This window comes from Scyliorhinus canicula, chromosome 30 (genome assembly GCF_902713615.1).
Source record: "Scyliorhinus canicula chromosome 30, sScyCan1.1, whole genome shotgun sequence".
Lineage (NCBI taxonomy): Eukaryota > Metazoa > Chordata > Chondrichthyes > Carcharhiniformes > Scyliorhinidae > Scyliorhinus > Scyliorhinus canicula.
The window spans coordinates 6,938,305-7,010,116 of record NC_052175.1 but is presented as its reverse complement, the minus strand read 5'-3'; the positions used below and the strand labels follow the sequence as shown (position 1 = coordinate 7,010,116).

At 48.3% G+C, this 71,812-nt stretch overlaps 1 protein-coding gene across 1 annotated transcript; it reads right to left on the bottom strand.

Annotated features, from left to right (window-relative positions):
• Positions 1–22,974: 22,974 nt before the first annotated feature.
• Positions 22,975–68,053, bottom strand: LOC119958585 (probable G-protein coupled receptor 139). Its single transcript, XM_038787065.1, has 3 exons — positions 67,955–68,053; positions 60,138–60,387; positions 22,975–23,915 (listed from the first exon to the last, which is right to left on the bottom strand). Exons 1-3 carry the CDS (start codon positions 68,051–68,053, stop codon positions 22,975–22,977), a joined length of 1,290 nt encoding a protein of 429 aa, XP_038642993.1.
• Between the last annotated feature and the right edge of the window lie 3,759 nt (positions 68,054–71,812).

Genomic DNA, 71,812 nt, shown 5'->3' with positions numbered 1-71,812 from the left:
AAGTGCGAGATGATTCATTTTGGAAGGAATAAGAGGAAGACAGAGTACTGGGTTTATGGTAAGGTTCTTGGTAGAGTGGATGATCAGAGAGATCTCGGTGTCCATGTACATAGATCCCTGAAAGTTGCCACCCAGGCTGAGAGGATTGTTAAGAGGATGTACGGTGTGTTAGCTTTTATTAGTAGTGGGCGATTGAATTTCAGAGCCATGAGGTCATGTTTCAGCTGTTCAAAACTCTGTTGCGGCCGCATTTGGAGTATTGCATGCAATTCTGGTCGCCGCATTATAGGAAGGATGTGGAAGCATTGGAAAGGGTGCAGAGGAGATTTACCAGAATGTTGCCTGGTATGGAGCGAAGATCTTATGAGGGAAGACTGAGGGACTTGAGGCTGTTTTCGTTAGAGAGAAAAAGGTTAAGAGGTGACTTAATTGAGGCACACAAGGTGATCAGAGGATTAGATATGGTGGACAGTGAGAGCCTTTTTCCTCGGATGGTGATATCTGGCACGAGGGGAGATAGCTTTAAATTGAGGGGAGATAGATATAGGACAGATGTCAGAGGTAGGTTCTTTATTCAGAGAGTAGTAAGGGAGCGGAATGCCCTGCCTGCTACAGTAGTGGACTCGCCAACACTAAGGGCATTCAAATGGTGATTGGATAAACATATGGATGATAAGGGAATAGTGTAGATGAGCTTTAGAGTGGTTCCCTAGGTCAAATGAACAAATAAAATTACTGCACAGGAACAGGCCCTTGGGCCCTCCCTGCCTGCGCCGATCCAGATCCTTTATCTAAACCGGTGGCCTATTTTCCAAGGATCTACTTTTCTCTGTTCCCCGGCCGTTCATATATCTGTCTAGATGCCTCTTAAATTATGCTATCGGGCCCGCCTCTACCACCTCGGCTGGCAAAGCATTCCAGGCACCCATCACCCTCTGCGTAAAAAACTTTCCACGCACATCTCCCTTAAACTTTCCCCCTCTCACCTTGAAATCATGACCCCTGTAATTGACAACTGCACACTTGGAAAAAGCTTGTTGCTATCCACCCTGTCCATACCTCTCATAATTTTGTAGACCTCAATCAGGTCGGCGTAACATCGAGAACCGAAGGGCCTGTGCTGCGCTGAAATATTCTATGATCTATGTCCCAGGTGCAGTGACTGAAATCTGAATTTAGACAGGAGGGTGACATGAAGAACATATAGCGAGAAGAGAATCCCACTCAACCCTTGTTTTCTAAACGTCCTGTGGGATTAGTAACTTGCTGCCCATTAACTCCTATTTCCCTTTTCACAGATTTTCAGGCAATGTGTCCAAGTTTGCAGTCGAGATCCGGGTTTTTCTAGTCATTTTGGTTCTGATGTTCAGAATCAGCTGCTCTTTCTCTCTAAAAGCAGTGATAGGGAATCACCACATTGAACCATTAATGAAGCAAATATTTGCAATCATCGATATGGTAACTATAAACAAGGCAATATAAGTACGTTGTACACCAGCAGAACTTTGGTGGATTGTGGATTGAGGTAAGACACCTGTCAAGTCACGATGCACTCTCTCACTATGGCATTTCTGCCAATTCTTCTTTCTTATGACAAGGTGCCACAAAAAGTTTGCTGCATCAGATAAAGATGCATGTCGTCATGGGTAAAGTAGTAATATGGAGAGAGGATGCAAAGTAAAAATGGGAAAATGTGTCATTTGAAACATGGAAGATTAAGGTTAAGATTAAAGGTACCTTGAACAATCAACAGCAAAACAAAGTTACTTTACGAGAATGTCATATAAACTTAATAACTGTGGTAAGTGAATATAAACCCTAGATCGGTAAAAACCAGCAGAGCCAGCTCGCATAGCTGCCGTCGTCATGGGAAGGATAGAACAGAGAAACCGAGCAGAAGAGCGAATCCATCAGGAGAAAAACGAATGTTACAGAAGAGAGATTGTCAAGGTAGACCTGAAGGACTTTTCAACCAACCAGGGGAATCCAGAAGCAAGATCTTTTTACTTTTTTGTAAAGACAGTGATTTTATCTGTTAAATGAAAAAATAATCAGTCTATTTTACTTACTTTGCAATGCGGGACCCAGGATCGATGCTATTAAGTGGTAAGCAGATTAAATATTCTATGGGTTATACCGGGGGATAACTTGAAAATATAGATTGACCCGAATAGAACCCACTTATGTTTGCTTAGGAATCAGGGAGTGAGAATCGCTGTTCTCCATTTAGAATGTCTTATTGACCCTTTTTGGTACAGGGGGAATTCTAAAAATAGTGGGGAGTTTTTTTACTTCAAGGATTGGTTCATTAATAGAAAGCAAAGAGTGGGGATTAATGGGTATTTCTCTGGTTGGTAATCAGTAGCGTGTGGTGTCCCTCAGGGATCTGTGTTGGGCCCACAATTGTTTACAATTTTTATGGATGATTTGGAGTTGGGCACTAAGTGCAATGTGTCCAAGTTTCCAGACGACAGTAAGATGATTGGTCAAGCAAAAAGTGCAGTTGATACCGGAAGTCTGCAGAGGGAGTTGGATAGGTTTAATGAATGGGCTGGTGTCTGGCAGATAGAATACAATGTTGACAAATGTTAGGTTATCCATTTTGGTAGGAATAACAACAAAAGGGATTATTATCTGAATGATAAAATATTAAAACATGCTGCTGTGCAGAGAGACCGGGGTGGGCTTGTGCATGTGTCGCAAAAAGCTGGTTTACAGATGCAACAGGCAATTAAGACGGCGAATGAAATTTTGTCCTTCATTGCTAGAGGGATGGAGTTTAAGACTAGGGATATTATGCTGCATCGGTATAATGTGTTAGTGAGGCCACACCTGGAGTATTGTGTTCAGTTTTGGCCTCCTTACCGAACAAAGGACGTACTGGCACTGGAGGGTGTGCAGAGGAGATTCACGAGGTTAATCCCAGAGCTGAAGGGGTTGGATTACGAGGAGAGGTTGAGTAGACGGGAACTGTGCTTATCAGAATTTAGAAGGATGAGGGGGGATCTTATAGAAACATATAAAATTATGAAGTGAATAGATAGGGTAGATGCAGAGAGGTTGTGTCCACTGGCAGACGAAAGCAGAACCAGGGGGCATAGTCTCAAAATAAGGGGAAGTTGATTTAGGACTGAATTTAGAAGGAACTTCTTCACCCAAGTGGTTGTGAATCAATGGAATTCCCTGCCCGGTGAAGCAGTTGAGGCTTCTTAATTAAATGTTTTCAAGATAAAGACAGATAGTTTTTTGAAGAATCAAGGGATTAAGGGTTATTGTGTTCGGGCCGGAAAGTGGAGTTGAGTCCGCAAAAGATGAGCCATGGTCTCATTGAATGGCGGAGCAGGCTCGAGGGGCCAGATGGCCTACTCCTGCTCCTAGTTCTTATGTTCTTATGTTACCATTGCAGCACTAAACTTTTAGGAATTAGTTAATTTTGATGTTGAAAATGATGAAGATTTTGGCTAAATCAGGGCCGTTAAACTGCTTCCAGTGCAAGAAGATGGGTATTATGGTGACACCGATTGATTTCCATTGACAAAGTAGTGGTCGGAATGAACAGCATTTCGGGCACAGTAAGTTACTGTGATCTGGAATAACACCCGCTATACATATTAGGCAATGATTCAGACGTATCTTTGAAAATGGAATTCAGCAATCATTTGAGCAGGAGAATTAACACAAAAGCCTGATCAGCGAGGAGAGAGTTTAACTAATGAAGCAGCTTCTTCGGAGAGACGGTACAGAGTCAACACTTTGTGAGATAGAGAGGAAGAGACGTTTAGAGAGTTCCAGGCGCAAAGAGGAGAGCGATAGAGAGAACAGCACTGATGATGGATGCTCGCCTCTTTACCTGACAGTTCCTCAGAAAAATGCTCAAGCAATGGTATCATGGCTACATTGGAGGATGGGAAAGATTGAGAAACTCTACAGGCGCAGGCTCTGGACTGCACACAGGGCGGAGGCAAAGGGTAGTTCCAACAGAATATAGAACAGAACCGCACAGCACAGTACAGGCCCTTCGGTCCACGATGTAGTGCCTACCACTATCCTAATGCAAGATTAACCTAACCTACACCCCTTCAATTTACTGCTGTCCATGTGCCTGTCCAGTAATCTACTCTCTCCATATCTCCCATCACCTTCTACACCTCAACATTTCTTCAGAAGACATGCCATCCAGTCCAGGCAGGATCCTGGTAAATCTTCTCTGTACCTCTCCAAAGGATCAACATCCTTCCTATAATGAGGCGACCAGGACATAACATTCCAAGTGTGGTGTAACCAGGGTTTTATAAAGCTGCAGCAAAACTTTGCGGCTCTTAAACTCAATGTCCATGTTACTGAACGCCAGCACACCATACGCCTTCTTAACAACCCTATCAACCTGGGTGGCAACTTTGAGGGATCTATGTACGTGGACACCAGGATCCCTCAGTTCCTCCACAGTTCCAGGAATCCTGCCTTTCATCCTGTATTCAGCATTCAAATTCGACCTTCCAAAATGAATCACTTCACATTTTTCCAGGTTGAATGTCATTTGCCACTTCTCAGCCCAGCTCTGCATTCTGTCAATGTCCTGTTGTAACCTACAACATTATCCATAACTCCACCAACCTTCGTGACATCGGAAGACTTACTAACCCACCCTTCCACTTCGTCATCCAAGTCATTTATGAAGACCACCAAGAGCAGAGATCCTGCGACCTCCAGGTGGAATACTTTCCATCCAGGACCACTCGCTGTCTTCTTTCGGCCAGTAAATGCTGTATTCGGACGGAAGTTCCGGTTTCCCATGTCCCTTAACTTTCTGAATGAGCCCACCATGAGGAATCTTACCAAATGCCTTATTGAAATTTTATACACCAAATCCACTGCCCGACTCTCAGCAACGCTTTGAGGAGGTTGAGATATGACGGAAGGAATTGATATGTGAATTTGGAAATAGCAGCACTCGGGGGAACCGTGATTGGCTTGCACGTTGAGAGGCATTGTGCATTGTCAGGTCTGCCCAACTGTTTATCATCATTGTCAAGGGGCAGAGGTCAGACTTGTTCTATTGTGGCACCGAACATTTCACCGAGCTTGGTTCACACCTTAATTGTGCCAGGGATGGCCAAATCCATGAGGCCTCTCTCAGATTACATTGAAATTGAGTGCCTGGTGGCGGCATGCTTAGCTTCCATTGGACGATGGAAGAAGCCACCCAACATCTCAATGCTACTTTGGAGTCTCAGCGCGACTTTAAGGAGGAAAAATCTTGCAGGGGAGGAATTTTCAGCAATTTGGAAAATGGATAGGAGGATGGGATTGATTGGATGGGCGAAGCAATATCCCAGCTCCATGGACCGGTTCCATTCCAATATCGAGTGACTGCCTGTGTGGAATTTAAACGTTCTATCCGTATCTTTGCCGGCTTCCTCCTGAACTGCCCCTTCAGAATGGGCTACAGGAAAAGGGCGGGGAACAGGACCGAGGTAGGGTGGACTTTCGAAAGGCCGATGCAGACCCCGTATGAATTCTCTGATTCTGAGACGCAACATGCTGACATTGTGATCCCGTGAGCAAATACAGACCAGTGAGCACAGGGCAGCTTCGCCAACAGTCAAATTATGACAGTAACAGCACCGTTTTGAATAGAGTTTAGCTGAAAAGTTACTGTGAGTTTGCTCAGAGGTGCAATGGGATAACAGAGTCTGGATTTGACAAAAGCACAGATTAGGCTTTGTGCAGAAAATTGAACCAAGCTGTGAAAAATACTAACCAGCTTCCAATAGGCAGAGTTAGTTATGGAGAGGTCCTGCATTAGATATTGAGTTTAGGGTGAAATGGATTGCAAACGTTACATGGAACGTAGATTAGAGTCATTTGTAGCCATAGTGGGGAATCAGTCAGTGGATCAGGAAGACAATCTCTGAATGAGGCTGTAAACAATGGGTTTAGTCTGCACGCTCTAGTCGGCAACTCAATTAACAGTTTCGAGGATAAATATCTAGAAACAGAACACCAACAGGAAAACCATTATCAGTAACGGAATAATCAATTTCTGGAACATTAGTACTGATAACAACATTCTGTGCAGTTAGCAACTGAACACAAAGCCTCCTGAGCAAAGCAACACCAGAAAGGAGAACACTGCATTGCAAGCACAGTGTTACAGTGAAGTATAGTTTATAAAATTGTTAGCAGGGTAGAGAGACTTACCAGGAACACCAACAATGGCGAGGATTGGATAATAAATATATTGAATGACCTCAAGTGTCAACTTGACTCGGCTATCAAATGACATTCTGTCATAACCTGTGGAAAGATAAACAAGGTCGCCGGTGAAACTCCTCTGGGCTGCTGTGACATTCCAACCTGCTGTTCTCATATTGTGATCCATTGTCTAAATATTCCAATCGAATGTACTTAGATTCCCAATTCCGTCTGATTGCCGCAATTCTTTCTCCCTCTGACACAATGGGATAACAAATTGAAATGATTCCCTTATAAATAGAAGAAAGAAATCCTCCAGTGACAGAATTAGAGTCAATGACGCTGCCATTAATTTCACTGACTGAACAAACACAATTAATTTATCACTTTTCATTCAACACTTACTGTACACCAGCAATCTGGAACATTCACGCCGTGCAGATGGGATGTGTGACATCTTCTTTGTCGAGGAAAGGAGGAATTAGCTGAGACACTGTGAAAGTTCATTCATTGCTTCATGGAAATGGGAGTGTTCCACTGAATTGAAGACAATTGATTAACCCTGTTTCTGAAAAAAATGAGGATAACGATACATTCTGTAAAGAACAAAAAGAACAATGCACAGTACAGCACAGGAACGGACCCTTCGGCCTTCCAAGCTTGCGCCCATCACATGTGATTTCTCGACTAACCGCCTGTATCATTATATACCCCGTCTGTTCATGTGTCCAAAAAGATAAGTCTTAAAGGGCACTAACGCATCTGCGTCAACCACCTCATTTGGCAGTGCATTCCAGGCCACCACCATCCTCTAAAAAACTTCGCCCGCAGATCTCCACTGAACTTTTCCCGCCTTTTATTTGTCATTTCCGCCCTGGGAAAAAAGCCTCCAAGTGTTCACCCTATGATGTCATCCCTCAACATTTTATAAAGTTGATCCGGTCGCATCTCGGCCTCTGTCTCTCGATGCAGAACAGTCCCACTTTATTAATATATCCTCATTGCTAATACACTTCAAACCAGGCAACATCCTGGTAATTCTTTGTTGTACTCTGGCCAAAGCCTCCCCGAAGGATGCGGGGGGATCTTATAGAAACATATAAAAGTATGAAGGGAATAGATTGGATTGATGCGGGCACGTTGTTTCCACTGGCAGGTGAAAGCAAAACTAGGGGCCAAGCCTCAATATAAGGGGAAGTAGATTTAGGACTTAGTTTAGGAGGAACTTCTTCGCCCAAAGGGTTGTGAATCTATGGAATTCCTTGCCCATTGAAGCAGTTGAGGATTCTTCGTTAAATGTTGTTAAGGTAAAGATAGATAGTTTTTTGAAGAATAAAGGGATTAAGGGTTATGATGTTCGGGCCGGAAAGTGGAGCTGAGTCCACAAAAGATCAGCCATTATCTCATTGAATGGCGGAGCAGGCTCGAGGGGCCACATGACCTACTCCTGCTCCTAGTTCTTATGTTCTTATGTCCTTCTGGTAGTATGATGACCAGAAATGGACAGAGTATTCCAAATCTGGCCCAACCAACGTTCAAAATAACTGTAACATGATTTGTGAAACTCCGACCTATGAAGGCTAGCATGCCATATGATTTTTTCACCGTCATTTCCACCTGTGCAGCCTCTTATAATGATCTGTGGACCACCACACCCAGATCTCTCCGTGTGTGTTTGCTCCATACCACCTGGTGTAATTTCCCTGGCGAAGAAGCTACTGGATTCAATAATGTAGAAGAAAAATATCTTCTGCTTGTAAAAATTGAGAATGATTTTGCTCAGATACTGAAACATTTATTGATTGAAAACGAGCCTCTCTAACCTTTGGGCTGCCGTAATCATTTCAAAAGCCCACATGGATGTTGGCCCAAACGGCTAAGGGCAGTTATCACACCCTGAAGATATTCGGAAACCAGAAAAGTGTTTGTAACAAACCCAGAATCTCACTGAACTGTCTTCCTCTTTATTGACTTATTTGCCCTTTTTTATTTTGCTATTGTATTTTGATCTGTGGATGATGAATGGACATCTCACTTTAATTCAAACAGCAGAATGCGGAAGCTGTGTTTGTTTAACCTGTTGATTGCAGACTGCCCGGCGTCAGTGGGGACTCGGTTTGATTGATTGGCTGGTCAATGAATTGGTTCAAAGGTCTTTGCTCTCCCTGTTAACGGTGCGATTGGATCTCATCCCCCTGGAATATTTTCAGATCTCCAGATGTTGAGTTTTCGTTCAGGTGTGATTTTGGCATTCCCAGGAAAGGACCTGTTATCTTCGAGTCACAGGATCCCCACTGACCAGAAGGAGGCCATCAGGCTGATCGAGTCTGTACCCGTCCTTGCAAATAGCACCATAGCTATATCCACAACCCCACCCTAAACTTGGATAGAAGATGGGCAAAAAATGGTTTTTGCAGGTTTCTGGTTATAGATGTTTTAATAAGATTAGGGAGTGTGGTAAAAGAGGTGGGGGTGGCATTGTTAATTAGAGACAGTATAACAGCTGAAGAAAGGCAGTTCGAGGAGGATCTGTCTACTGAGGTAGTATGGGTTAAAGTCAGAAATAGTAATGGAGCAGTCACCTTGTTTGGACTTTTCTAATAGCACAGTAAGAAGTCTTACAACACCAGGTTAAAGTCCAACAGGTTTGATTCAAACACGAGCTGTCGGAGCGCAGCTCCTTCCTCAGGTGAATGCAGAATTTCTAGTAGCAGCAGAGATGTGGAGGAACAGATTGAGAAACAGATTTTGGAAAGGTGCGGATGTCACAGGGTAGTTGTCATGGGCGAATTCAACTTCCCAAATATTGAGTGGAAACTCTTTAGATCAAACAGTTTGGATGGGGTGGTATTTGTGCAGTGTAATAGGCAGCTTTTCCTTTTTAAAAAATATTTTTGTTCTACTCCTTTTTCACATTTTTTCCCAAATTTACACCACCAACAATAAACAATAACCAGGAACAAATATGTCAAACCCATATCAATAAAAACAATCCCATCCTCCCACCAAACCTCAAACATTATCCCGCATGTTTACATAAACAAATGAGAAAAAGGAATAAGGGTCACCCACAGTCATCCTGAATACATACAGCCACCCTCCCCCAACCCTCGCACCCATCCCCCCAACTCAGGTTCGATGTTATCCAGTTCTTGAACGTGCATAATGAATAATGCACATGAATTGTAGAACCCCCCCGTCCTTCCCCTCAGTTCAAACTTAACCTTCTCAAGAGTCAAGAATTCGAGAAGGTTCCCCCGCCACGCCAGGGCACAGGGTGGAGAGGTTGATCTCCATTCATTCAGGATCCGCCTTCGGGTAATCAACGAGGCGAAGGTTACAACATCTGCCTCCCTTTACAACCCTGGCTGGTCCGACACCCCGAATATGGTTCCCGGGGACCTCGAGCTGATGTTGTTTGTGCGGAAACTCGCCCTCGGCTCCTTCTATAATAGCTTTACCCTGTTCACAAACCTTGGTCCAATCCCAAACCGCTCCAGAACTGCCATCAGGTACCCCCATTCTACCCGGTCAAACGCCTACTCTGCGTCCAATGCCACACCAACCTCTGTTTCCTTCCCCACCGCCGGAGCCATAACCATGTTCAATACACTCCTAATGTTCGGAAATAGCTGCCTCCCTCCCACGAATTCCATCTGATCCTCACCTATCAACTTCGTTAGGCACTCCTCCAGCCGAACCGCCTGTACCTTCGCCAATACATTTGCGCCCACATTCATAAGTGATATGGGCCCATACGACACACTCTCCGTCGGAGCCATATCTTTTTTTAGCAACAGTGAAATCGATGCCTGCCCCAAAGTGTGTGGCAACACCCCCTTCCCTATCGCTTCCTCAAACATCCCCACCATCAGGTGTGCCAGCTTACCCTTGAATGTTTTATAATATTCCACCGGAAACCCATCCGGCCCTGCCACCTTCCCCGACTGCATCCTCCCAATCGCATTCTTTATCTCCTGCGCCACTATTGCACTTTTTAATGTAGCCCTGTCCCCTCCCCTAGCCTCGGGTCCTCCAACTCATCTAGAAATTCCTGCATCTCACGGTCTCGCCCAGGGTGGCTCTGACCTGTACAACCTCTCATAAAACTCCTCAAAAACCTTGTTCATCAGATCCGGAGCCACCACCAACTCTTTTGCCTAATCCCTCACCTGAAGAATTTCCCTTGCTGCTGCTTCCCTCCGGACCTGACCTGCTGACATATCTCCATGTTCATAAACTGCACCCCTTGCTTGTCTCAGTTGGCGCACCGCCTTCCTGGTAGATAGTCGATCAATGCTCGTCTGTAGTTCCTTCCTCTTTTCCAGCATCGCTGGGTCCCCATCTTCTGCATAACTCCTATCTACCTCCAACATCTCATCTATTACCATCTGCCATTCCAACATCTGCTCTTTGACATCCCTGGCCTTAAACGAAATTGCCTCACCCCTCACTACCGCCTTTAGAGCGTCCCAGAAAACTGCCTCACCCGTATAGTTGAAACGGCCATATTCCTTAATTACTTTTTCAATTTTCTCACAGAACACTTGGTTCCCCAAAAGCCCCACATCCAATTTCAACTCCGGCCTCTGCGCTACCCCCTTCTCCAGTACCATATCCACCCAATGCGGAGCATGATCTGACACTGCAATTGCCGAGTATTCCGACCCCTTTTCCCCAGCCAGCAAAGCATTCCTCACTACAAATAAGTAAATCCGCGAGTATACCTTATGGACTGTTGAGAAACTCGAGTACTCCCGTTCCCTCGGGTGCAGAAACCTCCAAATGTCCATCCCTCCCATTTCCACCATTAGCTCAGCCCAAGCCTTCACCCCCCTGATGGGGCCAGCGAGCGCGGTCGTGACCTGTCCAACCTTGGCTCCTGCACCAATTTCCAGTCCCTCTTCCACTATCAGCCCATGTGTGACCAAGTCGGGAATGGCCTTAAACACCTTCCTCGCGAATCCCACATCGTACCAATTGGGATCATATACACTTAACAGCGCCACTAACCTCCCCTCGAGCGCCCCTGGATCTACACCCCTGATGTGCCACTACCTTCTCCATCTGGAAGCGTACCTTTTGCTGACCAGAACCGCTACCCCTCGAGCCCTTCCATCAAATCCAGAAACACTTGACCAACACAGCCCTTTTTGAGTCTCCCCGTGTCCCTCACCCTTAAGTGAGCCTCCTGCAGCTTTGCCACATTGGTTTTCAAACTGTTGAGATGCGCAATCACCCTTGACCTTTGACCGGACCTCCTAGCCCTCACACGTTCCACGTGACTATCCTAACTGGGGGTCTCTCACTCCCCCACCCTTCTTATCCACCATCATCATGCCACCGGACCCTGTCCCATAAGCCTGACCTGGCCCTGCCCATTATTAACATCAAACCTCTTCCCCCTCCCAAGAAACCATCTCCCAGCATCAATCCCTTCAATCCCCCTCTCGCTCGCCTCGTAGGCCCATTGAAGCCTGCTATCCAGGCTCCAACGTCTGCAGCCCTCCTCTACCCTCACCTCCGTTCACTAGCCAACTTTAGTTAGCTAGTGCGGGTGTCTCCCCCACCAAGATATATCGTCCCCTCCCACACAGTCCCAGAGAAAAAAAACACAAATAAAAAAACAAGACCAACAATCCAACCCATACAATTCACTAAAAGAAGATTGAACCGTAGCAACGCAAAACGCCAATCAAACAAACCAGTAACTTAAACTCTGTAACAATGCAAAAAGAAGTAAATTACAATACACATCAGTAAAAAAAAGTTGTAACATTTATACATTTTCCAGCTGCCCAAACAAGCTCCAAAGTCTCTCATTCAGCTCCGCTCCTCACGTCTGTCCCAAGACTTCTGCCCTCACGAATGGTTCAGTCGAGTCCGCTGTCTCAAAATAAAAGTCTTTGGCATCATACGTCACCCTCAGCTTCGCCGGGTATACCATACCAAATCGCACCCCCTTCTTGTACAGTGTAGCCTTCACTCGCCTGAACGCCACGTCTTTTTGCCAACTCCACCATCAGGTCCTTATAGATTCGAACTGCAGCAACATCCCCTAGTACCTCCTGCTGCTGCTTCGCCCAGTTTCTTCTTCATGCAGTACTTATGGAAGCAGATAATTGCTGCTCGGCGGCTCGTTGACTTTGGGCTTCGGCCTTAATCACCGATGAGCTCGGTCTAACTCGTAACGGGAGTGGTTACCACCCTCCCGCATCAGCTTGGCAAAATATTCTGTTGGCCTTGGGCCCTCTGACCCTTCGGTCAAGCCCACAATTCTCAAAATGTTGGCGCTTTGAGACGGTTCTCCAAGTCCTGGAGCTTGGTCCGAGTCCTCTGTTGACCTCCATCACCCTCTGCAGCTCATACCACATTGAGGTGAACTGGTTGCTGTGCTGTGACACGGCTTCTTCCACTACCATCACCTTTCGCCCTGCTCTCTCAACTCGGCCGATGTCTTTGCCACAGCTACTCTCATTGGAGCGGTTGCCTCCTCCACCAATGACTTCAATGTGACCGCCGTCTCCTTCCTCAAGGCCTCCATGTGCCTCGCAAACTGTTTTTCCAGCTCCACCGCCATCACCTCGGTCATCTTCTCCACCGTAAGTAGGGCGGCCCCACCAGCGATTCGGCTTCCGCCATTTTGTCAGCACCTTTGCTTGTCCTCTCATTCAGCGGCCAACCCGCGTTTCCTCCTTTCTTCGACGCTGCTCTTCGCATCCTTTAGTGGCTTGTTCTTCTTCCTTTCTTTTCTTCCCCCTTTAACCGTCCTTCATCAATCTGTATTTTAAAAAAAAAAAAATATTCTTCCTTCACACAAAAACTTTCACCAACCTTCTTCAAAACTTCTTTCTCTTCTCTTTTACATTCCCTCAGTGGTCTCCTGGGACCGGACTTCAGCCTTCTTATTTCATCCTAGGTGGGAGCCATTGGAAGTGGGACATCCCACGACATCGCACCCTGGCCTCGGGTCTGCCGCCTCGAACTCCTTTTCCAGGAAGCTTTTCTAATACAGTATGTATATTGTCCGACCGGAGGGCAGGCCATATTGGATTTGGTACTTGAAAATTAACCACGGCAGGTAATAGATTAGTTAGCGGGGAAGCATTTTGGAGATAGTGACCACAATTCTGTGACTTTCACTTTAGTAACGAAGAGGGATAGTGCCTGCAACAGAGCAAGGTTTACAATTGGGGGAAGGGTAAATACGATGCTGTCAGACAAGAACTGAAGTGCATAAATTGGGATCATAGGCTGTCAGGGTAGGACACAAGTGAAATGTGGAACTTCTTCAAGGAACAGGTACGACGTGTCCTTGATATGTATGTTCCTGTCAGGAAGAGATGGTCGAGTGAGGGAACCATGGTTGACAAGAGAGGTTGAATGTCTTGTTAAGAGGAAGAAGGAGACTTATGTAAGGCTGAGGAAACAAGGTTCAGACAGGGCGCTGGAGGGATACAAGACAGCCAGGAGGGAACTGAAGAAAGGGATTAGGAGAAGTAAGAGAGGGCATGAAAAAACCTTGGCGGGTAGGATCAAGGAAAACCCCAAGGCCTTTTACACATATGTGACAAATATGAGAATTAATAGAGAGAGGGTAGATCCAATCAAGGACGGTAGCGGGGGATTGTGTATTGAGTCTTAAGAGATAGGAGAGGTCTTGAATGAGTACTTTTCTTCAGTATTTACAAATGAGAGGGGCCATATTGTTGGATAGGACAGTGTGGAACAGAGTGGTAAGCTCGAAGAGATACTTGTTAGAACGGAAGATTTGTTGGGCATTTTGAAAAAATTGATGATAGACAAGTCCACCGGGCCTGACGGGATATATCAAAGGATTCAATGGGAAGCAAGAGATGAAATTGCAGAGCCGTTGGCAATGGTCTTTTCGTCCTCACTGTCAACAGGGGTGGTACCGGGGGATTGGAGAGTGGCGAATGTCATGCCCCTGTTCAAAAAAGGTAATAGCGATAACCCTGGGAATTACAGGCCAGTTAGTCTTACTTCGGTGGTAGGCAAAGTAATGGAAAGGGTACTGATGGATAGGATTTCTGAGCATCTGGAAGGACACTGCTTTGTTAGGGAAAGTCAGCACGGATTTGTGAGGGGTAGGTCTTGCCTCACAAGACTTATTGAATTCTTTGAGGAGGTGACCAAGCACGTGAATGAAGGTAAAGCAGTGGATGTAGTGTACATGGATTTTAGTAAGGCATTAGATTAGGTTACCCATGGTTGGCTTATGCAGACAGTAAGGAGGCATGCGATAGTGGGGAATTTCGCGGGTTGGATAACGAACTGGCTGACCGATAGACGTCAGAGAGTGGTGGTGGATGGCAAATATTCAGCCTGAAGCCCATTTACCAGTGGCCAGGGGTCAGTTCTGGGTCCTCTGCTGTTTGTGATTTTCATTAATGACTTGGATGAGGGAGTTGACGGGCGGGTCAGTAAATTTTCAGACGATACGAAGATTGGTGGGGTTGTGGATAGTGTGGAGAGCTGTTGACTGCTGAAAAGAGACATAAATAGGATGCAGAGCTGGGCTGTGAAGTGGAAGATGGAGTTTAACACTGAAAAGTGAGAGGTTGTCCATTTTGGAAGGACAAATATGAATGCGGAATGCTGGGTTAACGGTAGGTTTCTTGGCAATGTGGAGGAGCAGAGAGATCTTGGGGTCTATGTTCATAGATCTATGAAAGCTGCCACTCAAGTGGATAGAGCTGTGAAGAAGGCCTATGGTGTGCTAGCATTCATTAGCAGTGGGATTGAATTTAAGAGCCGTGAGGTGATGATGCAGCTCATGTCGCATCTTTTCGTCCAACGTCACTTCGTCCAACGACACTTCGTCCACATCTTTTGGTAAAACGTCTTTTTGTCCGCACGTCTTTTGGTCCTACGTCTTTTTGTCCGATGATTTTTTTTGTCAAAGACTTTTTGTAACTTGTCCAATTGTAACAATTGTCCAATTGTTGTCCAATTGCAAATAGAAATCAAGGTATAATATCTTCACTAATGCACAAAGCAAGGTATAATATGTAATAAAGGATTTTTATTACCGGTCTCTTTCCTTTAACGAGCCTCGTTAAAGGATAGTTATTATCGTTCTCTTTCCTTTAACGAGCCTCGTTAAAGGATAGTTATTATCGTTCTCTTTCCTTTAACGAGCCTCGTTAAAGGATATTTATTATCGTTCTCTTTCTTAATTCGCTCTTCCCGAAATGGCAAAGTTCATTGTGTCGACGAAGAACAAAAGAAAGTTAGCTGATGAAAGTAATTACACCTACGATTTTCATTCAAGCAGTACAAACCTAGGAAAATAATACTGGAGATGTGAGAAAAGAAGGCTGTGTTCAGTGCGGATTCACACGGTAATGGAAAACAATGAGCCGAAAATTATTTATTTTTCTAATGAGCACCTTCATCCAGCTGATGTTGATTCGTTAAATGCTAGAAAAGCAGTTGCAGAAATAAAACATGAAGCAGTGGAAAACATAGCAGCAAGTTCGCGTAGCATACTAGCGGTCAAGTTTATGCAACTATCAGAAAATACCTGTTCTCAACTTCCTAGGTTGCCCGTCGTCTCAAGGACTATTCAAAGGTGCCGACAAAAAAATTCTGGATTTCCCGCTAATCCAGCGGCTAGACACGGTTTTGAAATACCCGATAAATATTGTAAACTTGACAATGGCGAACAGTTTCTGAGATACGATTCGGGCACCGAGGATCAACAGCGCTTACTAGTATTCGCATCAGAAAGTGCTCTTCAGGATTTAGCATCATATCGTCATTGGGCATGTGATGGAACATTCAAGATTGTGCCACAACAGTGGTTTCAACTGTTCTGCATTCATGTACAAGTTAAAGGTAGCAGTTTTCCACGGGTCTTTGCATTACTGCCGAATAAAAGAAAGCAGACATACGAATTATTTTTTGACCAATTGAAAATTATACAACCTAATGCAGATCCGATTGATATCATGGCAGATTTCGAAGTTGCAGTTCACAAGGCAATTAATTCATCATTCCTTAATTCATCTGTCGTGGCATGTTTGTTTCATTTGAGCCAATCAGTGTTTCGAAAAATTACAGATTTAGGCCTCAAATACAATACAGACTCTGAATTCTGTCTTAAAATTTGATGTTTTTCAGCATTAGCTTTCCTCCCCGTTGAAGATGTCGAAGAGGCTTATGAAGATTTAATAGACGATGAAGAAATACCTGCTGAATTCATCGTTTACTTCGACTTGACTTACATAGGCATTGTGAGAGGACGTGGTGCTACACGAAGGAGAGAGCCACCTACACTCCCGACAGCTGTATGGAATGTTAATCAGCGTGTTCTTCAAGATCTACCGAGAACAAATAATGCTGCTGAGGGGTTTCATTCTGCGATAAAGCGTTCGGCGGGTGGAGCTCATTTGAATATTTGGAGGTTAATCAAAACTCTGAAGGGAGAGGAAGGGTTCATAACAGGCAAAAAGACTCAAATTCTTCGGGGAGATCAGTCGAATTCATGTACGTGATATAAAAAAAATAACTGAACGCCTCAAAAGATTGGTCACTGAATATGATTCAACAACAAAAATTGATTTTTTGAGGAATGTTGCATATAATTTGCATCAAAATTAAGTGATATCTTATCTAAGTGATATGATATCTTTCGGGAATTTTAAGTAATTAGTAAACTTTTAGATTTTTTTAATACATTTTTCAACTGTATTTTACTTGCATTTTACCAATAAAATTCTCATAATAAATTATTCGTTCTGTGAATCTATCATTGAAGATATTATACCTGGTTTTCTATGGAGTTTATTTGTAATTGGACAAAAAGACGTTGGACCAAAAGACATGCGGACAAAAAGACGTAGGACCAAAAGACGTGGACGAAGTGACGTTGGACGAAGTGACGTCGGACGAAAAGACAGCACCGATGCAGCTGTACAAAACGTTGGTAAGGCCACATTTGGAGTACTGTATGCAGTTCTGGTCGCCTCATTTTGGAAAGGATGTGGAAGCTTTGGAAAAGGTGCAAAGAAGATTTACCAGGATGTTGCTTGGAATGGAGAGTAGGTCTTACGAGGAAAGGTTGAGGGTGCTCGGCCTTTTCTCATTTTAACGGAGTAGGATGAGGGGCGACTTGATATTGGTTTATAAGATGTTAAGGGGAATAGAATAGAATAGAACAGTACAGCACAGAACAGGCCCTTTGGCCCTCGATGTTGTGCCGAGCAATGATCTCCCTACTCAAACCCACGTATCCACCCTATACCCGTAACCCAACAACACCCCCCTCCCTCCCCCCCCCCCGACAAAACGTCGGCACAACATCGTGGGCCGAAGGGCCAGTTCTGTGCTGTATTTTCTATGTTTTATGTTCTTTCCTGGTTTGCGGTCAATTCCAGCCACAGAGGCTCAGGAGTCCGAACATGATTGAATTAACCAGTAATTGATATTTTCTTTCAGAGACCTTTGACCCCTGACTGCTCCAAATGATTTAGGAGCACCCTATTTGTAAATGAAACACCAACTATTTTTTTTATAACAATAGAGATACGGTATGCAATAATGATGCGAGAATAACTGCCAGATGATCTACTACTCCTCAGATTTTACCGTCCCACCCTCATACAAGACATACACATGCTGAGGGAAGGGCATCTTCCCTCATAATCCCCTACAAGAGGGAATTAATGTGAGGGGAAGGTGAGTGTCCTGCTTTGGATGTTGAGGTTGTTTTCCAGCTGACTGTCCTGTCAGGACGTGGAGTGTTGAAACAACCAGTTGGTTGGCTAACGAGGGCAAAGAACAAAAACAATGAAAAGAACAGCACAGGAAGAGGCCCTTCGGCCCTCCAAACCTGCGCCAACCATGCTGCCCGTCCAAACTAAAATCTTCCACACTTCCGGTGTCCGTATCCCTCTATTGCCATCTTGCTCATCGTGTCATAAAGAACAAAGAAAGTTACAGCATAGGAAGAGGCCCTTCGGCCTTCCCAGCCTGCGCCGATCCAGATCCTTTAATTAAACCTGTCTCCTATTTTCCAAGGTCTACTTCCCTCTGTTCCCGCCCGTTCATATACCTGTCTAGATGGCTCTTAAATTATGCTATCGTGCCCGTCTCTACCACCTCCGCTGGTAAAGCATTCCAGGCACCCACCACCCTCTGCGTAAAAAACTTTCGACAAACATCTCCCTTAAACTTTCCCCCTCTCACCTTGAAATCGTGACCCTTTGTAACTGACACCCCCACTCTTGGCAAAAGCTTGTTGCTATCCACCCTGTCCATACCTCTCATAATTTTGTAGACCTCAATCAGGTCCCCCTCCAACCTCCGTCTTTCCAACGAAAACAATCCTAATCTACTCAACCTTTCTTCATAGCGAGCACCCTCCATACCAGGCAACATCCTGGTGAACCTCCTCTGCACCCTCTACAAAAAATCCACAGACTTCTGGTAATGTGGCGACCAGAACTGCACGCAGTGTTCCAAATGTGGCCGAGCCAAAGGGCAGCACGGTAGCATTGTGGATAGCACAATCACTTCACAGCTCCAGGGTCCCAGTTTCGATTCCCGGCTGGGTCACTGTCTGTGTGGAGTCTGCACGTCCTCCCCCTGTGTGCGTGGGTTTCCTCCGGGTGCTCCGGTTTCCTCCCACTGTCCAAAGATGTGCAGGTTAGGTGCATTGGCCATGATAAATTGCCCTTAGTGTACAAAATTGCCCTTAGTGTACAAAAATGCCCTTAGTGTTGAGTGGTGTTACTGGGTTATTGGGGTAGGGGGAGGTGTTGACCTTGGGTAGTGTGCTCTTTCCAAGAGATGGTGCAGACTCGATGGGCCGAATGGACTTCTGCTGCACTGTAAGTTATTTGAATTCTATACAACTGTAACATGGCCTGCCAGCTCTTGTACTCAATACCCTGTCCGATGAAGGCAAGCATGCTGCATGCTGTATGCACGCTTAAGGGCAGCACGGTAGCATTGTGGATAGCACAATGGCTTCACAGCTCCAGGGTCCCAGGTTCTATTCCGGCTTGGGTCACTGTCTGTGCGGAGTCTGCACATCCTCCGCATGTGTGCGTGGGTTTCCTCCGGGTGCTCCGGTTTCCTCCCACAGTCCAAAAATGTGCAGGTCAGGTGGATTGGCCATGATAAATTGCCCTTAGTGTTGGGTGGGGTTACTGGGTTATTGGGATAGGGTGGAGGTGTTGAACTTGGGTAGGGTGCTCTTTCCAAGAGCCGCTGCGGACTCGATGTGCCGAATGGCCTCCTTCTGCTCTGTAAATTCTATGATCAAACAATCCCATCCTCCCACCAAACCCCCAAACATTAGCCTGCTTGTTAACATAAACAAATAACAAAGAGGAATTAGCAGTCACCAATTGTCACCATTAACACATACAGTCCTCCCCCCAACCTACTCAACCACCTCCTCTATTGTTCAATGGCACAGAGTGGAGAGATTGCTATTACGTTACCAAAAGTGGATATCACTATGGCTTCACAGCTCCAGGGTGCCAGATTCGATTCCCTGCTGGGTCACTGTCTGTGCGGAGTCTGGAAGGTCTCCCCGTGTGTAGCATGGGTTTCCTCCGGGTGCTCCGGTTTCCTCCCACAGTCCAAAGATGTGCAGGTCAGGTGGATTGGCCATGATAAATTGCCCTTAGTGACCAGAAATGTTAGGAAGGGTTATTGGGTAACGGGGATAGGGTGGAAGTGAGGACTTAAGTGGGTTGGCGCACAGTCGATGGGCCGAATGGCCCCTTTATTCACTGTATGTTCTATGTTATGTTAAATCCCACTAGAATCCGCCTTCCGACGATCCTCGAGGCGAAGGGTAAAACATCTTCCAACCCCAGCTGGTCTGACACCCCGAATATGGCTTCCCAAGTGCCCAGCTCCAGGTACACGTGCACCAATTTAGAGATTACCCTGAACACCTCCTTCCAGTAATCCTCCAGCTTTGGACAGGCCCAACAGATCTGCACGTGGTTTGCGCCCCCCGCACCCACTCCACAACATCCACACACACCTTCTACCTCCTCAAAGAATCGGCTCATCCTCGCCTTCGTGAGGTGTGTTCTGTCTACCACCTTCAGCTGTATCAGCCCCAACCTCACGCACGCGGTGGAGATGTTCACCCTCCAGAGCACCTCCCACCAGAACCTCTCCTCCATAACCTCTCCAATCTCTTCCACTTTGCCTTGATCCCTTCCAGTGGTGCCTACTCCGCTTCGAAATTAGCCCCGTAAACCGCCGATACTTCCCCCTTCTCCAGTCCGCCTGTCGTCAGGACCTCCTCCAGCAATGTGGAAGCCGGCTCTATCAGGAAGGTCTGTATCTCCTTCCTGGCAAAGTCTCGAACCTGCATGTATCGAAATATTTCCCCCTGCTGCAACCCATACTTCGCTCAATCCCGCAAAACAACCCCGAAGACACAAATCTTTTAATGTTCAAATTCCTTTTTCCTCCCATTTCCGAAAATTTGCATCCCATCTCCCTGGCTCAAATCTATTATTCCCCCAAATCGACATTTCCCTTGACTCTGCCCACAACCCGGTGTTGGCGAAACTGCCTCTAAATTCTCAATGAAGCTGTTACTACCGGACTCCCTGAGTATCTCCCCGGGGCCATCGGAGCAGCCGTTGCTCGCGCCTTCAATCCCGACCCCCGTCACAAACTCTCCTCCATTCTGACCCATTGGGAGTCAAGCCCTCTGACCCAGCTCCGCACCTTCTCCACATTCGCCACCCAGTAATAATACATTAGGTTCGGGTGAGCCAAAACCCCCTGCCTGCCTTCCTCTCTGCAGCAGCACCTTTTTAATTCTCGCCACCTTCCCACATGAACGAGGTTATCATCCCTTCAATCTCTCTAAAAAATGCCTTTGGCAGGAAAATGGGCAGGCAGCGGAAAACAAACAGAAATCCCGGCAACATGTTTATTTTAACCGCCTGTACCCGACCCGCCAGTGACAGAGGGGGACCATCCCACCTTGCCAGATTAGCTTTCACTCTCCCCACCAAACTAGAAATGTTGTAACTACGGAGCTCCCCCCTCCCCCGACATCCCGAGTAACCTGTACCTCCAGGTATCCAAAGTGATTCCCTGCCCTACGGAATTGCACCCCCCCCAGCCCTGCCCCCATCCCCGGCAGAGACACAACAAAATACCCTCTCTTGTCACGATTTAATTTGTACCCTAAGAAGGACCAGGACACCCAAAGCAGCTCCAGTATTCCCCCTATTGACACACTCGTTTCTGACAAGTATGATAACACGTCATCGGCATATTAAAAACTTTATGTTCGATTCCCCTCTCCCCGTACTATTCCTTTCCATATCCCCTAACTTCTCAATGCGATGTCCAATGGCTCCATCGCGAGTGCAAACAGTAGGGGGGGGGGGGCGTAGGACATCCCTGCCTAGTCCCACGGTGGGGAGGAATGTATTCCGAGCTGATGTAATTTGTGCAGACACTCGCTCTCGGATCCTGATACAGTAGCTTTCCCCAGTCCACAAATCTGGTGTCCAATTCCAAACCACTCCAGAAATGATCATTCTACGCGGTGAAACACCTTCTCAGCGTCCAATGCCACACCCACCTCTGTTTCCTTCCCCTCCGCCGGAGCCATAACCACGTTCAATACCCTCCTAATGTTCGAAAAGTGCTGCCTCCCTCTCACAAACCCCGTCTGATCTTCACCTATCACCTTCGGGAGACACTCCTACAGCGTACCCGCCAGTACCTTCGCCAACATCTTTGCACCCACGTTTAAAAGTGAAATGGGCCGACTCGACACCCACTAGGTTGGATCCTTTTCTCTTTTTTAAGCAACAGGTCAACATGTCTGCCCCAAAGTTTGTGGTCACACCCCCTTCCCTATCGCCTCCTCATCCCCGCTATCAGTGGTACCAGCTTATCCTTGAATTGTTTCTAATATTCCACATAAAAACCCATCCGACCCTGCCACCATTCCCGATATCATCCTCCCAATCAAATCTTTTATCTCCAGTTCCACTATCGCAACTTCTAAAGTAGCCCTATCCCCCTCCCCTAACATCGGCTACTCCTGCCCATCTAGAAATTCCCTTATCTCCCGGCCTCCTCCAGGTGGCTTTGACCTGTGCAACCTCTCATAGAATTCCTTATAGTCCTTGTTAATCTGATCTCGAGCTACCACCAACTTCCCTGCCCTGTCCCTCACCTGGACAATTTCCCTTGTCACTGCCTCCCTCCGGAGCTGTCCCGCTAATGTCCACCCGAAAGCTGCACCCATTGCTCGCCTCAATTGACGTACTGGTTTCCTGAAAGAGCAAACAGCGTTTAAACCAATGTTCAGATGCCTTCTTAGAAAAACACCAGCTGCGTAAAGCAGGCAAGTTAAAATGCCCACTTCAATTGAGATGCGGGGGGTGTATACAGACTCGGGTGAGTTTGGTGGTTAGATGGTCACGTGAGAGCACTGAAGTTCCATCTTGGCCCAGTTCCACGGGACAATGAGAGTGTGACACGTGTTGCCCCATCAGTACATTCACCTGGGACTCAAAACCAATTGTATTGTCAGAGCGGTCATTGAGCAAACAACACAATTATTATATCACTAAGCATGGACACATCACATTATCAATCTCTGCCAATGTTACCGCATCTAAGGGTTGGGGGAAAGACTCTCCCGCGGGGGTGGGGGGGGGGGGGAGAAGGCAACACCCACACTATCAACACGACAAACACTGGAGGTACCTGCACTTTGTACCTTGTAGCCCAGAACAGCACGTCCTGTTATGAAATAGGATTTATTTGTCTTGCTGGATAATGTTCTACGCATTTAATGAACTTATACAGTGGGCTGAAGGGATATTTCACAATATTCTTGAACTGCTCTCGGAACTTAGTCTGGGTTATGGCATATATCGCAGTGTTTGTGCAGCAACTCAGGAGCTGCAGCATGAAACCCATTTCTTGTACATACTGAGGTAGATACATAGAATTATGCCCCAAATATTGCATTCTGTTCCATACAGAATATACCATAAACACTGTCCATAAGAGTATGAAATTCCCTGAGATAACAAACAGTAAAATGATGGATTTCCTTCGGCTCTCCATCTCAGGGTCTCTCGAACTCTCCCCATTCCTGCGATGCTGGAGTCTCCTGCGGGAGGCGCTACTGATTAAAATGTGTCTGATCGTGAGAATATTCAGCAGCATGATTAGAACAAAAGGGAATGCTGGGGTTATAATGTTGTGTATGAATTCGATTATAGCCCAACTCAAAGAATACTTAACGCTAAATGTCACGAAGCAAAACCAGGGGTAGTTCAACAGCCAATATCGAGCAGTTAACAGAAAGTACCAGAAAATGTTTTTGAAGCAGCTCAAAACAGTCACTATTCCCAGAACAACAGCCGCCGTTTTCTCGTTGCAATATTTAGGTTTCATCTTTTGACAACAAATCACCACAAATCGGTCAAAGGTGAAAGCCACGGTGAACCAGACAGAACAGTCAGTTACTGCATAAAGCAAGACAGCGTGGATATTACACACACGGAAGACCATCAGGAAAAGGAATCTTTCAAAATAAACAATTGGAATCTGCCTCAATATCAAGTCGAATATAATGACGAGGATATCTGCCGTTGCCATGGCTGCAAGATAGCTCGTGACACATTTAGAGAGACCGCACTTTCCCTGAGCGAGAATCACAATTGTCACTATGTTAACTGTCAGAAAGAGAAACACCGTTATTTCTTTTGCATATAAATGGTGAAAAAGTAACAGTTTGACTCAGTGCTTATTGATATTTCCATACAATGTATCATCCAGTAAAATATTATTATAATTATAACTGAACGAAAAATGAAGTTATAGGCTGGAAAGTAGATGCGGTTCAATTCCAAACTTTTAAACTCAAAATTGGTCAAAGTAGCTGGCTGTCGTATAAAAGGAGGGGAAGAAGAAGTCAGTGTAGGTATCCCTTGCGGTTGTTCCCCTAAATAACACGTAGACCGTTTTGGATACTGTTGGCGGAGGGTGGGGGGGGGGGGGAGGGGACCTACCAGAGGTAAGCCAGGGTGACCAGATCTCTGGCACTGAGTCTGTCCCTGTGGCTCAGAATGGAGGGGGCAGAGCAGGGGAGCATTAGTTATTGGGGACTCTAAAGTCAGAGGTAAAGATAGGCGGTTCTGTGGCAACGAGAGAGGTTCACGGTTGGTGTTTTGCCTCCCGGGTGCCAAGGTGCGTGACGTCTCTGATCGTGTTTTGATGATCCATAAGGGGGATGGAGAGGAGCCACAAGTCGTGGTACACATCGGTACCAAGGACATAGGTAGGAAAAGGGACTGTTGTAGTGTGGGCTGAGGATAGAAATAGGAAAGGAGCAGTCAACTTGTTCGCAGTTTTCTACAGGCCCCCAAACAGTAACAGAGATGTGGAGGAAAAGATTGCAAGGCAGATTTTGGATAGGTGCGGCAGTCACAGGGTACCTGTCATGGGTGACTTTAGACTTTAACTTTCTAAATATTGTTTGGAAACACTATAATTCGAACAGTTTGGATGGGGCTGTTTTTATCCAGTGTCTGCAGGAGGGTTTCCTCACACAATATGTGGATAGACCGACAAGAGGCGAAGCCACATTGGACTTGGTACTGGGTAATGAACCAGGCCAAGTGTTAGATTTGGTTGTGGGAGAGCACTTTGGAGATACTGACCACAATTCGGTGACTTTCACCATAGCAATAGAGAGGGACAGGAACATAAGGCAGGGTAAGGTTTATAACTGGTGGAAGGATAAACACGATGCGATTCGGCAAGAATGGGGGAGCATACGATGGAAACTGGAACAGGGATAGGCACCTGAGATATGGAGCTTGTTCAAGGAGCAAATACTGCGTGTCCTTGATATATATGTCCCTGTCAGGCTGGGAGGAAATTGTAGAGTGAGGGAACCATGGTTTACAAAAGAGGTTGATTGTCTTGTCAAGTGGAAGGAGGCTAATGTAAGGAGAAAGCAATATTCAGTTAGGGCACTTGAGGGATACAGGACAGCTAGGAAGGAGTTCAAGAAAACGCTTAGGAGAGCTATGAGGGGGCATGAGAAGTCCTTGGCGGGTATGATCAAGGGAAACCCCAAGGCTTTTTACACTTATGTGAGGAATCAAAGAATGACCAAGGTGAAGTTAGGGCCGATAAAGGACAGTAGTAGGAACGTGTGCATGGAGTCTGAAGGTATCGGAGAAGCCCTAAATTAATACTTTTCTTCAGTGTTCACAAAGGAGAGGTGCCATGTTGTTGAGGAGGATAGTGCGATACAGGCTGGAGTGATGAGATTGAAGAGCATTTGGCTTTGATCTTTATGTCCTCACTGTCTACAAGAACAGTGCCAAAATACTGGAGAGTGGCGAATGTTGTATCCTTGTTCAAGAAAGGGAATAGGTATACAGTGGGAATTATAGGTCGATTAGTCTCACTTCGGTCATCGGTAACTTATTAGAAAGGGTCCTGAGGGATAGGATTTCTGACCATTTGGAAAGATACAGCAAAATCCAGGATAGTCAGCACGGGTTGTGAGGGGCAGGTCTTGCCTCACAAGTTTGATTGTATTCTTTGAGGAGGTAACTAAGTACAGAGACAAAGGTAGAGCAGTTGATGTTGTATGCATGGATTTTAGTAAGGCGTTTGATAAGATGTCCCATGGTCGGCTCATGCAGAAAGTAAGGAGGCACGGCATAGAGGGAAATTTGGCCGATTGTATCAGTAACTGGCTATCATATAGAAGACAGAGGTGGTGGTAGATTGTCAACTTCCATCCTGGAGCACAGTCACCAGCGGTGTACCACAGGGATCAGTAATTGGTCCTCTGCTATTTGTGAGTTTTATAAATGACTTGAATGATGGAGTAGAAGGTTGGGTTAGTAAAATATTTTGATGATACACAGATTGGTGGAGTAGTGGATAATGTGGAGGGCTATTGTAGGCTTCAAAGAGACATTGCTAAGATGCAGACCTTGGCTGAAAAGTGGCAGCTGGAGTTTAAACATGATAAGTGTGAGATCATTCATTTTGGTAGCGCCAATTTGAATGCGGATTCCAGGGTCAACGGCAGGGTTCTGGAGACTGTGGAGGAGCAGAGAGATCTCGGAGTGCATGTCCATCGATCTCTGAAAGCTGCAACCCAAGTGGATAGATCCGTGAACAAAGCCTAGAGTGGGTGAGCATTTATTAACAGGGGGATTGAGTTTGAGAGCCGTGAGATTATGCTGCAACTGTACAAGAACTTGGTTAGACCACATTTGGAGTATTGCGTGCAGTTCTGGTCACCTCATTATAGGAAGGATGTGGAAGCATTGAAAAGGGTACAAAGGAAATTTACCAGGATGCTGCCTGGATTGGAGGGTAGGTCTTAAGAGGAAGGAAAGCTTGAGGGAGTTAGGGCTTTTCTCATTGGAGCGAAGGAGGATGAGTGGTGAATTAATTGAGGTGTTTCAAATGATGAGAGGGATTGATAGAGTGGACGTTCAGCGACTTTTTCCTCGGGTGGATGTGGCTGTTACAAGGGGGCTTAACTATAAGGCTCATGGTGGAAGATATAGGAGTGATGTCAGAGGTAGGTTCTTTACTCAGATAGTGGTTGGGCTTGGAACGCACTCCCAGCTGTGGTAGTGGAGTTGGAACGTTTGGGAGTGGGTTGATTTAATCTTAGTATGAGACTGGTTCGGTACAGCATCGTGGGACGAAGGGTCTGTACTGTGCTGCTCTATGTTCTAAGTAACTGTTGATCACCATGCTTCCCTCCACCGGTTTCACCTCTTCTCTTTAAAAAGTGCTACATCTCCATAGCTTCTTAATTCTGATCAATAGTAATCAACCTGAAACACTGCTTATATTTTCGATATGACCATGTTTCCCAGCCCTATGTCCGATTAGGAGTTGTGTAATTGCAGCCTTTCCAACTGGTGGCGCAGACTCGATGGCCGCATTGCCTCCTTCTATACTGTAAATTCGGATTCTATGATTCAAAGGCCCAGGTGGTACCCAATTGAATTGTATAAAACTATGGGAGGCATAGATAGGATGGATAGGAAGGCAAATTTCCCCTACTTAGAGGACTCAATAACCAAGGGGTATACATTTAAATAATGGGAAGAAGGCTCAGTGGAGATGTGAGGAATAGCCTTTCCGCCCAGAGCGTGGATGGAATCTGGAACTTACTGCCTGAAGGAGTATTCGAGTCGGGAACCATCACAACCTTCAAGAAGTGTTTAGATCAGCGCTTGAAAAGCCAACTGCATTCGAAGCATGGACCACGTTCTGGAAATGGGATACGAATGGTAAGGTGTTTGATGGTCCATGCAGACGGGATGGGCCTAAGGGCCTCTTTTCGCACAGTCAAACCCTATGACCATCCCAACCGAGTCAAAAGGAGGGTCAGAAGGTGACACTCAAATTTAACAGTAACTGGCCACTAACATTATTCATAGCGTCACAGAATTCTTACAGGTGGCCATTCGTCCCATCGAGTTTGCACCGAGCCTTCGAATACGCACTCTGCCCATGTCCTCCCCTCCCGATGCCCATAACACGTTATCTAACCTGCACATCCCTGGACACTAAGGGCAATTTAGCTTGTCCAATCCACCTAACCTGCACATCTTTGGACAGTGGGAGGAAAAACCGGAGCACCCAGAGGAAACCCACGCAGAGAACGTGCAGACTCCACACAGACAGTGACCCAAGCCGGGAATTGAACCTGAGACCCAGTGATTTGTGAGGCAGTAGCGCTAACCACTGAGTCGCCATACTGCCACGTTGTGAGTGTGGGCGGTCCGAGGACTTTCTGACCTCAGGTACAATCACTGATCCTCCGCTCCATGGAGCGTGAATGTGGCTACAATGATATCTAAGGACATTATGTAACCCCATCCCGCATCTAACAAGGGACAGTGACATAAACGCCGTTTCTATCTGCACAGATGCTCCAGACGGTTGCAGAATATACACAATTGTTTGTTGTTTTAAAATGTCAACGTTGGAAGGTTTGTCTCTTGTATAAAAATTACATGTTTTCATTAGTTCAGAAATTGCCTCTGTTGCGACAGGCTGTACAAATATCAATATATCAATGAGATATCAGCAAATCATTGCAGATGCTGAAATCAGAATCAAAAAATTGGTTGCCAAATCTTTGTCAGTCTCCGCCCATGAATGGCCTTATATCCAATCCCACTGTTCCACTCCCTGCCACAACCACAGGAGAAATATCATCCCAATTTTCTCTAACTTTGACAAAGAGTCAACCAGACTGGAAATGTTTTGCGGGATTCTCCAACAGGCGACGCCATAATGGGGCAAGGCGATTGTGTGGAGACTCAGTCATGAAGGCAAAACATAGAACATAGAACATAGAACATAGAACGATACAGCGCAGTACAGGCCCTTCGGCCCTCGATGTTGCACCGACATGGAAAAAAAAATCTAAAGGCCATCTAACCTACACTATGCCCTTATCATCCATATGCTTATCCAATAAATTTTTAAATGCCCTCAATGTTGGCGAGTTCACTACTGTTGCAGGTAGGGCATTCCACGGCCTCACCACTCTTTGCGTAAAAAACCCACCTCTGACCTCTGTCCTATATCTATTACCCCTCAATTTAAGGCTATGTCCCCTCGTGCTAGCCACCTCCATCCGCGGGAGAAGGCTCTCGCTGTCCACCCTATCTAACCCTCTGATCATTTTGTATGCCTCTATTAAGTCACCTCTTAACCTTCTTCTCTCTAACGAAAACAACCTCAAGTCCATCAGCCTTTCCTCATAAGATTTTCCCTCCATACCAGGCAACATCCTGGTAAATCTCCTCTGCACCCGTTCCAAAGCTTCCACGTCCTTCCTATAATGAGGCGACCAGAACTGTACGCAATACTCCAAATGCGGCCGTACCAGAGTTTGGTACAGCTGCATCATGACCTCATGGCTCCGGAACTCAATCCCTCTACCAATAAAGGCCAACACACCATAGGCCTTCTTCACAACCCTATCAACCTGGGTGGCAACTTTCAGGGATCTATGTACATGGACACCGAGATCCCTCTGCTCATCCACACTACCAAGAATTTTACCATTAACCAAATATTCCGCATTCCTGTTACTCTTTCCAAAGTGAATCACCTCACACTTCTCCACATTAAACTCCATTTGCCACCTCTCAGCCCAGCTCTGCAGCTTATCTATGTCCCTCTGTAACCTGCAACATCCTTCCGCACTGTCTACAACTCCACCGACTTTAGTGTCGTCTGCAAATTTACTCACCCATCCTTCTGCGCCCTCCTCTAGGTCATTTATAAAAATGACAAACAGCAACGGCCCCAGAACAGATCCTTGTGGTACGCCACTCGTAACTGAACTCCATTCTGAACATTTCCCATCAACTACCACTCTCTGTCTTCTTTCAACTAGCCAATTTCTGATCCACATCTCTAAATCACCCTCAATCCCCAGCCTCCGTATTTTCTGCAATAGCCGACCGTGGGGAACCTTATCAAACGCTTTACTGAAATCCATATACACCACATCAACTGCTCTACCCTCGTCTACCTGTTCAGTCACCTTCTCAAAGAACTCGATAAGGTTTGTGAGGCATGACCTACCCTTCACAAAACCATGCTGACTATCCCTAATCATATTATTCCTATCTAGATGATTATAAATCGTATCTTTTATAATCCTCTCCAAGACTTTACCCACCACAGACGTTAGGCTCACCGGCCTATAGTTACCGGGGTTATCTCTATTCCCCTTCTTGAACAAAGGGACCACATTTGCTATCCTCCAGTCCTCTGGCACTATTCCTGTAGCTAATGATGACCTAAAAATCAAAGCCAAAGGCTCAGCAATCTCTTCCCTGGCTTCCCAGAGAATCCTAGGATAAATCCCATCCGGCCCCGGGGACTTATCTATTTTCACCTTGTCCAGAATTGCCAACACTTCTTCCCTACGCACCTCAATGCCATCTATTCTAATAGCCTGGGTCTCAGCATTCTCCTCCACAATATTATCTTTTTCTTGAGTGAATACTGACGAAAAGTATTCATTTAGTATCTCGCTTATCTCCTCAGCCTCCACACACCACTTCCCACCACTGTCCTTGACTGGCCCTACTCTTACCCTAGTCATTCTTTTATTCCTGACATACCTATAGAAAGCTTTTGGGTTTTCCTTGATCCTACCTGCCAAAGACTTCTCATGTCCCCTCCTTGCTCGTCTCAGCTCTCTCTTTAGATCCTTCCTCGCTTCCTTGTAACTATCAAGCGCCCCAACTGAAACTTCACGCCTCATCTTCACATAGGCCTCCTTCTTCCTCTTAACAAGAGATTCCACTTCTTTGGTAAACCACGGTTCCCTCGCTCGACCCCTTCCTCCCTGCCTGACTGGTACGTACTTATCAAGAACATGCAATAGCTGTTCCTTGAACAAGCTCCACATATCCAGTGTGCCCAACCCTTGCAGCCTACTTCTCCAACCAACACATCCTAAGTCATGTCTAATGGCATCATAATTGCCCTTCCCCCAGCTATAACTCTTGCTCTGCGGGGTATACTTATCCCTTTCCATCACTAACGTAAAGGTCACCGAATTGTGGTCACTGTCTCCAAAGTGTTCACCTACCTCCAGATCTAACACCTGGCCTGGTTCATTACCCAAAACCAAATCCAAAGTGGCCTCACCTCTTGTTGGCCTGTCAACATATTGTGTCAGAAAACCCTCCTGCACACATTGTACAAAGAACGACCCATCCAATGTACTCGAACTATATCTTTTCCAGTCAATATTAGGAAAGTTAAAGTCTCCCATAACAACTACCCTGTTACTTTCGCTCTTTTCCAGAATCATCTTCGCCATCCTTTCCTCTACATCTCTAGAACTATTAGGTGGCCTATAGAAAACTCCCAACAGGGTGACCTCTCCTTTCCTGTTTCTAACCTCAGCCCATACTACCTCGGAAGAAGAGTCCCCATCTTGCATCCTTTCTACCACCGTAATACTGTCCTTGACTAGCAGCGCCACACCTCCCCCTCTTTTGCCCCCTTCTCTGACCTTACTAAAGCACCTAAACCCCGGAACCTGCAACAACCATTCCTGTCCCTGCTCTATCCATGTCTCTGAAATGGCCACAACATCGAAGTCCCAGGTACCTACCCATGCTGCCAGTTCCCCTACCTTATTTCGTATACTCCTGGCATTGAAATAGACACACTTCAAACCACAGACCTGAACACTGCCGCCCTCCTGCGAAGTCAAAACTGTGCTCCTGACCTCTCTACTCTCAATCTCTCGCACCCCAAAACTACAATCCAGGTTCCCATGCCCCTGCTGAATTAGTTTAAACCCCCCCAAAGAGTACTAACAAATCTCCCCCCCAGGATATTGGTGCCCCTCAGGTTCAGATGTAGACCATCCTGTCTATAGAGGTCCCACCTTCCCCAGAAAGCGCCCCAGTTATCCAGAAATCTGAATCCCTCCCGCCTGCACCATCCCTGTAGCCACGTGTTTAATTGCTCTCTCTCCCTATTCCTCATCTCACTATCACGTGGCACGGGCAACAACCCAGAGATAACAACTCTGTTTGTTCTCGCTCTGAGCTTCCATCCTAGCTCCCTAAAGGCCTGCCTGACATCCTTGTCCCCTTTCCTACCTATGTCGTTAGTGCCAATGTGGACTACGACTTGGGGCTGCTCCCCCTCCCCCTTAAGGACCCGGAAAACACGATCCGAGACATCACGTACCCTTGCACCTGGGAGGCAACATACCAAACGTGAGTCTCTCTCGCTCCCACAAAATCTCCTATCTGTGCCCCTGACTATTGAGTCCCCAATTACTAATGTTCTACTCCTTTCCCCCCTTCCCTTCTGAGCAACAGGGACAGACTCCGTGCCAGAGGCCCGTACCCCATGGCTTACCCCTGGTAAGTCGTCCCCCCCACAAGTATCCAAAACGGTATACTTGTTACTCAGGGGAACGACCGCAGGGGGTCCCTGCACTGACTGCTTCTTCCCAGTCCCTCTTACAGTTACCCATCTATCTCCAGTCTTTGGTGTAACTACTTCCCTGAAGCTCCTATCTATGACCCCCTCTGCCTCCCGAACGATCCGAAGTTCATCCAGCTCAAGCTCCAGGTCCCTAACACGGTTTTTGAGGAGCTGGAGTTGGGTGCACTTCCCACAGATGAAATCAGCAGGGACACTGACGGCGTCCCTCACCTCAAACATTCTGCAGGAGGAGCATTGTACTGCCTTCCCTGACATCCCCTCTAGATTTAAAAAAAACAAGAAAAAGAAAAAGAAAGGAAGAGCTTACCTGATATTACCTCAAACCCTGATCCCGCTGAAAGGTAAGCAAATTTAAAGGCACTCACTCACCTTCACGACAGGCCCCTGCTCCCGCTTCCCAACCACCGTGGGGTGGGGGGGTTGGTTAGAGGAGGAGGTAGGGTGGGAAACACTCACAAAGTGTTTCGGGTTTAACTGTCACTTACCAACAGCCCCTCCACAAACCACCTTCAACTTAGGCTGACCGCACTGCACGTATGCAAATTTCTCCAGAACAGCTGATCAGTAGCTCTGCTCTGCTGCCCTCTGCTGGTTGCTTGCCTTTACTCAAACTCCTTGGGTCTTCTTCGCAGGTTCACCTTCAACTTAGGCTGACCGCACTGCACGTATGCAAATTTCCCCAGAACAGCTGATCAGTAGCTCTGCTCTGCTGCCCTCTGCTGGTTGCTTGCCTTTACTCAAACTCCTTGGGTCTTCTTCGCAGGTTCACCTTCAACTTAGGCTGACCGCACTGCACGTATGCAAATTTCCCCAGAACAGCTGATCAGTAGCTCTGCTCTGCTGCCCTCTGCTGGTTGCTTGCCTTTACTCAAACTCCTTGGGTCTTCTTCGCAGGTTCACCTTCAACTTAGGCTGACCGCACTGCACGTATGCAAATTTCCCCAGAACAGCTGATCAGTAGCTCTGCTCTGCTGCCCTCTGCTGGTTGCTTGCCTTTACTCAAACTCCTTGGGTCTTCTTCGCAGGTTCACCTTCAACTTAGGCTGACCGCACTGCACGTATGCAAATTTCCCCAGAACAGCTGATCAGTAGCTCTGCTCTGCTGCCCTCTGCTGGTTGCTTGCCTTTACTCAAACTCCTTGGGTCTTCTTCGCAGGTTCACCTTCAACTTAGGCTGACCGCACTGCACGTATGCAAATTTCCCCAGAACAGCTGATCAGTAGCTCTGCTCTGCTGACCTCTGCTGTGCGGTGCTGGTCACTAACCGTGTTGCCATGCTCTTGTGCCGTGAAGCGGTGTGAGTGCGTTCTGATCTGCAAGTACAGGAAATGCCATCTGGTATCACTTGCGGGTCAGACCTGGTATTCTCCGCTATGCTCCACCACCACCGGGGGGAATTACCGATGGCGTGTTTGAAATGAAATGAAAATCGCTTATTGTCACAAGTAGGCTTCAAATGAAGTTACTGCGAAACGCCCTTAGGCGCCACAGTGAGGATGTGGAATCGGGGTGTAGCTGGAATGTGAGGGGGTGCAGGGTTAGGATGTGTATTCGGGGTATGGCTGGAGTGTGAGGGGGTGATGGGTGAGGATGTGGAGTCGGAGTCTGTTTGGAGGGTGAGGGTGAGGATGTGGATTCGGGGCCTGTTTAAAGGGTGAGGGAGTGCAGGGTGAGGGTGTGAAGTCGGGGTGCGGTTGGAGGGTGAGGGGGTAATGGGTGAGGGTGTGGAGTCGGGGTCTGGTTTGGAGTGTGAGGGGGTGCAGGGTGACGATATGGATTCGGGGTGTGGCTGAAGTGTGAGGGGATGGTGTGAGGATGTGGAGTTGGTGTCTGTTTGGAGGGTGAGGGGGTGCAGGGTAAGGGTGTGGAATCGGGATGTGGAGGAGTGTGAGGGGGTGCAGGGTGAGAATGTGGATTTTGGGTCAGTTTAGAGGGTGAGGGAGTGCAGGGTGAGGGTGTGGAGTCAAGGTCTGGTTGGACTGTGAGGGGTGCAGTGTAAGGGTGTGGAATCGGGGTGTGAAGGAGTGAAGGGGTGCAGGGTGAGGGTGTGTATTCGGGGTGTGGCTAGAGTGTGAGTGGGTGATGAGTGAGGATGTGGTGTCGGGGTCTGGCTGGAGGGTGAGGCGGGGATGTCAGACTGTGGAACAGGGGTCTGGCTGGAGGGTGAGGGGGTGCAGGGTGAGGATGTGGATTCGGGGTCTGGCAGGTGGGCGAGGGGGTGATCAGTGAGGATGTGGAGTAGTGGTCATGCAGGAGTGTGAGGGGGTGCAGGGTGAGGATGTCGAGTCGGGGTCTGTTTGGAGGGAGAGGGTGTGCAGGGCTACGACGTGTATTTGGGGTGTGGCTGTAGTGTGAGGGGGTTGAGGGTGAGGATGTGGAGTCGGAGTCTGTTTGGAGGGTGAGGGGGTGCAGGGTAAGGGTGTGGAATCGTGGTGAGGCTGGAGTGTGAGGCGGTCATGGGCGAGGATGTGGAAACGGGATCTGGCTGGAGGGTGAGGGGGTGATGCTTGAGGATGTGGTGTCGGGGTCTGGCTGGAGGGTGAGGGGGTGCAGGGTAAGGGTGTGGATTCGGGGTGTGGCTGGAGTGTGAGGGAGTGCAGGGTAAGGGTGTGGATTCGGGTGTGGCTGGATTGTGAGGGGGTGCAACGTGAGGATGTGGAGTCGGAGTCTGTTTGGAGGGATAGGGGTACAGAATGAGGATGTGGAAATGGGGTCTGTTTGGAGGGTGAGGGGGTGCAGGGTGATGATGTGGCTTCGGTGTCTGGTTGGAAGTTGATGGGGTGCAGGGTGAAGATGTGGAGTCGGGGTGTGGGGGTGTAGGGTGAGAATGTGGATTCGGTGTTTGATTGGAGGTTGATGGGGTGCAGTGTGAAGATGTGGAGTCGGTGATTGGCTGGAGGGTGAGGGGGTGCAGGGTGAGGATGTGGATTCGGGGTCTGTTTGCAGGGTGAGGGGGTGCAGGGTGAGGGTGTACTGTCGGGGACTGTTTGGAGGGTGAGTTGGTGCAGGGTGAGGGTGTGGATTCGGCGTCTGTTTGCAGGGTGAGGAGGTGCAGGGTGAGGATGTGGATTCGGGGTGTGGCTGGATTGTGAGGGGGTGGAGGGTGAGGGTGTGGAGTCGGGGTCTGGTTGGAGGGTGAGGGGGTGAAGGGTAAGGGTGTGGAATTGGGGTGTGGCTGGAGTATGAGGGGGTGCAGGGTGAGGATGTGTATTCTGGGTGTGGCTGGAGTGTGACGGGGTGATGGGTGAGGATGTGGAGTCGGGGTCTGATTGGAGGGTGAGGGGGTGATGGGTGAGGAAGTGGTCGGTTTCTGTTTGGTGGGTGAGGGGGTGCTGGGTGAGGATGTGGATTCTGGGTGTGACTGGAGTGTGAGGGGGTGCTGGATGAGGATGTGGAATCGGGGTCTGTTTGGAGGGTGAGTGGTTGATGGGTGTGGATCTGGAGTCATAAGAACATAAACATAAGAACATAAGAACTAGAAGCAGGAGTAGGCCATCTGGCCCCTCGAGCCTGCTCCGCCATTCAATGAGATCATGGCTCATCTTTTGTGGACTCAGCTCCACTTTCCGGCCCGAACACCATAACCCTTAATCCCTTTATTATTCAAAAAACTATCGATCTTTACCTTAAAAACATGTAATGAAGGAGCCTCAACTGCTTCACTGGGCAAGGAATTCCATAGATTCACAACCCTTTGGGTGAAGAAGTTCCTCCTAAACTCAGTCCTAAATCTACTTCCCCTTATTTTGAGGCTATGCCCCCGAGTTCTGCTGTCACCCGCCAGTGGAAACAACCTGCCCGCATCTATCCTATCTATTCCCTTCATAATTTTAAATGTTTCTATAAGATCCCCCCTCATCCTTCTAAATTCCAACGAGTACAGTCCCAGTCTACTCAACCTCTCCTCATAATCCAACCCCTTCAGTTCTGAGATTAACCTAGTGAATCTCCTCTGCACACCCTCCAACGCCAGTACGTCCTTTCTCAAGTAAGGAGACCAAAACTGAACACAATACTCCAGGTGTGGCCGCACTAACACCTTATACAATTGCAACACAACCTCCCTAGTCTTAAACTCCATCCCTCTAGCAATGAAGGCCAAAATTCCATTTGCCTTCTTAATCACCTGTTGCACTTGTAAACCAACCTTCTGTGACTCATGCACTAGCACACCCAAGTCTATCTGAACAGCGGCATGCTTTAATATTTTATCGTTTAAATAATAATCCCGTTTGCTGTTATTCCTACCAAAATGGATAATCTCACATTTTAAGGGACGGTCTTCACAGTGGAAGACACAAATAACATGCCAGCGACTGATAGAAATGAGGCTATGACAGGTGAGGACCTTGAGAGGATTGTTATCACTAAGGAGGGAGTGATGGGCAAGCTAATGGGGCTAAAGGTAGACAAGTCTCCTGGCCCTGATGGAATGCATCCCAGAGTGCTAAAAGAGATGGCCAGGGAAATTGCAGACGCACTAGTGATAATTTACCGAAATTCACTAGACTCTGGGGTGGTCCCGGTGGATTGGAAATTAGCAAACGTGACGCCACTGTTTAAAAAAGGAGGTAGGCCTTAAGGGGGCCTCACGGTAGCATGGTGGTTAGCATCAATGCTTCACAGCTCCAGGGTCCCAGGTTCGATTCCCGGCTGGGTCACTGTCTGTGTGGAGTCTGCACGTCCTCCCTGTGTGTGCGTGGGTTTCCTCCGGGTGCTCCGGTTTCCTCCCACAGTCCAAAGATGTGCGGGTTAGGTGGATTGGCCATGCTAAATTGCCCGTAGTGTAAGGTTAATGGGGGGATTGTTGGGCTACAGGTATACGGGTTACGTGGGTTTGAGTAGGGTGATCATTGCTCGGCACAACATCGAGGGCCGAAGGGCCTGTTCTGTGCTGTACTGTTCTATGTCTATGTCTATTTGTCAACATTGTATTCCATCTGCCAGACCCGAGCCCATTCACTGAACCTATCCAAATCCCTCTGCAGACTTCCAGTATCCTCTGCACATTTCACTTTACCACTCATCTTAGTGTCATCTGCAAACTTGGACACATTGCTCTTGGTCCCCAACTCCAAATCATCAATGTAAATTGTGAACAATTGTGGGCCCAACACGGATCCCTGAGGGACACCACTAGCTACTGATTGCCAACCAGAGAAACACCCATTTATCCCAACTCTTTGCTTTCTATTAATTAACCAATCCTCTATCAATGCTACTACTTTACCCTTAATGCCATGCATCTTTATCTTATGCAGCAACCTTTTGTGTGGCACCTTGTCAAAGGCTTTCTGGAAATCGAGATATACCACATCCATCGGCTCCCCGTTATCTACTGCACTGGTAATGTCCTCAAAAAATTCCACTAAATTAGTTAGGCATGACCTGCCTTTTACGAACCCATGCTGCGTCTGCCGAATGGGACAATTTCTATCCAGATGCCTCGCAATTTCTTCCTTGGTGATAGATTCCAGCATCTTCCCTATTACCGAAGTTAAACTCACTGGCCTATAATTTCCTGCTTTCTGCCTACCTCCTTTTTTAAACAGTGGCGTTACGTTTGCTAATTTCCAATCCACCGGGACCACCCCAGAGTCTAGTGAATTTCGGTAAATTATCACTAGTGCATCTGCAATTTCCCTGGCCATCTCTTTTAGCACTCTGGGATGCATTCCATCAGGGCCAGGAGACTTGTCTACCTTTAGCCCCATTAGCTTGCCCATCACTCCCTCCTTAGTGATAACAATCCTCTCAAGGTCCTCACCTGTCATAGCCTCATTTCTATCAGTCGCTGGCATGTTATTTGTGTCTTCCACTGTGAAGACCGTCCCAAAAAACCTGTTCAGTTCCTCAGCCATTTCCACATTTCCCATTATTAAAACTCCCTTCTCATCCTCTAAAGGACCAATATTTACCTTTGCCACTCTTTTTTGTCGGGGTGTGGTTGGAGGGTGTGAGGATGCAGGGTGAGGATGTGGTGTCGGAGTCTGTTTGGAGCGTGAGGGGGGTGATGCAGGGTAAGGTTGTGGAATTGGGGTGGGTGCGGAGGTGTGTGAGGGGGTGCAGGGTGAGGATGTGGATTTTGGGTCTGTTTAGAGGGTGAGGGAGTGCAGGGTGAGGGTGTGGAGTCGGGGTGTGTCTGGAGTGAGAGGGGGTGATGGGTGAGGATGTGGAGTCGAGGTCTGGTTTGGAGTGTGAGGGGGTGAAGTGTAAGGATGTGTAATCGGCGTGTGGATGAGTGTGAGGGGTACAGGGTGAGGATGTGGAGTCGGGGTCTGGCTGGAGGGTGAGGCGGTGATGAGTCAGGCTGTTGAGTCGGGGTCTGGCTGGAGGGAGGGGGTGCAGGGTGAGGATGTGGGTTCGGGGTCTGGTTGGAGGTTGATGGGGTGCAGTGTGAAGATGTGGAGTCGGTGATTGGCTGGAGGGTGATGGGGTGCAGGGTGAGGATGTGGGGTCGGAGTCAGGTTGGAGTGTGAGGGGGTGCAGGGTGAGGATGTGGATTCGGGGTCTGTTTGCAGGGTGAGGGGGTGCAGGGTGAGGGTGTATTGTCGGGGACTGTTTGGAGGGTGAGGTGGTGCAGGGTGAGGGTGTGGGTTCGGTGTCTGTTTGCAGGGTGAGGAGGTGCAGGGTGAGGATGTGGATTCGGGGTGTGCCTGGATTGTGAGGGGGTGCAGGGTGAGGGTGGGGATACGGGGTGTGGCTGGACGGTGAGGGGGTGGAGGGTGAGGGTGTGGAGTCGGGGTCTGGTCGGAGGGTGAGGGAGTGCAGGGCAAGGGTGTGGAATTGGTGTGGCTGGAGTATGAGGGGGTGCAGGGTGAGGATGTGTATTCTGGGTGTGGCTGGAGGGTGATGGGGTGCAGTGTGAGTATGTGGAGTCGGAGTGTGGCTGGATGGCGAGGGGGTGATGGGTGAGGATGTGGAGTCGGGGTCTGGCTGGAGGGTGAGGCGGGGATGAGTCAGGCTGTTGAGTCGGGGTCTGGCTGGAGGGTGAGGGGGTGCAGGGTGAGGATGTGGGTTCGGGGTCTGGTTGGAGGTTGATGGGGTGCAGTGTGAAGATGTGGAGTCGGTGATTGGCTGGAGGGTGATGGGGTGTAGGGTGAGGATGTGGGGTCGGAGTCAGGTTGGAGTGTGAGGGGGTGCAGGGTGAGGATGTGGATTCGGGGTCTGTTTGCAGGGTGAGGGTGTATTGTCGGGGACAGTTTGGAGGGTGAGGTGGTGCAGGGTGAGGGTGTGGATTCGGTGTCTGTTTGCAGGGTGAGGAGGTGCAGGGTGAGGATGTGGATTCGGGGTGTGTCTGGATTGTGAGGGGGTGCAGGGTGAGGGTGGGGATACGGGGTGTGGCTGGTCGGTGAGGGGGTGGAGGGTGAGGGTGTGGAGTCGGGGTCTGGTCGGAGGGTGAGGGAGTGCAGGGTAAGCGTGTGGAATTGGGGTGTGGCTGGAGTATGAGGGGGTGCAGGGTGAGGATGTGTATTCTGGGTGTGGATGGAGTGTGAGGGGGTGCAGTGCGAGGATGTGGATTCGGTGTCTGGTTAGAGGGTGATGGGGTGCAGTGTGAGTATGTGGAGTCGGGGTGTGGCTGGATGGCGAGGGGGTGCTGGGTGAGGATGTGTATTCTGGGTGTGGCTGGAGGGTGAGGGGGTGCTGGATGAGGATGTTGAATCGGGGTCTGTTTGGAGGGTGAGTGGTTGATGGGTTTGGATGTAGATTCTGAGTGTGGCTGGAGGATGAGAGGGTGCAGGGTGAGGATGTGGATTCGGGGTGTGGGTGGAGGGTGAGAGGGTGCAGGGTAAGGATGTGGTCGGAGTCTGTTTGGAGGGTGAGGGGGGTGATGCAGGGTAAGGTTGTGGAATTGGGGTGGTTGCGGAGGTGTGAGGGGGTGCAGGGTGAGGATGTGGATTTTGGGTCTGTTTAGAGGGTGAGGGAGTGCAGGGTGAGGGTGTGGAGTCGGGGTGTGTCTGGAGTGAGAGGGGGTGATGGGTGAGGATGTGGAGTCGGGGTCTGGTGTGGAATGTAGGGGGTGAAGTGTAAGGGTGTGTAATCGGCGTGTGGATGAGTGTGAGGGGTGCAGGGTGAGGATGTGTATTCGGGATGTGTCTGGTGAGAGGGGGTGATGGGTGAGGATGTGGAGTCGGGGTCTGGCTGGAGGGTGAGGGGGTGCAGGGTGAGGATGTGGGTTCGGGGCCTGGCAGGAGGGTGAGGCGATGATCTGTGAGGATGCGGATTCGGAGTGTGGCTTGAGGGTGACGGGATGCAGGGTGAGGATGTGGAGTCGGGGTGTGTTTGGAGGGTGAGGGGTGCAGGGTGAGGATGTGGTGTCGGGGTCTGGTTGTAGGGAGAGGGTGTGCAGGATGTGGATGTGGAGTTGGGGTCTGTTTGGAGGGTGAGGGGGTGCAGGGTGAGGATGTGGAATCGGGGTGTGGCTGGAATGTGAGGGGGTGCAGGGTGAGGATGTGTATTCGAGGTGTGGCTGGAGTGTGAGGGGGTGATAGGTGAGGATGTGGAGTCGGTGTCTGTTTGGAGGGTGAAGCAGTGCAGTGTAAGGCTGTGGAATCGGAATGTGGAGGAGTGTGAGCGGGTGCAGGATGAGGATGTGGATTTTGGGTCTGTTTAGAGGGTGAGGGAGTGCAGGGTGAGGGTGTGGAGTCGGGGATTCGTTGGAGTGAGGGGGTGCAGTGTAAGGGTGTGGAATCGGGGTGGGGAGGAATGGGCTGAGGTTAGAAACAGTAAAGGAGAGGTCACACGGTTGGGAGTTTTCTATAGGCCACCTAATAGTTCTAGGGATGTAGAGGAAAGGATGGCGAAGATGATTCTGGAAAAGAGCGAAAGTAACAGGGTAGTTGTGATGGGAGACTTTAACTTTCTAAATATTGACTGGAAAAGATATAGTTCGAGTACATTAGATGGGTCGTTCTTTGTACAATGTGTGCAGGAGGGTTTCCTGACACAATATGTTGACAGGCCAACAAGAGGCGAGGCCACATTGGATTTGGTTTTGGGTAATGAGCCAGGCCAGGTGTTAGATCTGGAGGTAGGTGAGCACTTTGGAAACAGTGACCACAATTCAGTGACCTTTACGTTAGTGATGGAAAGGGATAAGTATACCCCGCAGGGCAAGTTATAGCTGGGGGAAGGGCAATTATGATGCCATTAGACATGACTTAGGATGTGTAGGTTGGAGAAGTAGGCTGCAAGTGTTGAGCAGACTGGATATGTGGAGCTTGTTCAAGGAACAGGTATTGCGTGTTCTTGATAAGTACGTACCAGTCAGGCAGGGAGGAAGGGGTCGAGTGAGGGAACCGTGGTTTACCAAAGAAGTGGAATCTCTTGTTAAAAGGAAGAAGGAGGCCTATGTGAAGATGAGGCGTGAAGTTTCAGTTGGGGCGCTTGATAGTTACAAGGAAGCGAGGAAGGATCTAAAGAGAGAGCTGAGACGAGCAAGGAGGGGACATGAGAAGTCTTTGGCAGGTAGGATCAAGGAAAACCCAAAAACTTTCTATAGGTATGTCAGAAATAAAAGAATGACTCGGGTAAGAGTAGGGCCAGTCAAGGACAGTGGTGGGAAGTTGTTTGTGGAGGCTGAGGAGATAAGCGAGATACTAAATGAATACCTTTCGTCAGTATTCACTCAAGAAAAAGATAATATTGTGGAGGAGAATGCTGAGACCCAGGATATTAGAATAAATGGCATTGAGGTGCGTAGGGAAGAAGTGCTGGCAATTCTGGACAAGGTGAAAATAGATGTCCCCGGGGCCTGATGGGATTTATCCTAAGATTCTCTGGGAAGCCAGGGAAGAGATTGCTGAGCCTTTGGGTTTGATTTTTAGGTCATCATTGGCTACAGGAATAGTGCCAGAGGACTGGAGGATAGCAAATGTGGTCCCTTTGTTCAAGAAGGGGAGTAGAGATAACCCTGGTAACTATAGGCCGGTGAGCCTAACGCCTGTGGTGGGTAAAGTCTTGGAGAGGATTATAAAAGATACAATTTATAATCATCTAGATAGGAATAATATGATTAGGGATAGTCAGCATGGTTTTGTGAAGGGTAGGTCATGCCTCACAAACCTTATCGAGTTCTTTGAGAAGGTGACTGAACAGGTAGACGAGGGTAGAGCAGTTGATGTGGTGTATATGGATTTCAGTAAAGCGTTTGATAAGGTTCCCCACTGTCGACTATTGCAGAAAATACGGAGGCTGGGGATTGAGGGTGATTTAGAGATGTGGATCAGAAATTGGCTAGTTGAAAGAAAACAGAGAGTGGGAGTTGATGGGAAATGTTCAGAATGGAGTTCAGTTACGAGTGGCGTACCACAAGGATCTGTTCTGGGGCCGTTGCTGTTTGTCATTTTTATAAATGACCTAGAGAAGGGCGCAGAAGGATGGCTGAGTAAATTTGCAGACGACACTAAAGTCGGTGGAGTTGTAGACAGTGCGGAAGGATGTTGCAGGTTACAGAGGGACATAGATAAGCTGCAGAGCTGGGCTGAGAGGTGGCAAATGGAGTTTAATGTGGAGAAGTGTGAGATGATTCACTTTGGAAAGAATAACAGGAATGCGGAATATTTGGTTAATGGTAAAATTCTTGGTAGTGTGGATGAGCAGAGGGATCTCGGTGTCCATGTACATAGATCCCTGAAAGTTGCCACCCAGGTTGATAGGGTTGTGAAGAAGGCCTATGTTGTGTTGGCCTTTATTGGTAGAGGGATTGAGTTCCGGAGCCATGAGGTCATGTTGCACTTGTACAAATCTCTAGTACGGCCGCATTTGGAGTATTGCGTACAGTTCTGGTCGCCTCATTATAGGAATGACGTGGACGCTTTGGAACGGGTGCAGAGGAGATTTACCAGGATGTTGCCTGGTATGGAGGGAAAATCTTATGAGGAAAGGCTGATGGACGTGAGGTTGTTTTCGTTAGAGAGAAGAAGGTTAAGAGGTGACTTAATAGAGGCATACAAAATGATCAGAGGGTTAGATAGGGTGGACAGTGAGAGCCTTCTCCCGCGGATGGAGGTGGCAAGCACGAGGGGACATAGCCTTAAATTGAGGGGGTGATAGATGTAGGACAGAGGTCAGAGGTGGGTTTTTTACGCAAAGAGTGGTGAGGCCGTGGAATGCTCTACCTGCAACAGTAGTGAACTCGCCAACATTGAGGGCATTTAAAAGTTTATTGGCTAAGCATATGGATGCTAAGGGCATAGTGTAGGTTAGATGGCCTTTAGTTTTAGTTTTTTTCCATGTCGGTGCAACATCGAGGGCCGAAGGGCCTGTACTGCGCTGTATCGTTCTATGTTCTATGTTCTATGTTCTAGGATGTGGAGTCGGAGTCTGTTTGGAGGGTGAGGGGGTGCAGAGTGAGGATGTGGATTCGGGGCCTGTTTAGAGGGCGAGGGAGTGCAGGGTGAGGGTGAAGTCGGGGTGTGGTTGGAGGGTGAGGGGGTAATGGGTGAGGGTGTGGAGTCGGGGTCTGGTTTGGAGTGTCAGGGGGTGCAGGGTGAGGATGTGGATTCGGGGTGTTGCTGGAGTGTGAGGGGGTGGAAGGTGAGGATGTGGAGTCGCTGTCTGTTTGGAGGGTGAGGGGGTGCAGGGTAAGGGTGTGGACTCGGGGTGTGGATGGAGTGTGAGGGGGTGCAGTGCGAGGATGTGGATTCGGTGTCTGGTAATAGGGTGATGGGGTGCAGTGTGAGTATGTGGAGTCGGGGTGTGGCTGGATGGCGAGGGGGTGATGGGTGAGGATGTTGTCGGTGTCTGTTTGTTGGATGAGGGGGTGCTGGGTGAGGATGTGGATTCTGGGTGTGGCTGGAGGGTGAGGGGGTGCTGGATGAGGATGTGGAATCGTGGTCTGTTTGGAGGGTGAGGGGTTGATGGGTGTGGATGTAGATTATGGGTGTAGCTGGAGGATGAGAGGGTGTAGGGTGAGGATGTGGATGGGGGTGTGGCTTGAGGGATACGGGATGCAGGGTGAGGACGTGGAGTCGGGGTGTGGTTGGAGGGTGAGAGGGTGCACGGTGAGGATGTGGAGTCGGAGTCTGTTTGGAGGGTTAGGGGGTGCAGGGTGAGGATGTGGTGTCGGGGTCTGGTTGTAGGTAGAGGGGGTGCAGGATGTGGATGTGTTTTCGAGGTGTGGCTTGAGGGTGAGGGGGTGCAGGTTAAGGGTGTGGAATCGGGATGTGGAGGTGTGTGAGTGGGTGCGGGGTAAGGATGTGTATTCGCGGCGTGGCTGGCGTGTGAGGGGGTAAAGGGTAAGGGTGTGGACTTGGGGTGTGGATGGAGTGTGAGGGGGTGCAGTGCGAGGATGTGGATTCGGTGTCTGGTTAGAGGGCGATGCGGTGCAGTGTGAGTATGTGGAGTCGGGGTGTGGCTGGATGGCGAGGGGGTGATGGGTGAGGATGTTGTCGGTGTCTGTTTGTTGGATGAGGGGGTGCTGGGTGAGGATGTGGATTCTGGGTGTGGCTGGAGGGTGAGGGGGTGCTGGATGAGGATGTGGAATCGTGGTCTTTTTGGAGGGTGAGGGGTTGATGGGTGTGGATGTAGATTCTGGGTGTAGCTGGAGGAAGAGAGGGTGTAGGGTGAGGATGTGGATGGGGTGTGGCTTGAGGGTGATGGGATGCAGGGTGAGGATGTGGAGGCGGGGTGTGGTTGGAGGGTGAGAGGGTGCAGGGTGAGGATCTGGAGTCGGAGTCTGTTTGGATGGTGAGGGGTGTAGGGTGAGGATGTGGTGTCGGGGTCTGGTTGTAGGGAGAGGGAGTGCAGGATGTGGATGTGGAGTCGGGTCTGTTTGGAGGGTGAGGGGGTTCAGGGTGAGGATGTGGAATCGGGGTGTGGCTGGAGTGTGAGGGGGTGCAGGTTGATGATGTGTATTCGAGGTGTGGCTGGAGTGTGAGGGGGTGATGGGTGAGGATGTGGAGTTGGTGTCTGTTTGGAGGGTGAGGTGGTGCAGGGTAAGGGTGTGGAATCGGAATGTGGAGGAATGTGAGGGGGTGCAGGATGAGGATGTGAATTTTGGGTCTGTTTAGAGGGTGAGGGAGTGCAGGGTGAGGGTGTGGAGTCGGGGTCTCGTTGGAGTGTGAGGGGGTGCAGTGTAAGGGTGTGTAAACGGCGTGTGGAGGAGTGTGAGTGGGTGCAGGGTGAGGGTGTATTCGGGTTGTGGCTGGAGTGAGAGGGGGTGGTGGTTGAGGATGTGGAGTCGGGGTCTGGCTGGAGGGTGAGGCGGGGATGAGTCTGGCTGCGGAGTCGGGGTCTGTCTGGAGGGTGAGGGGTCCAGGGTAAGTAAGTGGGTTCGTGGTCTGGCAGGAGGGTGAGGGGGTGATCAGTGAGGATGTGGAGTCGGGGTCTCGCTGCAGGGTGAAGGGGTGCAGGTTGAGGATGTCGAGCCAGGGTATGTTCGGAGGGAGAGGGTGTGCAGGGTGACGACGTGTATTCGGGTTGTGGCTTGATTGTGAGGAGGTGCAGGGTAAGTGTGTGGATTCGGGGTGTATCTGGAGTGTGAGGGGGTGCAGGGTGTGGATGTGGAGTTGGAGTCCGTTTGGAGAGTGAGGGAATGAAGTGTGAGGATGTGGATTCTGGGTGTTGCTGGAGTGTGAGGGGTGCAGTGTGAGGATGTGTTAGGGTTCTGTTTGGAGGGTGAGGGTGTGCAGTGTGAGGATGTGTTAGGGTTCTGTTTGGGAGGGTGAGGGTGTGCAGGGTGATGATGTGGATTCTGGGTTTGGCTGGAGGGTAAGAGGGTGCAGGGTAAGGATTTGGATTCGGTGTGTGGCTGGAGGATGAGGGGGTGCAATGTGAGAATGAGGAGTCGGGGTGTGGTTGAAGGCTGAGTGGGTGCAGGGTGAGGATGTGGAGTCATGGTTTGTTTAGAGGGTGAGGGAGTTCAGGGTGAGTGGGTGGAGTCGGGGTGTGGTTGGTGAGGGGTTGATGGGTGAGGGAGTGGTGTCGGGGTGTGGTTTGGAGTGTGAGGGGGTGCAGGGTGAGGACGTGAATTCGGGATGTGACTGGAGTATGAGGGGGTGGTGGGTGAGGATGTGGAGTTCGTGTCTGTTTGGAGGGTGAGGGGCTGCAAGGTGAGGATGTGGAGTCGGAGTCTGTTTGGAGGGTTAGTTGGTGCAGGGTAAGGGTGTGGATTCGGGGTGTGGCTGGTGTGTGAGGGGGTGCAGGTTGAGGATCTGTATTCGCGGTTTGGCTGGCGTGTGAGGGGGTGCAGGGTACGGGTGTGGAATCGGGGTGTGGCTGGAGTGTGAGTATGTGCAGTGTGAGGATGTGTATTCGGGGTGTGGATGGCGTGTGAGGGGGTGAAGGGTAAGGGTGTGGGATCGCGGTGTGGCTGGAGTGTGAGGGGGTGATGGGTGAGGTTGTGGAGTCGTGGTCTGGCTGGAGTGTGAGGGGGTGCAGGGTGAGGATGTGGAGTCGGAGTCTGTTTGGAGGGTGTGGGGGTGATGAGTGAGGATGTGGAGTCGGGGTGTGGCTGGAGGGTGAGGGAATGAAGGGTGAGGATGTGGATTCTGGGTGTGGCTGGAGTGTGAGGGGGTGATGGGTGAGGTTGTGGAGTCGAGGTCTGGCTGGAGTGTGAGAGGGTGCAGGTGAGGTTGTGGGTTCGGTGTCTGGTTGGAGGGTGATGGGGTGATGAGTGAGGATGTGGAGTCGGGGTGTGGCTGGAGGGTAAGGGAATGAAGGTTGAGGATGTGGATTCTGGGTGTGGCTGGTGTGTGAGGGGGTGATGGGTGAGGATGTGGAGCCGGGGTCTGGTTGGAGGGTGAGGGGGTGATGGGTGAGGATGTTGTCGGGGTCTGTTTGGTGGGTGAAGGGGTGCTGGGTGAGGATGTGGATTCTGGGTCTGTTTGGAGGGTGAGGGGTTGATGGGTGTGAATGTAGATTCTGGGTGTGGCTAGAGGATGAGAGGGTGTTGGGTGAGGATGTGGATTCGGGGTGTGGCTTGAGGGTGACGGGATGCAGGGTGAGGATCTGGAGTCGTGGTGTGGTTGGAGGGTGAGAGGGTGCAGGGTGACGATGTGGAGTCGGAGTATGTTTGGAGGGTGAGGGGGTACAGGGTGAGGACGTGGTGTCGGGGTCTGGTTGTAGAGAGAGGGGGTGCAGGATGTGGATGTGGAGTCGGGGTCTGATTTGGAGGGTGAGGGGGTGCAGGGTGAGGATGTGGAATCGGGGTGTGGCTGGAGTGTGAGGGGTGCAGGGTGAGGATGTGTATTCGAGGTGTAGCTGGAGTGTGATGGGGTGATGGGCGAGGATGTGGAGTCGGTGTCTGTTTGGGAGGTGAGGGGGTGCAGGGTGAGGATGTGGATTCGGGGCATGTTTAGAGGGTGAGGGAGTGCAGGGTGAGGGTGTGAAGTCGGGGTGTGGTTGGAGGGTGAGGGGGTAATGTGTGAGGGTGTGGAGTCGGGGTCTGGTTTGGAGTGTCAGGGGGTGGAGGGTGAGGATGTGGATTCGGGGTGTGGCTGGAGTGTGAGGGGGTGGAGGGTGAGGATGTGGAGTCGGTGTCTGTTTTTGAGGGTGAGCGGGTGCAGGGTAAGGGTGTGGAATCGGAATGTGGAGGAGTGTGAGGGGGTGCAGGATGAGGATGTGAATTTTGGGTCTGTTTAGAGAGCGAGGGAGTGCAGGGTGAGGGTGTGGCGTCGGGGTCTTGTTGGAGTGTGAGGGGGTGCAGTGTAAGGGTGTGTAATCGGCGTGTGGAGGAGTGTGAGGGGGTGCAGGGTGAGTATGTGTATTCGGGGTGTGGCTGGAGTGTGAGAGGGTGAAGGGTGAGGATGTGGTGTCGGGGTGTGGCTGGAGTGTGAGGGGGTGATGGGTGAGGATGTGGAGTCGGGGTCGGGCTGGAGGTTGAGTGGGTGCAGGGTGAGGATGTCGAGTCGGGTGTGTTTGGAGGGAGAGGGAGTGCAGGTTGACGACGTGTATTCGGGGTGTGGCTGGAGTGTGAGAGGGTGAAGGGTGAGATTGTGTATTCGGGGTGTGGCTGGAGTGTGAGGGGGTGACGGGTGAGGATGTGGAGTCGGGGTCTGGCTGGAGGGTGAGGCGGGGATGAGTCAGGCTGTGGAGTCGGGGTCTGGCTGGAGGGTGAGGTGGTGCAGGTTGAGGATGTGTAGTCGGGGTCTGGCTGGAGGTTGAGTGGGTGCAGGGTGAGGATGTCGAGTCGGGTGTGTTTGGAGGGAGAGGGAGTGCAGGTTGACGACGTGTATTCGGGGTGTGGCTGGAGTGTGAGGGGATGCAGGGTGTGGATGTGGAGTCGGAGTCCGTTTGGAGAGTGAGGGAATGAAGAGTGAATGAAGATGTTGATTCTGGGTGTTGTTGGAGTGTGAGGGGTGCAGGGTGAGGGTGTGTCAGGGTTCTGTTTGGAGGGTGAGGGGGTGCAGGGTGATGATGTGGATTCTGGGTGTACCTGGAGGGTAAGAGGGTGAAGGCTGAGGATATGGATTCGGTGTGTGGCTGGAGGATGAGGGGGTGCAGGGTGAGGATGAGGAGTCGGGGTGTGGTTTGTGAGGGGGTGCAGGGTGAGGATGTGGAGTTGGAGTTTGCTTGGAGGGGGAGGGGGTGCAGGGTGAGTATGTGGATTCATGGTTTGTTTAGAGGGTGAGGGAGTACAGGGTGAGGGTGTGGACTCGGGTTGTGGATGGCGAGGGGTTGATGGGTGAGGGTGTGGAGTCGGGGTCCGGTTTGGAGCGTGAGGGGGTGAAGGGTGAGGACGTGAATTCGGTGTGTGGCGGGAGTGTGAGGGGTGGAGGGTGAGGAGGGGGAGTCGGTGTCTGTTTGGAGGGTGAGGGGGTGCAAGATGAGAATGTGGAGGCGGAGTCTGTTTGGAGGGTTAGGGGGTGCAGTGTAAGGGTGTGGATTCGGGTTGTGGCTGGAGTGTGAGGGGGTGCAGTGTGAGGATGTGTATTCGGGGTGTGGATGGCGTGTGAGGGGGGTGAAGGGTAAGTTTGTGGAATCGAGGTTTGGTTGGAGGGGGTGATGGGTGAGGTTGTGGAGTCGAGTCCTGGCTGTGGTGTGAGGGGCTGGGGAGGTTGAGGGTGTAGGTTGAGGGGCTGCAGCTAGCACTTTTCCAGGCGCACATCCGGAGTGAGACACATCCAGAGTGGGGATTGAAACTTGGTAATTTGGTGCAGTGAGGTAAATCAGCAAAGGATTCACATCCGGAGTGAGACTCATCCAGAGTGGGGATTGAAACTTGGTAATTTGGTGCAGTGAGGTAATTCGGTGCAGAGTGTGAGGTGCTTTTTAACCCTGGTAAGTGACTGGTAAGTAGTCTCTCTTTTTCATTTCATTGTCTAATTTATTTATTTTTATTTTGAAATTCTAGTTGTTTAAGTTTACCAAGGGTTTAAGACATGACAGGAGATCCCAGACCCGTGTCATGCTCCCTGTGTGCGAAGTGGGAACTCAGGGACACGTCAACTGTCCCTGGCTCCTTCACGTGCAAGAAGTGTGTTCAGCTGCAGCTCTTGTTAGACCGCTTGACGGTTCTGGAGCTGCGGATGGACTCACTTTGGAGCATCCGCGATGCTGAGGAGGTCCTGGATAGCATGTTTAGCGAGTTGGTCACAGCGCAGGTGAAGGTTACTGAGGGAGATAGAATATGGGTGACCAAAAGAAAGAGCAAGAGTAGGAAGTCAGTGCAGGTGTCCCCTGCGGTCATCTCCCTGCAAAACAGATATACTGCTTTGGATACTGTTGAGGGAGATGGCTCACCAGGGGAAGGCAGCAGAAGCCAGGTTCATGGCACCGTGGCTGACTCTGCTGCACAGCAAAGCAGGAAGACAAATGGCAGGGCTATAGTGATAGGGGACTCGATCGTAAGGGGAATAGTCAGGCGGTTCTGTGGACGCAATCGAGACTCCAGGATGGTATGTTGCCTCCCTGGTGCAAGGGTCAAGGATGTCTCGGAGCGGGTGCTCTGGGGGGGGGGGGGGGGGGGGGAGGGTAAACAGCCAGCTGTCGCGGTGCACATAGGCACCAACGATATAGGTAAAAAACGGGATGAGGTCCTACAAGCGGAATTCAGGGAGTTAGGAGTTAAACTAAAAAGTAGGACCTCAAAGGTAGTCATCTCAGGATTGCTACCAGTGCCACGAGCTAGTCAGAGTAGGAATGCCAGGATAGATAGGATGAATGCGTGGCTCGAGAGATGGTGCAAGAGGGAGGGATTGAAATTCCTGGGGCATTGGGACCGGTTCTGGGGGAGGTGGGACCAGTGCAAACCGGAGGGTCTGCACCTGGGCAGGACTGGAACTGATGTCCTGGGGGGGGGGGGTTCTAGAGCTGTTGGGGAGGGTTTAACCTAATGTGGCAGGGGGATGGGAACCGATGCTGGAAGTTGGAAGGTAGTAAAACAGGGACAGAAGCAAAAGGAAGTAAGCGGAAAGGTGCAAGGCAGAGAAGACATACTCAAAAATCTAAAAGGGCGACAGTACAAGGTTCAGTGACTGAGGGGAGCTCAGTGAATAGGCCCAGTAATAACAAATGGAATAAAACTGGAGATGTTAAGATTCAAAACAGAGGTAAAAAAAACAACATAAGTGTACTTTACCTGAATGCTCGTAGTATTCGGAATAAAGTAAATGAGTTGATGGCACAAATCATCGTAAATGACTATGATTTAGTGGCCATTACTGAAACATGGTTAAAGGATGGTCACGACTGGGAGTTAAATATCCGAGGGTATCAAACTATTCGGAAGGACAGAGTGGATGGTAAGGGAGGTGGTGTTGCTTTGTTATTTAAGGATGACATCCGGGCAATAGTAAGGGATGACATCGGTGCAATGGAGGATAAGGTTGAATCCATTTGGGTGGAAATCAGGAATAGTAAGGCGAAAAAGTCACTGATAGGAGTAGTCTATCGGCCAACAAATAGTAACGTTATGGTGGGGCAGGCAATAAACAAAGAAATAACTGATGCATGTAGAAATGGTACAGCAGTTATCATGGGGGATTTTAATCTACATGTCGATTGGTTTAACCAGGTCGGTCAAGGCAAACTTGAGGATGAGTTTATAGAATGTATCCGCGATAGTTTCCTAGAACAGTATGTAATGGAACCTACGAGGCGGTCCTAGATCTTGTCCTGTGTAATGAGACATGATTGATTTATGATCTCATAGTTAGGGAACCTCTCGGAAGGAGCGATCACAATATGGTGGAATTTAAAATACAAATAGAGGGTGAGAAAGTAAAATCAAATACTAGTGTTTTGTGTTTAAACAAAGGAGATTACAAGGGGATGAGAGAAGAACCAGCTAAGGTAGACTGGGAGCTAAGACTTTATGGTGGAACAGTTGAGGAACAGTGGAGAACCTTCCAAGCGATTTTTCACAGTGCTCAGCAAAGGTTTATACCAACAATAAGGAAGGACGGAAGAAAGAGGGAAAATCGACCGTGGATATCTAAGGAAATAAGGGAGAGCAGCAAATTGAAGGAAAAAGCATACTGCGTGGCAAAGATTGCTGGGAGATTAGAGGACTGGGAAATTTTTAGGGGGCAACAGAAAGCTACTAAAAAAGCTATAAAGAAGAGTAAAATAGAGTATGAGAGTAAACTTGCTCAGAATATAAAAACAGAGAGTAAAAGTTTTTACAAATATATAAGACAAAAAAGAGTGGCTAAGGTAAATATTGGTCCTTTAGAGGATGAGAAGGGTGTTTTAATAATGGGAAATGAGGAAATGGCTGAGGAACTGAACAGGTTTTTTGGGTTGGTCTTCACAGTGGAAGACACAAATAACATGCCAGCGACTGATATAAATGAGGCTATGACAGGTGAGGACCTTGTCAGGATTGTTATCACTAAGGAGGGAGTGATGGGCAAGCTAATGGGGCTAAAGGTAGACAAGTCTCCTGGCCCTGATGGAATGCATCCCAGAGTGCTAAAAGAGATGGCTAGGGAAATTGCAGATGCACTAGTGATAATTTACCGAAATTCAGTAGACTCTGGGGTGGTGCCGGTGGATTGGAAATTAGCAAACGTGACGCCACTGTTTAAAAAAGGAGGTAGGCAGAAAGCAGGAAATTATAGGCCAGTGAGCTTAACTTCGGGAGTAGGGACGATGCTGGAATCAATCATCAATATGAAATTGCGAGGCATCTGGATAGAAATTGTCCCATTGGGCAGACGCAGCATGGGTTCGTAAAGGGCTGGTCATGCCTAACTAATTTAGTGGAATTTTTTGAGGACATTACCAGTGCAGTAGATAACGGGGAGTCGATGGATGTGGTATATCTGGATTTCCAGAAAGCCTTTGACAAGGTGCCACACAAAAGATTGCTGCATAAGATAAAGATGCATGGCATTAATGGTTAAGTAGTAGCATGGATAGAGGATTGGTTAATTAATAGAAAGCAAAGAGTTGGGATAAATGGGTGTTTCTCTTGTTGGCAATCAGTAGCAAGTGGTGTCCCTCAGGGATCCGTGTTGGGCCCACAATTGTTCATAATTTATTTAGATGATTTGGAGTTGGGGACCAAGGGCAATGTGTCCAAGTTTGCAGATGACACTAAGATGAGCGGTAAAGCAAAATGTGCAGAGGATACTGGAAGTCTGCAGAGGGATTTGGATAGGTAAAGTTAATGGTCTAGGGTCTGGCAGATGGAATAAAATGTTGACAAATGTGAGGTTATCCATTTTGGTAGGAATAACAGCAAACGGGATTATTATTTAAACGATAAAATATTAAAGCATGCCGCTGTTCAGAGAGACTTGTGTGTGCTAGTGTATGAGTCACAGAAGGTTGGTTTGCAAGTGCAACAGGTGATTAAGAAGGGAAATGGAATTTTGTCCTTCATTGCTAGAGGGATGGAGTTTAAGACTAGGGAGTTTATGTTGCAATTGTATAAGGTGTTAGTGCGGCCACACCTGGAGTATTGTGTTCAGTTTTGGTCTCCTTACTTGAGAAAGGACGTACTGGCGCTGGAGGGTGTGCAGAGGAGATTCACTAGGTTAATCACAGAGCTGAAGGGGTTGGATTATGAGGAGAGGTTGAGTAGACTGGGACTGTACTCGTTGGAATTTAGAAGGATGAGGGGGGATCTTATAGAAACATTTAAAATTATGAAGGGAATAGATAGGATAGACGTGGGCAGGTTGTTTCCACCGGCGGGTGACAGCAGAACTAGGGGACATAGCCTCAAAATAAGGGAAAGTAGATTTAGGACTGAGATTAGGAGGAACTTCTTCACCCAAAGGGTTGTGAATCTATGGAATTCCTTGCCCAGTGAAGCAGTTAAGGCTCCTTCATTACATGTTTTTAAGGTAAAGATAAATAGTTTTTTGAAGAATAAAGGGATTAAGGGTTATGGTGTTCGGGCCGGAAAGTGGAGCTGAGTCCACAAAAGATCAGCCATGATCTCATTGAATGGCGGAGCAGGCTCGAGGGGCCAGATGGCCTTCTCCAGCTCCTAGTTCTTATGTTCTTATGTTCTTATGTGGAGTCGGAGTCTGTTTGGATGGGTGTGTGGGTGGAGGGTGCGGATGTGGAGTCGGGGTGTGGCTGGAGGGTGAGGGAATGAAGGGTGAGGATGTGGATTCGGTGTCTGGTTGGTGGGTGAGGGGGTGCAGGATAGGATGTGGAGTCGGGGTGTGGCTGGAGTGTGAGGGGGTGCAGGGTGCGGATGTGGGATCGGTGTCTGGTTGGAGGGTGATGGGGTGCAGTGTGAATATGTGGAGTCGGGGTGTGGCTGGAGTGTGAGGAGGTGCAGGGTGAGGATGTGGTAGGGGTCTGTTTGGACGGTGAGTGGGTGCAGGGTGAGGATGTGTATTCGGGGTGTGGCTGGAGTGTGAGGGGGTGCAGGGTGAGGATGTGGAGTCGGGGTATGACTGGAGGGTGAGGGGGTGCCTGGTGAGGATGTGGAATCGTGGTCTGTTTGGAGGGTGAGGGGGTGCAGGATGAGGGTGTGGATTCAGGGTGTGGCTGGAGGCTGAGGGGGTGCAGGGTGCGGATGTGGATTCAGTGTGCCTGGAGGATGATGTGGTGCAGGGTGAGGATGTGGAGTTGGGCTGTGGTTGGAAGGAGAGGGGCTGATGGGTGAGGGTGTGTCGGAGTCTGTTTGGAGGGTGAGGGGTTGCAGGGTGAGGATGTGGATTCATGGTCAGTTTGGAGGTTGAGGGGCTAGAGGGTGAGGGTGTGTTGTTGGGGTCTGTTTGGAGGGTGAGGGGTTGCAGGGTGAGGATGTGGATTCGGGGTGTGGCTGGAGGATGAGAGGGTGCAGGGTGAGGATGTGGTTTCGGGGTGTGGCTGGAGGTTGAGCGAGTGCAGGGTGAGGGTGTGGTTTTGGGGTCCGTTTGTAGGGTGATGGGGTGCAGGGTGAGGATGTGGATTCGGGGTCTGTTTGGAGGGTGAGGGGCTGGAGGGTGACGGTGTGGAGTCGGGTCTGGTTGGAGGGTGAGGGGGTGCAGCGTGAGGAAGTGGATTCGGGGTCTGGTTGGAGGGTGAGGGGGGTGCAAGGTGAGGATGTGGGTTCGGGGTGTGGCTGGAGGGTGAGGTGGTGCAAGGTGACGGTGTGGATTCGGGGTGTTGCTGGAGGGTTGACACCCGTGACGGGAATCTTGGTGACACTTGATGCCCCAATGCTGAACTCTGCCCCGGATCAAACTCTCTCTGCACCCACTGACCAGGTTCAGTTCCAACTGCTCTGCTGTGGTGAAGGCGCCACAAGTCTAGCGGTCCCCTCCTGTCTTTACCATCTCCGGGCAGTACTTGGCCCCCTTCACCTTGTGGATGGGTGGGGTGGGGAAGACGGAATACGCGCAATGTTTGACAGGCAAACGCTTGCATCCCAGGCGGTGGATACCTGGTGCCCTTCAGGGATGCCTGTGTGGTTAATTGCAGGGTGGGGGTTTCGTCGCCCTCCAGCTGGGGTATGGGGTGGGGGTGTTCGTTGGGGATGTTACGGATGTGTTGGGTTGCGGATGCCTACTCACCCAGGCCGTGCTGAGGAGATTATGCAGTTGTTTCTCTTCGGTGCTCACGACCTCTGCCACCTGCGCCCAGGCCCGGTGGCAGCAGCGGTTGGAAGCCGCGTTCCCATCCCGGGGGCAGGGCAGCCTGACTCTCCTCCATGGTCTCTGGATGGGTTTCCACCTCCACGTCTGTGAATCGGGTTGTGCTCGCCATGCTGCCATCTTGTTGACTGGTAGGAGTGTGTGCGGAGTGGTGTCTTTCTGAGGCTGCATCTTGTCACCCTCTCGAGTGTCAATCTTGACTCCAGAATATCCAACACCGTTTCTCATTGGAACCGATCCAGTTGCACGCGGAGTATGTCAAAGCTCCACACAGACAGTCATGGAAGTTCGGAACCGACGCTGGGTCCCCTTGCTGTACCATCATGCCAACCTGAAATTATGCAGGTTAGCTGGGGTTGCGTGATGCCCATTGAGAAACCTCTTTCACAGAACTCGTGGAGACTGCATGGGATTTGTACTGTGCTTCAATGGAACCAATACAATGTTGGAAGTTTAGAATACTATGCAGCATCTAAGTATACTGGTCGGAAAGGAAGGTAGCCTCAAAACCTCAATGAATCACAGAATATCTACAGAGTAGAATGAGGCCATTCGGCCCATCCATTCTGCACCGACACTCTGAAAGAGCGCCTTCCGTACCAGCGTAACCACACCTAAACTAAGATAAAAAATATAGAAAACCTGTTTTAAAAGGGCAACAACAGCTTTCATAGCACATTTAACGGGGCATTTCGAATCTGCATATTAAACGAATATACGAGATGGAGCGACATAGAACATAGAACATTACAGCGCAGTACGGGCCCTTCGGCCCTCGATGTTGCGACGACCTGTGAAACCATCTGAAGCCGATCTGACCTACACTATTCCATTTTCATCCATATGTCTATCCAGTGACCACTTAAATGCCCTTAAAGTTGGCGAGTCTACTACTGTTGCATGCAGGGCGTTCCACACCCCTGCTACTCTCTGAGAAAAGAAACTGCCTCTGACATATGTCCTATATCTACCACCACTCAATTTAAAGCTATGTCCCCCGTGTTGGTCATCACCATCCGAGGAAAGAGACTCTCACTGTCCACCCTATCTAACCCTCTGACTATATTGTATGTCTCTATTAAGTCACCTCTCAGCCTTCTCCTCTCTAACGAAAACAAACTCAAATCCCTGAGCCTTTCCCGATAAGACCTTCCCTCCATACCAGGCAACATCCTAGTAAATCTCCTCTGAACCCTTTCCAAAGCTTCCACATCCTTCCTATAATGTGGTGACCAGAACTGCACGCAGTACTCCAGGAGCGGCCACACCAGAGTTGTATACAGCTGCAGCATGACATTGTGGTTCCGAAACTAAATCCCCCTACTGATAAAGGCTAGCACACCATATGCCTTCTTAACAGCCCTATTAACCTGGGTGGCAACTTTCAGGGATTTATGTACCTGGATGCCGAGATCTCTCTGTTCATCTACACTACCAACAATCTTGCCATTAATCCAGAACTCCGCATTCCTGTTACTCCTTCCAAAGTGAACCACCTCACTCTTTTCCGCATTAAACTCCATCTGCCACCTCTCAGCCCAGCTCTGAAGCTTATCTATGTCCCTCTGTATCCTATAACATCCTTCAGCACTATCCACAACTCCACCGACCTTCGTGTCATCTGCAAATTTAGTAACCCATCCTTCTACACCCTCTTCCAGGTCATTTCTAAAAATAACGAACAGCAGTGGCCCAAAACAGATCTTTGCAGTACACCACTGGTAACTGAACTCCAGGATGAACATTTGCCATCAACCACCATCCTCTGTCTTCTTTCAGCTAGCCAATCACTGATCCAAACCGCTAAATCACATTCAATCCCATACGTCCTTATTTTCTGCAATAGCCTACTGTGGGGAACCTTATCAAACGCCTTACTGAAATCCATATACACCACATCAACCGCTTTACTCTCATCAACCTGTTTGGTCACCTTCTCAAAGAACTCAATAAGGTTTGTGAGGCATGACCTACCCTTCACAAAACCGTGTTGAGTATCGCTAATCAACTTGTTCTTTTCAAGATGATTATCAACCCTATCTCTTATAACCTTTTCCAACATTTTACCCACAGCCGAAGTGAGGCTCACAGGTCTATAATTACCAGGATTGTCTCTACTCCCCTTCTTTTACAAGGGGAAAACATTTGCTATCCTCCAGTCTTCCAGCACTATTCCTGTCGACAAAGACGACATAAAGATCAAGGACAAAGGCTCTGCAATCTCCTACCTGTCTTCCCAGAGAATCCTAGGATAAATCCCATCTGGCCCAGGGGACGTATCTATTTTTACACCTTCCAAAATTGCTAACACCTCCTCCTTGTGAACCTCAATTCCATCTAGCCTGTTCGACAGAACCTGAGTATTCTCCTCGACAACATTGTCTTTCTCCAATGTAAACACCGGCGAAAAATATTCATTTAACGCTTCCCCTATCTCCTCTGATTCCACACACATCTTTCCACTACTATCCTTGATTGTCCCGAATCTTACTCTAGTCATTCGTTTGTTCCTGATATACCTATAGAAAGCCTTAGGGTTTTCCTTGATCCTATCCGCCAACGACTTTTCGTGTCCTCTCCTCGCTCTTCTTAACTCTCCCTTTAGGTCCTTCCTGACTAACTTGTAAAGGAGTTGTAAAGGAGTACGTCAGGAGACATTTCATCAAATGGTCAAAGATTTAGTCGTACTGTGTGGTTTTTGATAATGCATTCAACGAAGAATGAGGTGTAAAAAAGCGGAGAGGTTTACGGAGCCCATCCGAGAGATTAGTGAACAGAGATGTAAACACTCAGTCACCAAATGCCCAGCGATTTGACTCCTGGGGGTGGTGAAGGCGCCAGACAGATGATTGAAGCTGTCTGAGCATTTGTAAGACTGGATAAGATGATAGAGATAGAATGGGATGAGGTCAATGGCTGTTGTGAAAGCAGCTATCATTATTTTAGACAAATGCGTAATTTAAAGGAAGAGTGATGTTTGTAGGCGTGTTCATGGTGCTTACGGTAAATTGGACCCTGTGTAAAATAAAGCCGGGTCAGCAGGCTGGGACAGGATCGAGTGTAGGGCGCGTAATGGGCGAAATATCTGCAGTGTCTGCAGGAGAACGTTCTGGAACAGTACATGTCCAGTCCAATCAGGCAGGAAACAGTGCTAGATCTGGTCCTAGAAAATCAGTCAGCCCAGTCAGAGAATGTCTAAGTAGGGGAGCAGTTGTGAAATAGCGATTCGAATATAATCCGAATCAATATGAAGTTGGAAAAGTGGACACATCAGTCACGGGCTGCAAACGGGAACATTTTAGTCGTCTAAAAGTTGTACTGGAGAAGGATGATTGGAAATGCATTTTGTTGAATAAAACAGTGGATGCAAAATTGGAGACATTCAAAGTAAAACCGAATAGGGTGAAATCTTGGTACATAACCATGAGAAATAGCCATGAGAAATCGAAAGCCAGAGTATCCTGGATGTCTAAGTTTATTGAGTAGAAAATAATGAAGAAAAAAGAGGCATATGATGCATTTCGGAATAATAATAGCAATAGAAGTCATGAAGTATATGTCAAATGCAGGGAAGAGGCTGAGGCTGAAATAAGGGAATGAAAGAAGGTGAGGAAAGGATGGCAGGCTACGCGAATGCTGATAGATAAAGACGAGCTATTAAAAGGCTGGCAGCGGTGGAGGTAGATAAGTCGCCAGACCCGGATGGGATACATCATAGTTTTCTGAGAGAGGTGATGGATCAAATTGTGGAACCATGGACAGACAATTGATAGGCCTCTCTGAACACAGGATTAGTCCTGGGGGGCTGGAGCATTGCAAACGGGAAGCCGTTCTTAAGAAATGGGCAAAGGATAAAGGAGAAAATCACAGACCTGCCAGCTTGACATTAAACAGGGGAAATTGATGGAGGCCATAATTTGGGATAAATTAAATATAAACTTTGAGAAAAATAAGTTAATAATGGGCAGTCAACATGGGTTTATCAAGGGAAGGCCATGCCTGACAATTGAATTGAATTATCTGACAAGGTGACACAGGCAGCAGGTGAGGGTTGCGTTGTGTATCTTTGGACTTCCAGAAAACATTTGACACCGTGCCACGTCACAGGCAGATTCTATTGTTTGGGATTGAAATGTCCTCGGCAGCATTGATTAGAGGCTGACTAATAGATAGATAATTGTGGGTACAGATGGCAATCTCTCAGACAGGGGACGATCTGAAATTGGTGTTTCGCAGGGATCAGTGTTGACCAGAGAACAAATACAGACCAGTGAGCACAGGGAAGCTTCCTCAACAATCAAATTAAGGCAGAAACAGCACAGTTTTGAATAGTTTAGCTGAAAGGGGTTTGTTACTGTGAGTTTGCTCAGAGGAGCAATGAGATAACAAAGTCTGGATTTGACAAATGCACAGAGAAGGTTTTGTGCAGAGAATTGAACCAGGCAGTGAGTAATACGAACCAGCTTCCAATAGGCAGAGTTAGTTATGGAGAGGACCTGCATTAGATATTCAATTTCTGGTGAAATGGATAGCAAACGTTACATGGAACATAGATTAGAGTTATTTGTAGCCATAGTGGGGAATCAGTCAGTGAATAAGGAATACAATCTCTGAATGAGGCTGTAAACAATGGGTTTAGTCTGCACGATCTTTAAACTGTGAGGTCAGAAACACAATGAACAGTTTCGAGGATAAATATCTAGAGACAGAACACCAACAGGAAAACCATTATCAGCGACGGGATAATCAATTTCCAGAACATTAGTACTGATAACAACATTCTGTGCAGTTAGCAACTAAACACAAAGCCTCCTGAGCAAAGCAACATCAGAAAGGAGAACATGGCATTGCAAGCACAGTGTTACAGTAAAGTATAGTTTATAAAATTGTTAGCAGGGTAGAGAGACTTACCAGGAACACCAACAATGGCGAGGATTGGATAATAAATATATTGAATGACCTCAAGTGTCAACTTGACCCGGTTATCAAATGACATTCTGTCATAACCTGTGGAGAGATAATGAAGGTCGCCGGTGAAACTCTTCTGTGTTGCTGTGACATTCCAACCTGCTGTTCTCATATTGTGATCCATTGTCAAAATATTCCAATCGAATGTACTTAGATTCCCAATTCCGTCTGATTGCCGCAGTTCTTTCTCCCTCTAACACAATGGGATAACAAATTGAAATGATTCCCTTATAAATAGAAGAAATAAATCCTCCAGTGACAGAATTAGAGTCAATGACCCTGCCGTTACTTTCACTCACTGAACAAACACAATTAATTTATCACTTTCATTCAACACTTACTGTGCACCAGCAATCTGGAACATTCACGCCGTCCAGATGGGATTTGTGACATCATCTTTGTCGAGGAAAGGAGGAATTAGCTGAGATACTGTGAAAGTTCATTAATTGCTTCATGGAAATGGGAGTGTTCCACTGAATTGAAGGCAATTGATCAACCCTGTTTCTGTAAAAAAAATGAGGATAACGATACATTCTGTAAAGAACAAAAAGAACAAATCACAGTACAGTACAGGAACAGACCCTTCGGCCTTCCAAGCTTGCGCCCATCACTTGTGATTTCTCGACTAACCGCCTGTATCATTATATACCCCGTCTGTTCATGTGTCCAAAAAGACAAGTCTTAAAGGTCGCTAATGTATCTGCGTCAACCAGCTCACTTGGCAGTGCATTCCAGGCCACCACCATCCTCTTTAAAAATCTTCGCTCGCAGATCTCCATTGAAAATGTCACACCTCACCTTGAACTTTTCCCGCCTTTTATTTGTCATTTCCTCGCTGGGAAAAAAGCCTCCAAGTGTTCACCCTATGATGTCATCCCTCAACATTTTATAAAGTTGATCCGGTCGCATCTCGGCCTCGGTCTCTCGAGGGAGAACAATCCCACTTTATTAATACATCCTCATTGCTAATACCCTTCATACCAGGCAAAATCCTGTTAATTCTTTATTGTACTCTGGCCAAAGCCTCCCCGAAGGATGAAGGGGGAACTTATAGAAACATATAACATTATGAAGGGATTAGATATAGCAGGGCATGTTGTTTCCACTGGCAGGTGGAAACAGAACTAGGGTGCATAGCCTCAAAATAAGGGGATGTAGATTTCGGACTTAGTTAAGTAGGAACTTCTTCACCCAAAGGGTTGTGAATCTATGGAATTCCTTGCCCAGTGAAGCAGTTGAGGCTTCTTCGTTAAATGCTTTTAAGGTAAAGATAGATAGTTTTTTGAAGAATAAAGGGATTAAGGGTTATGGTGTTTGGGCCGGAAAGTGGAGCTGTGTCCACAAAAGATCAGCCATGATCTCATTGATTGGCGGAGCAGGCTCTAGGGGCCAGATGGCCTATTCCTGCTCCTAGTTCTTATGTTCTTATGTCCTTCTGGTAGTGTGATGACCTGAATCACACCCTGAAGATATTCGGAAACCAGAAAAATGTTTGTAACAAACCCAGAATCTCACTGAACTGTCTTCCTCTACATTGCCTTATTTGCCCTTTTTTATTTTGCTATTGTATTTTGATCTGTGGATGATGAATGGACATCTCACTTTAAGGAAAGTAGCCTGTAAGGACCCTGCGGCTTTAATTCAAACAGCAGAATGCGGAAGCTGTGTTTGTTTAACCTGGTGTTGCAGACTGCCCGGCGTCAGTGGGGACTCGGTTTTGATTGATTGGCTGATCAATGAATTTGTTCAAAGGTCTGTGCTCTCCCCTTTGACGGTCGCGATTGGATCTCATCCCACTGGAATATTTTCAGATATCCAGATGTTGAATTTTCATTCAGGTATGATTTTGGCATTCCCAGGAAAGGATCTGTTTTCTTACTGTCACAGGATCCCGACTGTGCAGAAGGAGGCCATCAGGCCGATCGTGTCTGTACCTATCCTTGCAAATAGCACCATAGCTATATCCACACCCTAAACTTGGATAGAAGATGGGCGAAAGATGGTTGTTGCAGGTTTCTGGTTATAGATGTTTTAATAAGATTAGGGAGAGTGGTAAAAGAGGTGGGGGTGAATTTTAGAACCCCTCCACCCTTCCCCTCAGTTCAAACTTAACCTTCTCAAGAGTCAAGAATTCGAGAAAGTCCCCCCGCCACGCCAGGGTGGGAGGTTGCTCTCCATTACATCAGGATCCGCCTTCCGGCGATCAACGAGGCGAAGGCTACAACATCTGCCTCCACCCACCTTTCTAACACTGGCTGGTCCGACACCCCGAATATGGCCTCCCACGGACCACGAGCTGATGTTGTTTGTGCGGACACTCGCCCTCAGCTCCTTATATAATAGCTTTACCCAGTTCTAAAACCTTAGTCCAATCCCAAACCGCTCCAGAACTGACATCAAGTACCCCCATTCTACCCGGTCAAACTCCGACACTGCGACCAATGCCACACCAACCTTTCTTTCCTTCCCCACCGCAGGAGCCATAACCACGTTCAATACCCTCCTAATGTTCGAAAATAGCTGCCTCCCTCTCACGAACCCGATCTGATCCTCACCTATCAGCTTCGTTAGGCACTCCTCCAGCCTATCCGCCAGTACCTTCGCCAATACATTTGCGCCCACATTCATAAGTGATATGGGCCCATACGACCCACTCTCCGTCGGATAATAATCTTTTTTTAGCAACAGTGAAATCGATGCCTGCCCCAATGTTTGTGGCAACACCCCCTTCCCTATCGCTTCCTCAAACATCCCCACCATCAGGTGTGCCAGCTTATTTTTTATAATATTCCACCGGAAACCCATCCGGCCCTGCCACCTTCCCCGACTGCATCCTCCCAATCGCATTCTTTATCTCCTGCTCCACTATTGCTCTTTTTATGTAGCCCTGTCCCCTCCCCTAGCCTCGGGTCCTCCAACTCATCTAGAAATTCCTGCATCTCACGGTCTCGATCAGAGTGGCTCTGACCTGTACAACCTCTCATAAAACGCCTCAAGAACCTTGTTCATCTGACCCGGAGGCACCACCAACTCCTTTGCCCTATCCCTCACCTGAAGAATTTCCCTTTTTGCTGCTTCCCTCCGGAGCTGACCTGCTGACATATCTCCATGTTCATAACCTGCACCCCTTGCTTGTCTCAGTTGGCGCACCACCTTCCTGGTAGAGAGTCGATCAAAGCTCGACTGTAGTTCCTTCCTCTTTTCCAGCATCGCTGGGTCCCCATCTTCTTTATAACTCCTATCTGCCTCCAACATCTCATCTATTACAATCTGCCATTCCAACATCTGCTCTTTGACATCCCTGGCCTTAAAGTAAATTGCCTCACCCCTCACCAACGCCTTTAGTGCCTCCCAGAAAACTGCCTTCGACACCTCACCCATACAGTTGAAACGTCAATATTCCTTAATTACTTTTTTAATTTTCTCACAGAACACCTAGTCCCCCAAAAGCCCCACATCTAATTTACACTCCGGCCTCTGTGCTACCCCCTTCTCCAATGCCATATCGAGCAACAGGTCACCCAGCTAACTAGCAAATGCACAGATCTAAAAGCAGCATTGAGAGCGCTCCACAGCTCCACGAAGGAACAGAGGAAGAGTACCGTTGACCATTCCAAATGCCGACACAAGATAGAAAATTTAGTCGCTACTCTCAGTGCTGAATGGTTTCATGTACACTTTCGGCCAAGATTTAGATGAGGCTCCCGATTGGCAAGAGTTAAACGAAAGCGCCCAAAGATATCTGGAGGCCACGGGAAACAAAAATCGAGCCCCCCCCCACGCCCCAAAGAGAAAAGCAGCCGCAGCACCGACTACACAGACAGCGCACACCCCCACTCTCAATTCCACCCCCATGACTCCTGTTACCACACAACGCATCATCGGATCAGGAGGAGCCTGATATTGTTTACACCGCCCCACTATCCATAACCTAATTAAGAGAAGGTTGCACGAAAATTAGATCCTTCGTCGTCTCAGTGGGACAAAACAATTCAGTTCTCTCAGAATGAGCTCCTTAACCAATCCCCACATTACTGTTGTGCATTTCCCCAAGAACAACAGGTCCATAAGACCATAAGACATAGCAGCGGAAGTAAGGCCATTCGGCCCATCGAGTCCACTCCACCATTCAATCATGGTTGATTTAAACTCCATTTACCCGCTCTCTCCCCATAGCCCTTAATTCCTCGAGAAATCAAGAATTTATCAATTTCTGTCTTAAAGACACTCAATGTCCCGGCCTCCACCGCCCTCTGTGGCAATGAATTCCACCGACCTACCACTCTCTGGCTGAAGAAATTTCTCCTCATCTCTGTTCTAAAGTGACTCCCTTTTATTCTAAGGCTGTGCCCCCGCGTCCTAGTCTCCCCTGCTAATGGAAACAACTTCCCTACGTCCATCCTATCCAAGCCATTCATTATCTTGCAAGTTTCTATTAGATCTCCCCTCAACCTCCTAAACTCCAATGAATATAATCCCACGATCCTCAGACGTTCATCGTATGTTAGACCTACCATTCCTGGGATCATCCGTGTGAATCTCCGCTGGACCCGCTCCAGTGCCAGTATGTCCTTCCTGAGGTGTGGGGCCCAGAATTGCTCACAGTATTCTAAATGGGGCCTAACTAGTGCTTTATAAAGCCTCAGAAGTACATCCCTGATTTTATATTCCAAGCCTCTTGAGATAAATGACAACATTACATTTGCTTTCTTAATTACGGACTCAACCTGCAAGTTTACCTTTAGAGAATCCTGGACTAGGACTCCCAGGTCCCTTTGCACTTTAGCATTATGAATTTTGTCACCGTTTAGAAAATAGTCCATGCCTCTATTCTTTTTTCCAAAGTGCAAGACCTCGCACTTGCCCACGTTGAATGTCATCAGCCACTTCTTGGACCATTCTCCTAACTGTCTAAATCTTTCTGCAGCCTCCCACCTCCTCAATACTACCTGCCCCTCCACCTATCTTTGTATCATCGGCAAACTTGGACAGAATGCCCCCAGTCCCGTCATCTAGATCGTTGATATATAAAGAGAACAGCTGTGGCCCCAACACTGAACCCTGCGGGACACCACTTGTCACCGGTTGCCATTCCGAAAAATAACCTTTTATCCCAACTCTCTGCCTTCTGTCTGACAGCCAATCGTCAGTCCATGTTCGTACCTTGCCTCGAATACCATGGGCCCTTATTTTACTCAGCAGTCTCCCGTGAGGCACCTTGTCAAAGGCCTTTTGGAAGTCAAGATAGATAACATTCATTGGTTCTCCTTGGTCTAATCTATTTGTTATCTCTTCAAAGAACTCTAACAGGTTTGTCAGGCACGACCTCCCCTTACTAAATCCATGCTGACTTGTCCTAATCCGGCCCTGCACTTCCAAGAATTTAGAAATCTCATCCTTAACGATGTATTCTAGAATTTTGCCAACAACCGAGGTTAGGCTAATTGGCCTATAATTTTCCATCCTTTTTCTTGTTCCCTTCTTGAACAGGGGGGTTACAACAGCGATTTTCCAATCCTCTGGGACTTTCCCTGATTCCAGTGACTTTTGAAAGATCATAACTAACGCCTCCACTATTTCTTCAGCTATCCCCTTTAGAACTCTAGGATGTAACCCATCTGGGCCCGGAGATTTATCAATTTTCAGACCTTTTAGTTTCTCTAGCACCTTCTCCTTTGTGATGGCAACCATATTCAACTCTGCCCACTGACTTTCCTGAATTGTTGGGATATTACTCATGTCTTCTACTGTGAAGACTGACGCAAAGTACTTATTAAGTTCCTCAGCTATTTCCTTGTCTCCCATCACTAGATTACCAGCGTCATTTTGGAGCGGCCCAATGTCTACTTTTGCCTCCCGTTTGTTTTTAATGTATTTATAGAAACTTTTACTATCATTCCTAATGTTACTGGCTAGCCTACCTTCATATTTGATCCTCTCCTTCCAAATTTCTCTCTTTGTTATCCTCTGTTTGTTTTTGTAGCCTTCCCAATCTTCTGACTTCCCACTACTCTGCCACATTATAGGCTCTCTCTTTTGCCTTGATGCATTCCCTGACTTCCTTTGTCAGCCATGGCTGCCTAATCCTCCCTCTGATAACCTTTCTTTTCTTTGGGATGAACCTCTGCACTGTGTCCTCAATTACTCCCAGAAACTCCTGCCATTGCTGTTCTACTGTCTTTCCCACTAGGCTCTGCTTCCAGTCGATTTTCGTCAGTTCCTCCCTCATGCGCCTGTAATTACCTTTATTTAACTGTAAAACCTTTACATCTGATTAAACCTTCCTTCTTTCAAATTGCAGACTGAATTCTACCATATTATGATCACTGCTTCCTAAGTGTTCCCTTACTGTAATATCTTTTATCAATTCTGGCTCATTACATAACACTAAGTCCAGAATAGCCTGTTCCCTCGAGTGCTCCATCATAAGCTGTTCCAAAAAGCCATCCTGTAAACATTCAATTAATTCCCTTTCTTTGGGTCCACTGGCAACATTATTTACCCAGTCCACCTGCATATTGAAGTCCCCCATGATCACTGTGACCTTGCCTTTCTGACATGCCCTTTCTATTTCGTGGTGCATTTTGTGCCCCTGGTCCTGACCACTGTCAGGAGGCCTGTACATAACTCCCATTATGGGTTTTTTTGCCTATGTGGTTCCTCAACTCCACCCACACAGACTCCACGTCGTCTGACCCTATGTCGTTTCGTGCTATTGATTTAATTTCATTTCTAATTAACAAGGCAACCCGCCCCCTCTAACCCACCTCTCTGTCTTTTCGATAGGTTGTAAATCCCTGGATGTTTAACTGCCAGTCCTGAACCCCCTGCAACCACGTCTCTGTGATGCCTACCACATTATACCTGCCAGTCACAATCTGGGCCACAAGCTCATCTACCTTGTTCCGTACACTGCGGGCATTTAAATATAGCACCATTAATTCCCTATTGACTGTCACTTTTTGTTTTCTTAGTGTGGTGGACCTTGGTTTACTGAGCCTTTCCATACACTGTGTCATTTTTGTGAGATGGGGACTATCGTAACCTCTCCTGAGCTCTGTCTTTTCGTGATTTTTTGTAATCCTAAGCAGCTACGCTTCCCCTGATTCCTTCACCTCTTGGTTCCCTGACTTTCCATTTCCCCCCCCCCCCCAATCTCTAGTTTAAAGTCCTATTGACCACCCTATTTCCCGCATTATGCTCCTCGGATCCTGTCTAATAGCAGTCTAAATCCCCCTCCCCCAATTAAATACCTTCCCAGACTGTGTGTTACTATCCCTCTCCATGACTACGGTAATGGTCATATAGTTGTGGCCACTGTCACAGAAATTCTCTCCCACCGAGAGATCTGACACCTGGCCTGGTTTGTTGCTGAGCACCAAATCCAACATGGCCTCCCCTTAGTCGGCCTATCTACATATTGAGTCAGGAATTCTTCTGGTCACGCCTGAGAAAATCTGCTTCATCGAAACCATTTGCACTAAGGAGGTTCCAGACAATATTAAGGAAGTTGAATCACCCATGACAAGAACGTCTGCATCTTTCCAAGATCTGACGCCCAATCTGTTCCTCTATCTGTCTGATACCATTAGGGGGGGGGGGGGGGGGGTTGTCTATAGAAAACTCCCAATAAAAGTGACTGCTCCTTTCCTGTTTCTGACTACCACCCATTCTGTCAGACAAACCCTCCTCAACTACCTCCTTTTCTGCAGCTGTGCTGCACTCTTTAATTAGCAGTGCCACTCCCCCTCCTCTTTTACCTCCCTCCCTAATGTTGAAGCCTCATAATCCTGGAACTTCCAACAGCCATTCCTCTCTCCGTAATGGCCACAACATCGTAGATCCAAGCCGTCATCCATGCTCTAAGTTCATCTCCCTTATTCCTGCCACTCCTTGCATTGAACCACACACACTTAGACCCATCCTACTGAATGCAACTTTGCCTTCTCAACTGCCTATCGTTCCGCACAGACTAGCTACATATGATTTCTGCCGGTTCAACAGCTACCCTATCCTCTGACCCGGAGTTCCGGTTGCCATCCACGTGTCAAACTAGTTTGATTCTTTTCAATGTCTCGATGGTCGAGTGAGGGAACCATGGTTGAGAAGAGAGGTTGAATGTGTTGTTAAGAGGAAGCAGGATTCTTATGTAAGGCTGAGGAAACAAGGTTCAGACAGGGCGCTGAAGGGATACAAGACAGCCAGGAGGGAACTGAGGAAAAGGTTTAGGTGAGCTAAGAGAGGGTATGAAAAATCTTTGGCGGGTCGGATCAAGTAAAACCACAAGGCCTTTTACACATATGTGAGAAATATGTGAATGACAAGAGCGAGGGATCAAGGACAGTAGCGGAAGATTTTATGTTGAGTCTGAAGAGATAGGAGAGTTCTTGAACGAGTACCTTTCTTCAGCATTTACGAATGAGAGGGGCTATGTTGTCAGAGAGGACAGTGTGAAACAGACTGGTAAGCTCGAGGAGATACTTGTTAGGAAGGAAGATGTGTTGAGCATTTTGAAAAACTTGAGGATAGAAAAGTTCCCCGGGCCTGACGGGATATATCCAAGGATTCTATAGGAAGCAAGGGATGGAATTGCAGAGCCGTTGGCAATTATCGTTTCGTCCTCACTCTCAACAGGGGTGGTAACAGGGAATTGAAGAGTAGCGAATGTCGTGCCCCTGTTCAAAAAAGGGAATAGAGATAACCCTGGGAATTACAGGCCAGTTACTCATACTTCGGTGGTAGGCAAAGTAATAGAAAGGGTACTGAGGGATAGGATTTCGGAACATCTGGAAATACACTGCTTGATTCGGGATAGTCAGCACGGATTTGTGAGCGGTAGGTCTTGCCTCACAAGTCTTATTGAATTCTTTGAGGACGTGACCAAGCACGTGGATGAAGGTAAAGCAGTGGATGTAATGTATATGTAGTTAAGTAAGGCATTTGGTAAGGCAGCACGGTAGCATAGTGGTTAGCATAAATGCTTCACAGCTCCAGGGTCCCAGGTTCGATTCCCGGCTGGGTCACTGTCTGTGCGGAGTCTGCACGTCCTCCCCGTGTGTATGTGGGTTTCCTCCGGGTGCTCCGGTTTCCTCCCACAGTCCAAAGATGTGCGGGTTAGGTGGATTGGCCATGCTAAATTGCCCGTCGTGTCCTAAAAAGTAAGGTTAGGGGGGGTGTTGTTGGGTTACGGGTATAGGGTGGATACGTGGGTTTGAGTAGGGTGATCATGGCTCGGCACAACATTGAGGGCTGAAGGGCCTGTTCTGTGCTGTACTGTTCTATGTTCTATGTCCCCATGTTAGGCTTATGCAGAAAGTAAGGAGGCATGGGATAGTGGGGAATGTAGCCAGTTGGATATTGAGCTGGCTAACCGATAGAAGTCAGAGAGTGGTGGCGGATGGCAAATATTCAGCCTGAAGCCCAGTTACCAGTGGCTTACAGCTGGTCCTCTACTGTTTGTGATTTTCAGTAATGACTTGGATGAGGGAGTTGAAGGGTGGGTCGGTAAATTTGCAGATGATACGAAGATTGGTGGAGTTGTGGATCGTGAGCAGGGCTGTTGTCGGCTGCAAAGAGATAGATAGGATGGAGAGCTGGGCTGAGAAGTGGCAGATGGAGTTTAACCATGAAAAGTGTGACGTTGTCCATTTGGAACAACAAATATGAATGCGGAATACAGGGTTAACAGTAGGGTTCTTGGCAATGTGGAGGAGCAGAGAGATCTTGGGGTCTACGATCTTAGATCTTTGAAAGTTGCCACTCAAGTTTATAGAGCTGCGAAGAAGGTCTGCTAGCGTTCTTTCGCAGAGGGATTGAATTTAATAGCAGTGAGGTGATGATGCAGCTGTACAAAACCTTGTTAAGGCCACATTTCGAGAACTGTGCAGTTCTGGACGCATCATTTTAGGAAGGTTGTAGATGCTTTGGAAATGGTGCGAAGGAGATTTGCCTGGTATGGAGAGTAGGACTTACGAGGAAAGGTTGAGGGTGCTCGGCCTTTTCTCATGAGAACTGAGAAAGAGGGGGGGGGGGGGCGATTTGATAGAGGTTTATAACATGATCAGAGGACTGGATAGAGTGGACAGTCAGAGACGTTTTCCCCGTGTGGAAAAAACCATTATAAGGGAACGCAAATTTAATGTGAATGGTGCAAGGTATAGAGGGGATGTCAGAGGTAGGTTCTTTATCAGAGAGTAGTGGGGGCATGGATGCTGTGCCTGTGGATGTAGTTGAGTCGGAAACATTAGATACCTTCAAGCGGCTATTGGATAGGTACATGGATTACGGTAGCATGCTGGGGTGCAGATTTATTTGTTCTTAATCTGGGACAAAGGTTCGGCACAACATCGTGGGCTGAAGGGCCTGTTCTCTGCTGTATTTTCTACGTTCTATGTTCTATTTGTCCAGACGCCCCTTAAACGCACATGCTTCCTCCGCCTCCGGCAGCGTGTTCCAGGCTCCGAGCACCCGCTGTGTAAAAGACGTGCCTTGTACATCTCCTCTAAACGTTCCCCTTCCCCCTTAAACCTATGCCTCCTTGTAATTAACTTTTCCACCCTGGGAAAAGTCTGGCCCTCCACTGTGTCCATGCCGCTCATAACCTTTTAGACTTCGATCAAGTGGCTCCTCAACCTCCGCAGTTCCAGTGAAAACAAACCGAGTTTGTTGAACGTCTCCTCATAGCTACTGCCCTCCATACCATCCGGTTAGCTCTATTTTCCAAGGTCTACTTCCCTCTGTTCCCCGCCCATTCAGATATCTGTCTAGATGCATCCTAAATGATGCTATCGTGCCTGCCTCTACCACCTCTGCTGGCAAAGCGTTCCAGGTACCCACCACCCACTGTGTTTCCACGTACATCTCCCTTAAACTTTCACCCTCTCACCTTGAAATCGTGACCCCTTGTAATTGACACCCCCACTCTTGGAAAAAAGCTTATTGCTATCCACCCTGTCCATACCTCTCTTAAATTTGTAGACATCAATCAGGTCCCCCCTCAACCTCTGTGATTCCAACGAAAACAAGTCTAATGTACTGAACCATTCTTCATAGCTAGCACCCTCCATAAAAGGCAACATCCTGGTGAACCTCCTCTGCACACTCTCCAAAGCATCCACATCCTTCTCGTAATGTGGCATCCAGAACTGCACGCAGTATTCCAAATGTGGCCTAACCATAGTCCTATACAACTGTAACATGACCTGCCGACTCTTGTACTCAGTACCCTGTCCGTTGAAGGCAAGCATGTTGTATGCCTTTTTGACCACTCTATTGACCTGTGTTGCCACCTTCAGGGTACAATGGACGTGCACTCGAAGATCTCTCTGTCCATTAATTTTCCCCAGGACTCTTCTGTTGACCATATAGTCCGCTCTTGAATTAGATCTTCCAAAATGCATCACCTCGCATTTGCCTGGATTGAACTCCATCTGCCATTTCTCTACCCATCTCTCTAATCTATCTATGTTTTGCTGTATTCTCTGACAGTCCTCGCTATCTGCAACTCCACCAATCATAGTATCATCTCCAAACTGTCGAATCAGACCACCTTTCTCTTCCTCCAGATCATTTATGTACATCACAAACAACATTGGTCCGAGCACGGATCCCTGTGGAAC

Bases quoted from the DNA above. Each gene is read 5' to 3' on its own strand.
- LOC119958585 (XM_038787065.1), bottom strand. From the start codon at position 68,053: ATGGATGACGGCTTGGATCTACGATGTTGTGGCCATTACGGAGAGAGG. The intron at 60,388-67,954 runs GTAAAAGAGGAG...CCATTGTGTTAG, and splicing joins CTTCAACATTAGGGAGGGAG to AGGGAGAAAGAACTGCGGCA. The intron at 23,916-60,137 runs GTAAGTCTCTCT...TCTTTCTGACAG, and splicing joins CGCCATTGTTGGTGTTCCTG to TTAACATAGTGACAATTGTG.